Raw genomic sequence first — 70,715 nt, 5'->3', positions numbered from 1 at the left:
CCTTATATGCCACCATCACGAAGCTACGACAAAATTAAAACAAATCTTTTTTAGCTTATAAGCCGCCCTCACGAACCGACGACAAGAATAACGAGAATAAACTAGATTGACGTCCCCCACCGTAACGAATGCGCGGGAATGGCGAGGGCACCCGCCGCGGTGGCTCAGTGGCTAAGGCGTTGCGCTGCTGAGCACGAGGTCGCGGGTTCGATTCCCGGCCGCGGCGGCCGCTTTTCTGATGAATGCGAAAAGCAAAAATGCCCGTGTGTACGAGATTTCGGCGCGCGTTAAAGATCCCCAGGTGGTCAAAATTAATCAGAAGCCCTCCACAACGGCGCGCCACATCGACTGCGTTGCGTCGGCGCTTTAAACCCTACAACCAATCAATCAACAAGAATAAAACGAAACACGGATAAAAAATTATGAAAAGCACCATCCCCACACTGCGCCTTGGGTCGGCGAAAATCATGATGCACAATTGGCGAAGCTGAGGCCCTTGATCGCAATTTTAGTGCAAGCGTACATTTCTCCGGTTTCTTCAGGAATCCGGAATTTGTATGTATATCTAACTAACGTTTGGGTTTGGGCTTCTTTTACTGTCTTCATTTAAGCGCTGTTTCATTGGTTTATGGTTTGTATGTATTTTAGTTTTGTTATGCTCATTAGCAAACTTCTGCAAAAAAAGTATACATTATTGGCGGAAAGAAACAAATGAAAACTTCAAAACAATAAGATAGCTCAACTTAATTTGCTACTCCAATTACGCTACGAAAAAAGCTCATCATGAATACAAGTGGCGTAAGAATCGTGTGCATTACTATACAATTCTCTGAATGTTTGCATATCTGTCAACATTTCAATAATAATATATGCTTAGTGAAACATGAACAGGCTGCACTTTAATTATGGCGGTGCACATGAACTGAGTCAGCGGTGTCAAAATTGTGCTGAGCACCGTGAGCTGTCATCGGTCGAATACACCGTCCTTCTGCCGTCGTTCTTGGGATGCATATTATACTTAGTTGTCCTGACGTTCACACTTTATCTCCTTCAGCGCTCCACGGGAGACGATTCCGAGTGCACACGTAGTCGTTCTGCAGTAAGGATGTGTTTATTTATTTATTTATTTATTTATTTATTTATTTATTTATTTATTTATTTATTTATTTATATCACTACAATCGCCCAAAGGGCATTATTGTAGGAGATACATAGAAGAATGTGTACAGTCCGAAAATGGAGTCATTAATCTCACGCTAAGGCAACAAATATACAAGCATAAAATATAGACATTTATTAAAAGATCACAGCCAAGAGTGTTGCTCTACAGCAAAGGAACGTCGAAGACAAAGGAAAAAAATTAAAAAAGGAAAGAAGTTTGGAAAAGGCGAAGGAAGAGAAAAAAACGGGCATCGTATGAAACCAATCAAACGGGTAATAAAAATATTGTAATAAGCAGCACTGCGCAGTAGTAATAAAATATACAAAAAAAAACAAATAAAAACAGGAACAAATTCACGGCAATTGAAGTATTGCTGCGTTGTGTGTGTTACAACGTTATTTGCTACAATATCCCGTCACTAAAAGTTCTGTCCTGGCGAGTTTTTAAGATTTATTTTTGAAGAAGAAAGATAGAGAGAAGAAAGAAGAAATTCAAGGAGAAAAGGCAGTAAATAACAAACAATCCGCACACAGGAACAGAATGCAGTTTTACGCGCCCTGACTGCGCTTTCTTTTACCTCTCCCCTTCCTCCGTTTTCGGTTTTGCTCGGCAAGACAGAGGGGCTGCTCCGCTCACTAAAACTAGACTCACAAACTAAAACTAAAACTCAAAAACAAAACGTCGCCATTCTAGCCACCCTACCGTAGCCCTCCTTCCCCTTGACCGGAAGCCTTCCGCATCCAAACAAGTTCACAAAGGCCGCGTCCACCCGAGAGGCCCCCGCGCGGAGAGGGGCCAGCAGTTTCAACGGTGGTTCTGGCACGGGTAAAGTCGCACGCAGGGGAAAGGAAAGGGGGAAGTTCCCCGCGTGGCAAGTGACACGCGGGGGAATCGGCACAGTGGTTTCGGAACGGGAGGATGACCCGCGGGGGGCGCGTGCTACAACCCCCGAAAGGTACAAATTTTTCTTGCGTTCGCATTGAACACACTGCTTTTAGGGCGGACAAACGAAAACTGCCTTGGGTCCATTTTTTATTAACATTTTCGGCGCGCCACTCCCTTGCAGCTCATTCACTGCGTTCGGAATCGCCAATCGGTGTAGCAATTGTTACGGTACTGCGTGCGAAATCGGTAGACAGCCTGTTAGGCCGGTACGAAACTCGAGCCTTGTGCATGAAGCTGCTCGGTAACTTTTTTTTTTTCACTATCACCCTTCGCTTCGAAACAAATCACGCGAAAGTGAACGAGCCCAGCACCGCTAACAGAGGGAAAATTATCTTGCACCAGTTTCGCAGCGGACAAGAGTGCAATACTCACGCGAAGCAGCCCAAGGTACGCTTCATGCGCGGACAGCATCCCATTATCGTCAGTATATTATCTCTATGCCATTATGCGCACGAAATACTCATCATCATCATCATCACCAGCCTATCTACGCCCACTGCAGGGCAAAGGCCTCTCCCATTATTCTCCAATTATCTCGGTCCTGTGCCAACTGTGACCAATTTATTCCCGCAAACTTATTCCCGCACGAAATAGACACAGCTACAAATATCCACACGCTGTTATCGGAATGGGTATCCAGCGCTCGTCGCACGCCGGAACATGGAGACACAGGAGCGCGCATAGACGGCCGACTCGTAGACGGGGAACGGCCCCAGCACGGGGTTATTCACGGGGTTGCAACCACGATCACGGACGCACTAGACACGGACACAAGCCAGCGACCTCGACCGCTAACTTCCCCGCACTGGCGGCACGGCGACACGTCGAGTAAAAAAAAAAAAGACCATGCTTCAAACTGCGACTGTGTTGCAACACCAACGCTCATTGGCTTCGACAAAAAGACGAAGTCCCGGGGATCTGTCTGCAAACAAAAAAAGAGAAAAACAGCGTAACGGTCAGCCACCAAACGATGCGAGGGGGGAAGCAAGCGGTCTCCGCTTCGCCTCCCAACTCTTTCTTCCCCCTGCTTGTGCTGGCGGCGAGGGGGGGGAAGGGGTGAAGGAGGCAAGCTGCAGTTATAACAGCGGCATAATCGCGGCATAAATGCAGCCGGCTCCAACCGACCCAGCAAAGACGCGCGGCTGGAGGCGCCGGGTGCGCCCGTCGCGTAAATAAAATGAATCAAATCCCGCGCTTAGACACAACGCATGGAGACATTAATGCATCAGTCACGCAGTGGGGAAATTTGCAGGTTTTACGGAAGTGCTACTATTTCAAGGCCAGTACAATGCGTTTGTCTGGTGGAAATAAAGAGCAGTGATAAATGATTGCTAAAAACATAATTATCTCCGTAACCCATATTCTTCGCTCTAAGTAACTGGTGGGGAATTCCTTGCTCCGCATACGGGCAAAGAAGCCTTCTACTCTTCGGGTCACAAATGGCCACCGAGGAACGGGACCAGAAACACGGAAGTAGACTGAACTCGATGTTGTGCTTTGGAAAGGACGCGGAATCGATCGTGGATGGGCTGTGGCATTTTTCATATAGAGGCAGGAAACCGAACCGCACGGCTTTCGAGAATCCGGGGTTCGTTAAAGATCTCCAGGGCACGTGTACCTCCGGAACCTGAACGGCATTTCGAAAAGCAAAACATAATTCAAAGGGTCGGTGAAGTTACAAAACCTGGGGCATATAATGGTATTTTGTACACAGCACGTTAGCAGCGTGTGGCTTCCAAAATATATTCGAGTAAAACGGACCGCAGCTTCGCCTGTGCGGGGATGCACGCCGTAGTGGTGGGCGATTGGTTAATATAAAGTTCGCCTGGGTTATCCGAGACATGTGCCGAGTCTTATGCCGAAATCCTGAAACACGAGAGTTTTGGTTGTTTTCCTCCATCAGAAAAACGAGTGTCTTGAGTGGATGGAACACACATCCTACAACTTATCCACACATCCACTCCGAAGGGAAAGAGGGATTAGAAGTATGCCGGGAACATGCAGACATAAGTGGGAAAGTAATGATGATGACAAAGCAACTTCATGGTTGTACGGTAAATGGATGTCATAGGAATATGACCAAGCACCGTCAATCTAGCTACCAAAGCGGAACGAAATTAATCGGCGATTCTTGTAGTTGTTCCCCACGTCTTAAACAGTTAAATTACCAGCAGGGACCTAGAACTATCAGGTTTTAAAAAAACACGGTGTGTGGTCTGTCTACGCGATTTTACAATATTCTCTCAATGTGCCTACTTTAAATATCACGCATCTATGCATTATTCAAATAAATAATCGACGCCTTTGCCTGGAAAGCTAGTGGTTTTTACAAACGTGGGCATTTACGTACTCCACAGCAATTACCATCAGCACTAGTTTCGGACTTCCTGTAGGTGACGTAGGTTGCATGCACTGCTTTTGCGATTTAGTGCAATCATTATAAATCAGAGGTTCATTCGCTTACCGTTAAGGACATTAACGCTGGTATGTGGTCTCAGTAATAAGCGCACGTTTTGCTTGTCAGCGTACACGTGACTAATCGGGAAGTGTTTATATGCCCGATAATAGGCAGCATGATATTACGCTTGCTCCTCGATTGACAATCTCACACACACAAAAAAAATCGGTCCTCAGCAAACGATTTTACCTAACGCAAGAAAGAATTTTTTTTGTTTTTTGCAGTGCACCTATCATTGTCTACGCTTTTGGATTATGTTCGAGACAGCAGACGGTGCCTGAATGAAGGAGAAGATCTTGTTAATTCGGGCCATGTAATTGAGTGCAGCGCTGCAGCCCCAGGATGCCAAGGAGACGGCGGCTCCGCAGTGCTCGGATATGTCTTACAAACTACTGATCTGCTGTGTGACCCCCACATTGTAGAAGGCAGACTAGGCAACGACAAAATATGCAGCATTTAGTGTACTTGTGCGGCAGGGTAAGTGAAAATTCAGGTTCGCTTAATGCGGCAAACGTTTTGCGTTATTTACGCCTTCCATCTTGGTTTGGAGATGGTGCGCGCTCTCGAAAGTTGTGTATGTTGCAGAAAGTGACGTTTCATGATTCATAGAGGTAGAACGAGGGATAAGCTGATACTAAGGAGTAGAGTTCTGGATTATGATTGATGCCATTAATTGCTAAAGGTCATTGGCAGTGTCTCTCTCTCTCTCTCTCTCTCTCTTATTGCCTCTCTCTCTTAGTCCTTATTGCCATTGCTGTTTGGCGTTTTTTAACAGTGTTTTATAGTGCCGAATGAGGTATGATTGCCTTTTTTTTTTATGCAGGAATAAATAATAGAAAATTCAAGTCGAGAAAAAATGCGCCGTTTTTTCCGGAAGCGGGATATAAGTACGCTCTTCTTCCTCAGGAATGAAAGATTTGGGTGAAATCGTACGGACTCAGAGTGGGGGCGGCGCCCCGAAACACAAGCCACATGGGAAACAAGCACACGGACGACCACACACACCGTACAGAGCTTATTCTGCCAAAGTCAAGCGACAAACAGCAAAAAAAAAAAAAAAAAAAAGACGGAAGGAAGCGGTAGGAACAAGGTGGCAAGGAGGAGGCAAGATAGAGGCAAGGAGGAACACACTGCATGAACGCGAGTGGTGGGGATAACAGGAAATGCGACGAGTTCACGGCTGGCGAAAGGCCCAAAAACATCCGGTGTCTCCCAGAGGGAAAAACTACAAAGCACACGCCGCCACGAGCAGTGAGTTTACATGCGCGTCACCGGTAACAAGGATTAACTACCGACCGTCTTCAGCGGCATGGTCAAGAATGCAAGCGGGGCCCATTACTGTATCTGAAGCGCAGGCAGCCTCCGCGACTTTGGGGGGTCCCACAAAAGCCAATGGGGGAGCCCATTTGAGGCGTCCCCTTCCCCGCCTCCCTTTGTGCACGGCATCGCGTCGTGTCGCGCCAGGTCAATGCACGGCCTGTTAACTGTTAGTACTAGGCCTGTCGCCGGCACGCGTGGACCAGGCGCGTAGCCAGGATTTTTGTTCGGGGGGGGGGGGGGGTAAGGTTGTCCTCGACACCGCCTCCCGCCCCCCCCCCCCCCCCCCCCCCCCCCCACCGAAAGAAAAAAAAGAGCGAGAGTTTGCAAGCGCCCTTAAAGGCTATGAAGATAAAATACATGTTGGGTTCATTAAAAAGACTGTCTTGTCCCAATAACAATGATACCAGTTATATCTCAAACTAATAAAAGGAATAATCGACATAATAAATTAAACATTGGGCGTTCTGCTGCTGAGCATAAGGACGCGGGTTCGATTCCCGGCCGCGGCGGCCGTTTTTCTGATAAGAGGCGAACAGCAAAAACGCCCGTATGTACAAGATTTCGGCGCACGTTAAAGATCAACAGGTGGTCAAAATTAATCAGGAGCCCCTCCACTACGGCGCACCTCATCGCCTGCGTTGCGTCGGCGCGTTAAACCCTACAATCCATCAATCAGTCAATTAAACATTTGAAGCAGTGGCGAATCCCCGCCCACTTCCCTGCGGCGATTTCACTATGCCATTACAGGATTTTGCATGTACGATTGGCCCAATGACCTAAGTCACCGCCAAGGAACGTGATTGAGCGATTGCAGAGGGGCCTCCATTGATCTTATCATTTGAATTCTAACGTGCAGTTAACATACTCATAACTACGTTTTAGTGCTGGCCTATATATATCACTCCTGCCTATATTTACTGCAGCGCGCAATTTGAAAATTTCTGACATTTGTTGTATTGCTTCGGTTGAAAACACGTCTGTGATTGGAATGGAGCTGTGCGAGTTACCAAAGGCTAGTGCTATTAAATTGAACTAGGTTGTATTTTGTCTTCAAATATGCCCTTTAAGGTTCTCTCATGATATTGGTGTTGATTATGATTGAATTTGTGCGAGGTGAAGTTGTAAACTGGGCAAAAATCCGCAGACCGCCTGGTGCAAATTTGCGCCCGTGATACGGGACGTACATTGCACGTACGGGCACATTTTGCACGCATTGCACTAAATGGTCACAGTTTCATGTGATTACTTGCTTTATTTCAACATGTGTAGTATGGTGTCTGTGACATCCGCAATAAAATTACGTAGGCCGTAAAAAGGAGATCTTTTTATTTAGTTGATGTTTAAATGCAGAAATTGTTTTGCTTAATAAGCCTTCTGCGCCCGTACAGAATCTTCCAGTGTAAGGCCAATGGAGCAAAGTTTGTGTAGAATATACCGAGTCTAAGCACTTACGTTACATGTAGCGCAGGTTTTATCTTCAGAAAAAAAAACGACAGGCTATGAATTATGCATACAAGGAGTTTTACACAAACATCACGCGCGAGAACTACGCTGTTAACGGCGAAAATTACACGAACATGGTAGGATTAGCCCTCACGCAAAGCGGAATAATTCAGCCATCGGTACTGTCAAGCCATGTCAGTTGAAATTTCGGCTTCTGTTTTGATTCTGTGATGCAGTCCACCTCAGCTTCTAAGGACGCCAAGCAGATATGAGAACCTGGTGCTTTGTAACATCGCCAATCTGGTTAACGTTTCGGTACGCCCAAATGTCGACTCTGCTGTAAAGAGCTCGGCCTTGGTGTTCTGAAATACCTGCATTATTCTCTGTTAAGTTTGCAATGCTTCGTGCGTAAATGCCCTACAGTCTGCCTGAAGGAGTGTACTATTCAGTAACTTTTGTGGGGCGGCAATCCCCTTTAGGTGTAAGTACCACTCCTGGATGAGGTAGAGCAAATCACTGCAAAGTTCACTATTCAATGCAATAATGAACTTTAAATTTATCAAGAACAAATAATAACGCAAAGACGGCGTTGTTTGACCATACTCTTGCGATTAGGCATGCAAGTTGAGCAAAACCTTGCTGCATTTGAAATTTTGTCGCGAGATCTCAGGAAAGAATTATAATGAGGTCCTACCATTCTGGTTTCAAACATTAATGAAAGGACATACTGTTTAGTGGACGCGTGCGCTGCCATTGTTGATCCGAGCACACACTGGCGGTTTTAAAGGTAAACGATAAAACAGCATTGGAGGACGCACAGAAATTTTGCGGTTTTCGTTAGCGACTCGGGAAATGGAAATATATTATTATGTTGGGACGCTCCTTGGTCCACCAGAAAACAGGGTGCAGTGGGAAGCTGAACATGACCTTCAGGCTTGGGTCGATGCTCGAAATGAGTCAGCATTTTGTTGCCCGCAGCACCAAGAAAGCATGCGTAATGGCATGGCCCCGCATACATAAATGCTGCAGGCTACCGTGTTTCAGCACGAAACAGACAGTAATAGTACAGTTAAGGCCTCGTCTGGTTGGCAGCGAACGTGATGTTCAAATTAAAGAATTGTTTTCAGGCTACGACACAATACATTGGCAAAAAATTCCAAAGTTGTTTACAGTGATAACTCCTCGGTCATTTCGGTTACTTAAGTAATGCTCGAAATTTACTTGATGCGATATTTTAAGACGTATAACAGTAGTGGATCCAGGCAAAATCACTTCAGCACGCACCCGTATGCGGGGCGGGGGGCGAAGTGTACTGGTGTTCTTGAGAGGGCCTGTGGTCTGTAGCCTGTTTTTTTTTTTTAATTACGACATTCGTTCATCATGCCAAATCGATTGAGCATTGAAAGAACGATACTCTTGAGCCCACAAAACTTCAAAAAAAAAAAGGCCAGTAAGAGGTGAAGGAAAATCTACTAGAAAGGCACGTTGGTTTCTTCGCCACCAGTACGAAGGTCCTTCACTTGCGCCCACTGCTATGATGATTTTAAAATTGGGTGTAGCAGTGAATGCGCGCGTCGGCATGAAACGCGGCAACAAAAGTTGCGATAACGGGCACACCATGCGACAGCGGCTACCTCACATTGAGTTGCGTGAATGTAGATGAAGCAAACTACTAAAGCTGCAGCGAAGACAAATATCTCTTCATGTACTTCATGGACAGCGGTAACTCTTCATGAACTTGACGCTGTCCCGATATGCTTTGAGTAACCTTTGTCAACTTTGTGCATCATAGGAAAGTTAAGCATTTATATGTGTACAATTTATGTTTCCCCTCTTTCAAAGGTACCTACCCGGTTCATAGCTGGCGCTCCTTTCAACAACCAATTCAAACGCAAAAAATGCATTAGAAATAAAAGGAGATGTAATTTTTTTGGCTCGCAGACATAAAGGTACTGTGACGTCGTGTAAATATTAGGAAGCGATTATTTAAATATTAAAATATACAGTGATCACTCAAGGATAAATCAGGGGTCAAGGAAAGAAAATGACTTACAATTGCGGCCTCTTTTGTGTGTTGCATGGCATTTCGAGTGTGAGATTCCCAAAGCCAGGGCGCTTCTGCCCTTGCACCGTTCTCTCATGTGGGCGTTGTTGTGACTCAGGCCCCTGAACATGGAGGAAAGAAAAGCTTAGGAGAGGCCCTGACGTCACACCCAGCGCAGCCGGAAACGCCATTTCTGTAAGTCGAATGGCGGACCATTGGCCCTCCATGCCATTGGCGGACTCTTTTTGCCTCTCTCTCTCGGTGCACCTTCTCCGCCTCCTCCGTCCTGTATCGCCTCTCTTGTCGTCTGCATCTGCCAGCGCCGAGCCGGCGGAAATCAGCTGATAGGCAGGTAGAAGGCCGTTTTGCAGTGCGTGACCGTGAACCTAAACGCGCGGTTACACTGTTACACGTCTTCAGTGTGGCCGCAGCAGGTTTGCGAAGCGGCTCGCTCTAACAATGCCGCAATGCTCGGTGCCAGGCTGCAAGTCGCGATCGGTACCCAAGGAATTGGGCGTCACTTTCCACCGGTTAGTGCATCATTCCGCTGACAAGTATTGCTGTACATTGGTGTGCATTCATCCTTTGTTTGCAATCGCCGCCGTTTATAGGTTCCCAAGCGATGGAGAACGCCGCAAACAGTGGGCGAACGCCGTGCGGCTACCGGACTGGAAAGTGCCCAAGTTTGCGTTGCAGTTTCACTGGCAATCCCAGAGATGACTAGTCAATTAAACGGCCGTTCTATATATATAGGTAAGCAGTGCTTCATGCAGATTTCACGCTAAAAAAAATGTGGAATGTTTTTACCGTTGTTCGCGTGCCTTCGATAGAATTTTTTGCGAAGGAGGAGGAGCAGGAGGAGGAGGCAAACCGTTTTATTGAGTAAAAAAAAAATGAGAGGGTGGGTGGCGTCAATAAACTTTTTTTCGCCAAGTTTCAACTTGTCTCAGTGTCAATAAATTCAAGTTGATATCAGTTGAAAACGTTCATACACTAACCTCGCAGTATGAAGCGTTGAAAAGCGAAATCCAGAGCGAGACCACAAAAAGATCCAGATCCAGCACTCTTCCAGTCAACAGACGGACACCTACTAAGGTAATAGGACGATGGAATTATATCAACTGGGAATCTACCTTGTAACAGTTGCAAAAGCACTGCCGCGCATTGCCGGCCTAGCAAACTATATATTGCGGCGGCGATAACCAAAAAATTGAGTTGCGAATCGTTCGGTTGCAAGTCGCCTACGTACTGCACACCGTGTATCACTCCCCGAAAATCTACCAGACGGGTGTCCGCGCGTACGACGGGACGGCGCGTTCACGATATCTGTATCTGCACTTCAATAGGCGCGTCGTGATCATGCCTTGCAAGTGACGTCACGCAAGGAAAGGGGCGGCGCCCCTTTCCACTTTCGCCATGCTGGTGGTTGGCTCCGCCGTGTTGACGCACGCGGCACGCGGTTGCGCTACGGCCTAGCACATCGCTCGAACCCCGCGCATCTGTAGAAATTCATTGAAACAACGTGTCCATGCGAATCAACGATGTTGAGCGAGTACGCGCGGAAGTTGCCGGCGTCGGTGCGGTCGCGCTACGCGGAGAAGGTGCTTATGTGCGGCGGCAAGGATCCGCTCTCGCTGTCAGTCGACGAGACCGTGACAGACACGAGCGCGTACCCCAAAGTGGAGGAGTGCGACGTGAAGGACTATCTTGTCGGCAAGACAAGCTTCATCACGCGAGAGCAGTTCAAGGCGCACAAGTCACTGGAATCACACAATTATTTGACAAGTGGATGGGTTCAAGAACCGCGACTGAAAGTCCTTCAAAACAGCGACGTTGTCGTGATTGGCAAGGTAAGAGACTTCCAGCCTAACCATAAGTAAATTGCATGTTGCGGGTGGTTGTTCGCGAAGACCTGTCAGGCATTCACTGGAGGTTGTAGAACGACTTGGGCAATCCGCCAAACGAGGTAGAAGGGGAGGGGGGGGGGGGGGGGGGCGGGCTAGTTTTGTGCATGCAAGAAGATTTTCAGATGCGGGAGCAGGTTCGACTGGTACACCGGGAGCCACTCATTGCACACTAGAATATCTGCATGCAGTATCTACATTGAAAGGTTGCTAGATGTAGTAAAATATTTCTCTTTATATTTTGTAGGTGAACCACTCCCAAAGTACAAGGGAAGCCTGCCTGCAGCCATGGGCACTAGTGAAGCAAGACGGTGAAGTTGTTGTGGCTCATTGTACCTGTATGGCTGGTCTCGGGGAGGCGTGCTCTCACATTGGTGCAATCCTGTTCTACCTTCAAGTGGCGGTGAAGCACAGAGACATGCTAACTTGCACCGACAAAGATAATCAGTGGCTTCCAGCATACTGCAAGAACCTCACGTGCGTTCCGATAGCAAAGGTTGACTTCTCGTCTGCAGTAACTAAGAAAAGGCGAATAGATGAGGGAAGGCCATCAACAACTCTGGCACTGCGCCGGCCAAGACCAGCCCCATTGAGACCAACTGATGAGCAGTGGAACAAGTTTTTGGACGACGCTCAAGCATCAAAGTTAAAACCAGCTTTCCTTTCGCTTGTTGATGGCTATGCAGAGTCCTACATCCCGACAGCTGCAAAGTACAAGTCCGCACTTCTGTGCACCTTGTTCAACGACTGTGCAGCCCCGTCATGGCAAGAAGTCTCTGAGGAATGCGACAAATTGGCAAGCGGAATCAGAGTTGAACAAGAGGTAGGATCTATGGGAATGTGATGTTGGCGACGCTTTCCTAGTTTTTCTCTTTGTGCAGGTTCTGCACCTTATCGAAGAAGAAACGAGAGCCCAGTCTTCATGCAGGAAGTGGTTTTCGTTTCGTGCCGGAAGGGTGACTGCGTCATGTGCGAAAGCGGCCTGCTCCACATCAATCGAAGACCCTTCACCAAGCCTGGTGCAAAGAATATGTTATCCCAGTCAAGGTACCTTCACCACAGTAGCGACAACTTGGGGCATCGACAATGAACCCCGTGCAAGAGCACAGTATGTCGAAGCAATGACTAGTCAGCATGAAAATTTCAAGTGTAACGAATCAGGCGTGCACATCAGCTTCGATCACCAGTTCCTTGCAGCTACACCTGATGGAGTTGTGAGTTGTGATTGCTGTGGCACAGGAGTACTCGAGGTGAAGTGCCCATATAGTCTGCGAGACTGTACTATCATAGAGCTCACTTGCTGTAAGAGTAGCAGTATCACTCTACCCGATGGAGATGCCCTTCAACTGAAGCGAAAGCATGCACATTTCTGGCAAGTACAAATGCAGATGTTTGTGTGCCAGGTGAAGTATGCAGACTATGTTGTCTGGACAACAAAGGAGATCTTTATTGAAAGAATCTTTCTAGACGATGACTTTTGTGCCAGAATGTTGCTGAAGAGCACTCACTTTTTCAAGCGTGTACTGTTGCCAGAGCTGCGATACAAATATACGTCGCATCCTGTACAGCACCAGACAAATGAGAACGTGGAAAATGAGGATGTCTACTGTCTCTGCAATGGGCCAGAGTATGGCAAGATGGTGATGTGCGACAATCCGCAATGCAAACGAAAATGGTACCACTTTGCATGCATCGGCATGAAGAAAGCACCACAGGGTCAGTGGCTATGCAAAGATTGCAAATAAACAAACTGCGTGCAAAACAAAGAAGCAAAATGTTTATTTACACATCATAATTAGGGCTCCCCACTCAAACTCAAAACTGATTTGTTGCTACGAGTCCAGGGGCATTTGTTTCTGTCCAAATACCGTGTTAATTCTCAACATGCATTGATAGGAACACTTAAAGCGTTTTTAGAAGAAAATTGTACCTAATAAGAAACATACCTTTATTGCAAAATAGGGCAATAGAAACAATTAAGACCATACAATAATTACTCACCCACAAAAATTAAAACATCACATAAAACATATCATGACAGTCGTAGCAATCGTGTAAGTGGCCCATGATGCACATCAACGAGCAATTACTTAAGTTTGTTGAAAATAATTGCGATAAGCAACACATTGTCAATAACTAGTGCGCATATAAGAGCTGCAGCGCGCCTTGAAGAGCACATGAAGTCTGACAGTGTTTCTTTCATATTCACTGAAAATGTCACTGAAACTGCTGTGGGAATACAATACACTGCAAAAAAAAAGATTGAATTTTAAAAGAGCCACCGAAACAAGTATGCCAAATTTTGAGAATATAAAAACCGAAAACTCCGAACCCCACATATAAGGCGTTCATTACAGCTCGAAATAAAAAAAAAAGCGAAAACAAACTATCCACATGCCACATTCACTCTCAAAACAGGCATACACAGCATAGAAATCTGGAGAAGGAATACGGTTCTCGACAAAAAAGACAGCCGCGCAGATACTTAAGTGAAAGCAATCTTCCAAGTCACACACATGCCCAGAGTTAGTCAAATTGTACAACAGAGCCACAAGCACTCGTCAAAGCACAACAAACAAAAACTATCTTGTCAAGTGTGGTTGCATCATCTTCATGAACTGCAGAGAGCATGTCTACAGGCACGATACTCTTAGTTATCATATATTTGTTTCTGAGGAGTCCTATCACTCTTTCCACATGAATACGCACGTTGGCCAGCTTCCTTGTGGCCTCCACTTGCCAAGGAGTTAGCTGGGCTTGTCCCCTGGTGAATGCCGGCATCTTGAGTCGAGCAGAGCAGAGGCCAACCGACTCCGCGATGGTGAACCCTCTGTCAGCAAGGATCAAGTCGCCAGGCTGCAGGTTACCGAGAATCCCACAGCTTTCAGTGATGAGCTTGTCACTGGATCGTCCGCACCACCCCCTTGAAATATAAGTTACTGTTCCTTGAGGAGCAACCCCAATTAAGTATTTCACTGTGTTGTGATGCTTGTACTGGCTCCATGTGAGGCATCGGGCATGGTGTGAGGTCGGACGCTCGATGAAAATCTCGAAGCAGTCGAGGATGACTGCAACATCTGTTCCGAAGGCAACGCGGAAGCACATGGGCATGGTCCGCTTCAGCTGCTCCCTTGTCGGCCACCTGACCAGCCTCTCCAAGCCGAAGTAGAGGCCGTCAATCCACTTCATCACGATCCTTGAGACAGTCGCTTCGGAGACGTCAAACCTATAATACAGGTCGTTACACACAATGTGAACATGCTTTCTGACAAGTAACCAAAATACGTTACCGGAATGCCAAGTCCCGGAGAGGCACATTCAGTCGGAGGCGTATCAGGGTCACCACATACTCCTGGAACTGAGGCAAGGCGTTAATGGAGCTGTGCCTCACCAGTCCCTTCACAAGCGTAAAAACGGCATCCAAGAGTTGGAAGTTTGGCAGCCCAGTATAGAACTTGGTTAGTTCGTCGTCCCTCTGGAAGGCAGCATACGTTAGGCACCGTGCGTTCAGGCTTTCTCGCAGGGAATAGAGTTCCACCCGCAGTCGGTTGACCTCCTGTTTTAGACGGTCAACAATTTCCCGCGAGCCGTCATCTGCCTGCGTTCCTGGAGAATAATCGTCTATTACTTGGACTGTTGCAGGAAGGTTTGGGAAGCACAAGTTAGTGAATGCTATGGTGGTTTGAAACATCCCAACAGTTTGCTGGCAGGCTATCATCCATACCCATCTCGTCCACCAGGTGGCCAAGGGCACTCAGCCATGTGAGGGGCACCCTGTCTTTTTTTAAAAACCAGCATAAAAGGTATGTGAAGGGTTTTTCAGGTGGTGGCGTGCGACAATAACGCCACTTAATGACTGTGCTGAACCGGTGTGCCACGTCGTTCTCCGAGGCAGACTGCAATAAATGAAATCGAACGCCACTCTACATTTGGCACTGCTGTTGGCTTTTCCTTTCAGCTACCCGGCTCGTAGAACAACACAATGAACTGGTTCAACCCGGTCATGATGGTCACGGCTGTTTGCCACAACCCAAAAAGCCTCTACCCCCCCCCCCCCACCTTAGCACTGGCCTTTCCTGAAAAAGGCGGAGCGCCTCTTGCATGACTGAGTGCCATTGGCCACTTTCAAATGTGATGGTCAGAAATGCTTAACGTGCAGGCAGCCTGGTCGGACGTTTCATACAACCAGAGTAGCCACAATCTTGATTTCCAACAGGAAACATACCTCTAGTTTGCACAAGCTGCTCAACTTGGCCGTTCGATGGAGCAGGGTTACCGCCCTGTTGACTTTCGACGTCCTCAGCAGGGAGGCCATCTTCAGCAGAAAGGCTGCCCTCAACAAGGGGGCCGTCTTCAGCAGGAGGGTGGTCTTGAGCAGCCGAAGTTCCAGAGCCGCTAGCTGCCGTGTCATCAAAGGAGAAATCCGAACCAATTAACGGGAATTATAAGAGGTGAATTTGAACACTCTCTCAGGAAAGTGAGGTGGCAACATACTTTGCAGCGTCCTCTCACTTGCAGCAGCTCTTCTCGCCTTGCGACGGTTGTACCTGCGGAGTAAACAGAAACATCTTACTTCGTGCTAATCTTCTTTTAACCGGGATCCATCCTTTTAACTCGCATCATGTTTATGTACCTGCCATTTTTGTCAGGATCCTTTCCCTTGTACCCTAAATTTAGGCTGGGGGCCCAGTCAGGATGGTCGACGTCAAACAATGCTGAAGGTTTGCCTGAAATTTCCAAACAAATCATTTTTAGATGGTTGAAGCCAAAATGGAAACTTTGTCATTCAGTCTTTAGACAGCGTGAGGAGCCTGCCAGAGATTTTGGTGATATGGCTCACGTGCAGTACATAAGCGATTTATCCAGCACGTAGGACTGCTAGCCTGGGCTGTTTAACGTGCACCACGCAGTAGTGATACAGGACCGCACGCCGCCCCGACGCTCGTTTCCAGCGCAAGGGGAAGAGGAGAGTTCAATGTTGAGACCTGGATGAGTATCGTCCCAGCGTGCGGGCGATACTCACTCCTGCCTGTGCGGTCCGGATAAGCATCATGCGTCGTGCGGTTTTGCACCACTGGGTTGCGGGTCCTGCGGTTGCGTTCTCAATGTGACGGCACAAAACGGCGACGAGCAGCGAGATTTGCCATCGCGCTCTGTCACGCGTCCCGTCGCTCCTTTCTAAATTTCCACAACACGCCGCCCGTCATCGCTGCTCATCGCGACGTGCGTCGCTTGGTTTCCACGGTCCGAGCGACAGCCGGTTCTGTCGCGTCGCATTGCGGCTCTTCCGTGCGATTTACGAAGTCTAATATCTTTAACCTGTAGCGCGTCGCAAAGCTTGCACGAACATAAACATGTTATAAAAGGGGCCATAGCACTCACCGCTGACGAAATGCATCCCGCAAACTCGATAGTGCGTGGCCGCATCGTCGAGGTCGACTCTCTTCAGCCTGCTCTGCCACTCCCGCCTTCGCTTTTTCGACAGACGCTCTGCCTCGGGGCTCTCCGACGTCACTATCGCCGGGATACGGTAGAAGCCGCCCTTGAAGCTTCCGGTGTCGTTCTTTTTGTTGCGCGAGCGGTTGTTGCAGCCGAACGCGGCGCAGTTTACCATGGCGAAATGGCGGTCAACACGGCCAACTCAACCACCAACATGGGCGTCACCTGCGGGTGACGTCAGCCTGTGACGTACGTGCAAGGCATGTATAGCTTGACGCGGTACAAGGTGCACTTGCAAGTAGAAATTAAATGACATATTCACATCGGCGCAGCTGTCGCAACTCGCAGCATCCTTTTCGAGTTCCGCAAGACCACAGCGCAGCAAAGCGAAGCAGCAATCTTCGCAATCGGACGACAAGGCAGGCGCTGCCTTTCCTCCATGACTGGCGAACGGCGGGCGGGCTGTTGCTAGGACGCCGTTGCTAACGCTACTTCCAATGGCCGCCGAAAACACGTGACTTCCTCCACACTTTTGCCAATGCGCGGGGATAGCTGGGGGCCTCTCCTAAGCTTTTTTTTCCTCCATGCCCCTGAATATAAACAGCTCTGGGCAGCCGCCGCCCAAGCGAAAAGCAGCCGTGGACGCAATGGAGGGGATTTAGTTGTGACCGAGGTTGAATATGGCCATCGGGTATTATAGTTACTGTCGCAACCGCCGTCTGCCCGTGGTAGGGCTGGTAACTGTCGCGCCTTCGCGCTTACAATAAAGCCGTGCCGGATTCCACGAACCAATGCGATACGCCGCTGTCGCATTCTTGTAAACGCGCTTTGAGACTCTCTCGGCGAGCAGCAGTGCGCCCTTTTTGTCAAGTGGGTGTTCCCCAGTTTCCTAGGTTAGCGAAAAATACCGCCGAACGAATCTGCCTTATCGCGGAGGAGAAAATGTCTGTCTGGAACACCGCTTTCAGGAGAGAACATGCAGTGCGCGCAAGCTGAGACCATACAATTATCCCACGCCAACACCCTCCCGGGCTCCACAGAAACGTGAAAAAGAATGAAGGGGTGACGTGCAGAAGAGGGGCATACTTTGCTGTGCACCTCACCCACAAAGGCCCTCTGCCCCCCCCCCCCCCCCCCCCCCCCCGGACAATCATCTAGCTAAAGCAGACGTTTCGCCCAATACGCAGACCCATCGTTTTCTTCAGAACCACCACCGCTTACACGTGGTTCTGCTTACGCATACAAAGATCGCCTTTTCCCATCGTGCCAGTCTTCACCCATCAATAACCGGCGGTCCCTGCGTAGCCTGTTTCGATGCTTCCGAGGCAGGTATCGCCATCTCTCGGCCACTCGCCGCACCGCGCGCCGCGGCATCCATGGCCGGTCAGCATATGCTTGCATCGCGGCAGATATATCTGATCGCCGCTTTTAAAATAAGCCCCGAGAACAATCCCTAGCACAATTTTTCACCACACTAACACCTACTTTCTCGCAGGTGGAACTTCGTTTTAGTGATCAGATTGATTTGGAAGAACAGCGACAAGCGGTTGCTACCGTGGTCTGCGCCGGTTCGAGCCGCTGAGTGTGCCGAGCTGGCAGGCGCGACCAGCGTGTGCGCGGACTGTTTCCGATGCAGAAAACGCTTCACGATTGCCTGCTTTATCCATTTCTTGCGTACAAACCCGCGGAATCTACAAATTCAGCTCAGCGATCGTCGTAGTTGACCATGGTGCAAAAACAGTGGGCGGAGCGGCGCCGACGAGGCATCGCACACCCGCATCAGGCCATGTGTCTCAAATTCACGCGTACGACTAGTCGTGGTGACAGTCGTAACGATCAGTCGCATACGAATCGCGTGTACCAATTGTACATGTGTCTAGCGCTTCAATCGGGCAAGGCCAAGGCCATTCCTCCACGTGAACGGCGCGCGACCATGTCGTCACCTGCGCTCGCTCTGGTGCCGTCGCCGCCACCGCAGCCCCTGCCTCACAATGCGTCCGGCCGAGCGCGATTTATTTTAGATTTGCAATGCTTTAGGGGAAACTGCGTTGTTTATTTACGTATTTTTAGCGTGCGGATTTTTGCAACTACTCGGCTAATCAGCCGTCACACGGAACGAACGGTACGACGCTACGGAGTGCTAAAACACGTTTTCCGTCTCACTCTACGGAAAGAACCCGGTACGTACGCGCGCATGCGCAGTCGGGTCCCGGTAAACCCGGTAGCAACGGAACGAACGTAACGAACGTACTGCTAAAACTCTCTAATCTCCTCTGCTGAGAACGACTCAGCCGGGCAATTATTCTCTGTAGCCCTGTGTACATGGACGCGATGGGGGCGGGGTGAGTTGAGTGGCGGGTTCAGCTTACCTCGACGCGTCCGAGTTTATATGAACCCCGTCCAAAGAGTCGAGGTGAGGGGAGCGGCGGGGTTCACGGAAAAGGGGCTACCGTATTTTCACGATTCTAACGCGCGCCCTCTCTTGCTAAAAGGTAGCTTAATATTTGTGTGCGCGTTACAATCGGGCTCAAAACCGAAATAGGCTTTAAAACGACCAGCAGCATTGCCATGCGCAACGGACACGAAGTACCGCAAAATCCAACTCAATCCAATAAAAACAATCCGTCAACACCACGTGAGTGAATTTCGGTGCACTGATTCCTCAATGGCAAGCCGCTTACCCTGGTCAGCTGTTGCACATTTTTTGTGCTTCTGCTTAGCCCCTAACGCTTAGAATTATGAAGATCAAGGCACTTGAAATCGCAAGCAACTTGAAATCGCAAGCAACTTCAGTGTTCCCCGCTATAACTTTATTTCCAGCAGCAGCTGGATAAGCAACCTTGTGAAGCGCAATTCATTTTTGGCTTCTAGAGCTGCATGCCAAATAAAATCTCCCTCTTCCAGGTACGTGGTGTCATGTCTTTCCATCTGCGCAGTACCGTCAGTGTCACATTTTTTTTTTAGAATTTTCCTGCGCGAAGTTATCCGCGCGCTACGATTGGGGGCGCGTTAGAACCGCGCAAATACGGTATTCTGCTCCCCGCGGCCCTCCGACTCAGCCCGACGAGCGAGCTAACCCACCCCCTGCCTCCGAGTTGACTGGACGCGACGGCTCTCTGACCCACCCCGTCCGCTTATACATGGGGGTGTCGAGTCCAAAAAACCTGTTTATTTCGACTCAACGCGCCCTCGTCGGGTCAATGTAAACGGGCCGTGTGTGGCGACATGCCACACACAAAGGGACACAACGTACGCCTTTGGCGTCCCGTGGGCTGAGCTTACCCGAAGGCTCCATCGCTTTTGGAGCTGCACCCTTCCGCAAATATCCTGACCTGGGGGCTTCGTTTTGTGTAAGCACCAATGCTTCAGGACAGGCATTCAGTCGTGAATGTTTTTAATAGTAGCACGTCCCAAGGTTATGCCCCTTTGTTCACAGGGGACGTACCAGGCATAACAGGAAGCACGGCGACGGCCGGAAAAATTTCGGGGGGGGGGGGGGGGGGGGGGGCTTGAGCCCGGTCAGCCCCCCCCCCCCTGGCTACGCCACTGGCGTGGACCCCTGGGCCCAGTCTACGAAAATATGGCGGAGCGCGGCAATTTTTAAAAACACGAAGACAAGAAGAGAGAGGCGACCGTCGGTATATGCCGTGCCTCCGGGGCAACCCAAAAAAAAAAAAGGGGAAAAAAGGAGAAAAAGAGGGAAACAATGAAAGAGAGAAGCAAAGCAAAACATGAGCGAAAAGACAGGAAGGACGCGCACACTCCGTGAACACCAGCATTGGGGACCACAATGTGATTACAAGACACCCGAGGCATGAGCCACAACAGGCACCAAAATAAAATACTTCTTACACGCTCGGTTGGAATTAAAAGCTTCAACATGCCATTTCACATTTCTCAAGGATAAAATGGGTATGACATATGGTGGCATAAACAGGCAATGGGTACCATCTGGTTATTAATGAGGCGTGATATGCTTGCTGAGCGTTGAGACAAGGAAATGAGGGGAAAAAAATAAAAAATAAATAAAAAACAAATAAACAACAGGGGTCGGGGGGGGGGGGGAAGGGTAGTGTTGATAGGGGGTTGGGAGTGGACGAGATAATTATAGTGACCGCGGAACATAAGGGTAGGTTGTTGGTGTTAGGATGTACAACCTCACACCTGGAGCAACAGGCTGCCTGTAAACTTCAGACCGTGCAATGCCCTGCGCGGGAAAGGCCGATGCACACGCAGGGCTTAATGTGAGCATAGCAAAAGGACAACAAAACTACAAGGTCCCGCATGTCCCGGGGTCACAATGCTTCAATGGTCATGCAGCGTACGAATTACAGTCATAGTTCCAGGACTCTCATTAAGACCCCCCTTCAGGGTATTAAATTTGTAGATTAAGTGAGACTCACATTGTTCTCGCTCCCTACAGCTAGAAAAACTGCTCTGTAGAAGCGTGACTTTAATGTCATCGAAAGAGTGATTTTGCATCGCTAGGTGTCTGGACAAGGGAAGGTTTGGGAGTGCCTTGGTGTGATAGCGGTGATTGTTGAACCGCATTCGAAAAGGTCCATCCGTCTGTCCTATGTAGAGCGTACTTCTACTTTGTGCGTATTCCTGCAGCAACTAAGGACTCTACTTCACGACTATATATATATATATATATATATATTCAACAGTGCTCACAGTGATATCTCATTCTCACATGAGTATTCAACCTCTACAATAAATTTCCTTGACGTGCAGATAACAACTAACGGACACAGACTGGATACTTCTGTGTACAGAAAACCCACCGACCGACACCAATATTTGAACTTTCATAGCAGCCATGTGAGACACTGCAAAACGGCCATTCCATACAGCCAAGCCCTACGCTTCCGCAGAATTTGCTCTAACCAAAATGACTTCGCTTCTAATTGTGATCAGCTCCGCATTGACCTCGCACGACAAAAATACCCACTACCACTCATTGAAGATTCAATCAGGAAGGCATCAGAACAGGAGCGTTCTAGCCTTATTAGTGGCAATAAAACCTCCGCTTCGAGGTCACAAACCAATCTGATTCTGACATATTCGGCATCTGGCCCAAACGTCAATGAAATTTTAAGAAGACACCACAACATCTTGCTCCAGAGTGAAAGAATGAAGCACGTCATTCCAGACCCACCACGCGTGGTGTATCGCCGGGCTAGAAACATCAGAGACATTGTAACATCATCTCGATCAAGAGAAACTAGTTTCACAGGTTCCACACCATGTGGAAAACCCCGGTGCAAATTGTGTCTAATGATGACACCAACAACAAGCGCTCAGAGCAGGGAATCTGACTTTTCCATGCAGATCAGGGGCAATTTTAATTCATCTTCATCACATCTTCATCACCAGCCTATCTACGCCCACTGCAGGGCAAAGGCCTCTCCCATTATTCTCCAATTGCCTCGGTCCTGTGCCAACTGTGACCAATTTATCCCCGCGAACTTCTTTATCTCATCTGCCCATCTAACTTTCTGCCGCCCCCTGCAACGCTTGCCTTCTCTAGGGATCCATTCTGTTACCCTTAATGTGACACTGCAAATATAGTTTACCTCCTAGAATGTGGTGATTGTGGTGCGCAATATATCGGACAGACTGAAAATTCTTTTAGAACTCGCATCAATAATCACAGATACGATGCAAAAACAAAACCTTATCTCCCCCTTTCAAAACATATCAACTCTTTGAAATACCCGTTCGATCAATTTAAGGCCACAGTGCTCCAATCAGGATTTAAAACCCATTTCGACAGGGAAGCCTGCGAATCTTATCTGATCCACAAATATAACACTCTCACAAAAGGTATCAATGAGTCTCAGGGAAGGCTGTCGTGCCTTCAAACCTAGACCTTGTAGCGGCACGTATCGCACGTTACCACTTCTCAACCGTTGGATGGTTCATCGTTGTCAGCAGGTTACTTTTCCGTATGCTTTAATGCTTCTCCTGCACGAAATCTTGCTGTATCCCATCATTACACTTTCCAAGCACTATTCGGTCTAGTGTTGTAAATAACTTATTTTCTCCGTATGCTTCATTGCTCTTTTGCCCGAAATGTCACTTTGTAAGCTATTTTTGTTCACTGCTATATATGGTTCCCCATGTTCTACGATTTGTACACGTGTATTCTTTGTATTCTTTCGTTTGTAAGTTTGTTTAAAGAATGCTGTGTGCGAATTTATACTGCCATTGATGACTAGCTACAAAGTGTCTCTTTTTTTTTTTTCCTTAGATCATTGGAGATTTGTTCTCGTACGTGCGCCACATCTTTCTTTTACTTTTTTCATAATGTGCAAACCCATGTTACTTGCAAAAATATCAAATGTAAGCTGACAATTTGTTGTATCTATCCACTTCATGTCATGAGCCGGGGGCTCGTTCAACTGCTTTTTTCTGTGTGCTGTTTTCTTTGTTTATTTCCTGCCTTGTGTGTCATTTCTCAAAATCCTCGCACAGCCTGCGCTCTTCTTGGGTGGCTCACGCACAGCTCTGTCCGCGTCGGCGCCCTTCGAGGAGTCGTCATTGTCCGCCTTGTGCCCCGGACGCGGGCCGCGGATAAGCCATTTGTGGCTATTATCTGGTCTCCTCCCAAAGCGGCGGCACTTTCCTTTGAGGACGCGGCCCCCTCGCTAATCCTCCCACCTGCATTCTTGAAATTGAGCGTCGCCTTCTGCCATTTTGCGTTCCCCAGTGTCTGGATGACTAATTGTCGATTCTACGCTTCCGCCTTATGCGGCAGGTTGTTTCCGCTCCTTTGGAGTAAGATGCCCAGTACCCCTTCCTTATTTGTTTACTTTTCTTAATATTGCTGTGCGTGGGTGGGCGGTGGCTGACGGAAACACGCTTCCTAAGTGCCTCGCTTTTGCTTTTCGCCGCGTTGTATATTGAGATGTATTACCTGCGCGCCCAGTCGTGCAGTACGTTTTTTTCTTCTTTTTTTTTCTTTTTTTTTCTTGCTGTATTTCCTTCTTGTACACTCTTGAAATAATGTGCCCACGTGCTCACAGCGCTCCTTGCGAGCCTACATATACCCTGTATTCGACCTAAGTTCTTCACTTGAAAAAGGCTGGTTTCCAGCCGAAACGTCGTATTAAATATTGTTATGTTTTTCGTGGTGACTCTAATTTAATATATATATATATATATATATATATATATATATGTATATATATATATATATATATATATATATATATATATATATATATATATATATATATATATATATATATATATATATATATATATATATATATATATATATATATATATATATATATATATATACAGTACAAGCTCCTTAAATGTAACTGTGTGTTCGAATTAGCCTCCGGAGGCTAGAATGAATAAACATCGCCCCACGTTGCGAGGGCAGAACACAAAGACGCCATCTACTAGCTCGTTATCGGGAAGTAGGCGCTGCTAAACGTTTGTGGGGCCTAGACCAGCGCCCGCGACACAAACCAAACCTGGAACGGTTGCACCGGAGGCCCGGGGCAACGGCGCCAGCGGCGCGCCCCCCGCAGCTGTCGCCTATCCCCGGCGCATGTAGGTTTCCACGGCCGTGGGAGGCCCAGTGAATGCGTTTTGGCCCGTAACCTAAATCATGTCGACAACACGTGCACGGAGCTCGTCGTGCGATCAGCTTGTCGTTCCGCGGCATGTCCTTCAGCTCTCAATGAGGCCACGGATTAAAGGAGTACTGACACGAAATTTTTATGTTACGTTTTTTTCGCTGCTATGCGGGCCTACCAGCCCACTAATCATAGAATGACAGATTAGACGGTCGAGCGCAGCGTAAACATTCATTTACGGCGTCGTTTATTCGTGCCAGTTTCGGTTTCGACAAAAAAACGCCGAGCGGCCGCCATGACAGCATGTATCACATGGCGTCACCATTCTTGCTGTATCGTTGCCTCTCTGGAAGCGCGCGCGAGCGAGCGCACGCTCGCGCCCAGACCGGCCGAGGTCTTCGCCGTCCCCACAGGCCCGGGCAGCATGACGTCAGTCCCAAAACCATGACGTGTACACACGCCCGAGCAGCGCGCGCCAACCACAGCCAGCGCGTCGGCTTCGTCACGGAAGCCCCGATGTCGGCAGTTTGGGGCACGTAGCAGATGATGTCACGTCGGCCCGCTCTGGGCTTTCTCGTGCGGGCGAAGATTAAAATGGATTTTAAATATGTTTCGCTGAACGGTTGCTGTTGAAACTTGCTGGGAGATATCTCCTGATAAAAAGGAAGCGTTTTACATAGTTATCTCAGCTTTGAAATTTCGTCTCAGTACTCCTTTAAGGCAGAGTATGAACACAATAATATGCCCATTTAATTAAATTCCCTAGTAAGAAAGACAACTTTAGCCAGGTAGTTAACTGTCGATTCGCCAGTTTTCCCAACATGTGACATCAGCCCACCCACTCCAATGAGTATACTGTGAGACGTCGATTTGGACATAAATGTTTTCGCGTTGAAAGGACATAATACATGCTTCCATGTCTCCGGGCTCGGTGTAACATTACATACTTGACTTATTTCAGGTTGTCGGGACGCTGTAAGCACTGCATTGCAGTTCTGGTTCACATCAACCGATTTTCAAACCTCCCAGTTATTTCGAGTACGGATGTGCCCCAAAGGTGGGGACCAGGGGTTTCCCCAGGCATCGAATCGAGGGGGGGTGTCTCAATGGCTCTGGGGGGGGGTTCATAAACTAGAAAAGCTGTTCTTTTATCCCACTAGTTAAATAATAGACGTCTGTTAACCAAACGCTCATCCCCGTGACGTACGTTTTTCTTTTTTTTCTATATATATATATATATATATATATATATATATATATATATATATATATATATATATATATATATATATATATATATATATATATATATATATATATATATATATATATATATATATATATATATATACAACTGAGAGGCGGTGCTTTCTATTCAATCTAAGAAAAAAACAAATTTAGAGAAATTCATTTTTTACCATGAAAGGTCCGTATTCAGTTTTTTTTTTTAATTTCTCGCCATTTTTCAATGTATAAAGACATTTTCGAACTTGTTGCCAGGGCCAGTGACGAAATTTGAGTTCTTGAAACAATGTTTAGGTAGTACACGAATTATGCAGCACTTATAAATCAGGCACCGATTGTACGCTCCCGATTTATTAAAACGCCAGGATTAGCTTCCGTAGCGCTTTTCGCTACTCCCTGGCTGGTAGCAATGTGCTCGCAGCGTGGTCAGCCTCAAACCACTTTGCCCCTTTCCTTTGAAAGCCTCTTTTGTGTGCACATACGAACTTGCCACGAGCTGTCGAAAAAAAGGAAATAAATACGCGCAACGCTAACAGCAAGCTCGGGGGGCGCACTTTTGTTTATTTTGCCCGAGGCTACTGCCAAGAATAGCAGACGGGAAGCCCGCGCATGCGCAGATCGATACTGAAAAAGGTCCATACAAGGACTGACAAGAGTGAAATTTGGGGATTCAAGGGGGGGGGGGGTGTCCAGAAAAACTAGGGGGGGTCTACATACCCCCTAGGGGGGGTGTAGGGAAATCACTGGTGGGGACAGCATGCCAAAGATGTCGTGAAAGCGAAATATGTCCCTACGGCCATTATTGACCTTCCGGCGTGCCCAAAGGTTTGCAGCACTGTCGATTGATTGATTGATTGATTGTAGGGTTTAACGCGCCGACGCAACGCAGGCGATGAGGCGCGCCGTAGTGGAGGGCTCCGGATTAATTTTGACCACCTGGGGATCTTTAACGTGCGCCGAAATCTCGAACACACGGGCGTTTTTGCTTTTCGCCTCCATCAGAAAAGCGGCCGCCGCGGCCGGGAATCGAACCCGCGACCTCGTGCTCAGTGCAGCACTGTCATTACAAATAATTGCAACGTTTTTTTTTAATACTAAACCTTCTTTCAGTTTGTGCGCCCTGCCCTTCCACCAGTGGCACCAGGCGTGCTAAACAGGCTTGTCGCAGGGCTACCTTACAATTGCCCAGTTGTCAGGCATACCAAGAAGCGAGAAAACGGACATGGAGCAGGTAATTTTTCTGAACCCGTTAAAGGCGAACTGCACTGAGATTTAGCCTCAACCAAATTTACTTTGAATTTACAGTACGCACGAGCAAACCAAGCCGGATATGATTGGTAGCTCCGTGAAATGCGGTGTTATTTGATTAGGCATGATTAAAGGGACTGCAGCATGGCGTGATTGCTGCTCCTGGCCTACATTTTTTTTTTTTCGTTTACGTAGAGGCTCGTACTGAGTGTCTGCTAGTCGGCCTAGAGGGACTTAGGGGCGCGACGCGCCGCAGATGGCAGCACTTTCAGGGCAGTTTTATTGTCTCTCTCTCTCGGGGACGGCGGGCACCACTAAGCGGTTCAGTCCCTATTTCTCGGAGGCATGCGAAGGGTGAGTGAAGGAATACGAAGGAATCGGAAAGGCTGCACATTATTGTTGCTTTAGTCGGGGACAAGTTGTTGAATACCTTTTTCAATCTCACGTGCAGTTTTTAAAAGTGTGTTGCAGCACGGCTAACTGTCATTGTTGACAAAATTCCTTTTGGCGGGACACATGTAGCTGGTATGTATAAAAAAACCGATTTCAAAAGTTCTACAGCGCTAGCAGCAAAACCATTTCGGGTTAAGATTTTAAAATGATGTCCTTTCATTTGGAACAAAGAGAATACACTGGAGAAAAATCGGCTGTCTCCCCATTTAAAATAGCTCCGTAGCAACCGACGCTGCACCCGCCGGCGTATCGCACAAACAACCATGAAGCGGTAGTGCCAATGAGGCCTGTCGGGTGCATTTTCCTCCTGTCACCCTTTGCGAACCGGTGGAGCTCCGCTGGCGCCCTGCCCCTAAAGCCGCTGTGAGGGCGAAGCGTTGCGCACAGGTTTCCTCCGGTTGGCCGGCGGCGGGCGAGCACTCAATCGCCGGCCTGAACGTCACTTCATGTTGACCGTAATGGCCTCGCTCTTCTCAATTGTGGAGCCAAAATATCCCATGTTTGACGACCAATTTCTCCGTGGATACGCGACTTCAGCTAACATAATTTGTATAGTGCAGTTTTTTTAAGCAGGCCAAGCAGAAGTAGTGTTTTTAAGACGTTGAAATTTTGAGTGTGGTCGGCCTTTATGGTGTCTTTGTAAGTGATGAAAAAAAAAACGTTTAATTGTAAACATCAAACTTATTTTCTTAGGGCCGTGTGACCAGAAGCGCCGTCATGTGGAAAACTTGGAGACGACGTCCGGACCCCCCAAACTCCTCGACGTTATTCGCCAGACAGCCGCGGAGGACGTTGCAGAGCTCACGGAACGTCTAAAAGACACGTACACGAAAGACGTCATTCAAGAAATTGAACAAAAAGCCAAGGGCCAAGCTGCAACCGAGTTGTGGATGGAACACCGCCGTGGCATGGCCACAAGCACCGTATGCCACGCTTTTCGCACGCGGTACCAGAGGTTGCCTAAAGAACCACGGCCGCACAACCTATAGGCGGACTTCTGAGGACCGTTTTGCGGTTTAACAAGTTCCAGTCGCCCGCTATGGCAAGAGGACAACGCATGGCAGAAGAAGCCAAACAGCACCTCCTCCAGATTTTGCGTGCCGAAGGCCACGGCGCCAAACTGGAGGATCATGGGCTCTTCATTTACTCCGAGTACCCATTCGTTGGCGCATCACCAGACGGTGTCTTGACGTTTGATTGTAGCTGTTGTTCTGGGCGCAGGGTGCTCATTGAGGTAAAGTGCCCAACTAAAGTTGAAAATTCTTTTGCCCGAAATTCTTTGCAACCGCTGCCCCATTACTACACCCAGATGCAAGTGTCCATGGGTGTGATGAAGATCGCCACTGGTATATTCTTTGTTTTTGCGGCGGAGGACACCTGGCGGAAGACGGAAGTGTTCTTCGACCAACAATATTTCAGTGAATGCATAGAGGCAGTTCGCTCCATCTATACGGAGTATATTTTCGATGGCATCAAAACTGTGTAAATACAGAGGCGATAATTGAAGTGCAACGGATGCAGTCTCTCCAAGCATGGCTAATACGTATAACTGACTGCGTTGACTGGTGCTCATTCACTAGTTAAATTCTGTGTCCTTACTTTTGAAACTCGGGCTGTTGAATACTTAGTGTAACATGTTACAGACCCATCCCTTCTGGAAGTAGAGTAAGTTGTATACAAATGCAGAAAAGTGTTTCTCTCCAGCTTTATGGCATTGCCTAACATCGCTTATTATTTAATAACCCTTCTGTATTGCTGCTACGACATTGAATGAATAAACGTTTTTGAAGCAGATAGTTCCGCATATCGTCAGCAGCTATCGATCCTTATGCACTGTGGGAACTTCATGGTACACATACAGCCCGTACAAGTTGTTTTGGCAATACCGCAAAGATTGTTGACAGAAAGTTTTTTGTCACTAATTTGCGCCCTGGTTCTTAGGATTCTGTGCCACCAATGACCGCTACAGACAGTTGAGTGCAAAGTCTGGCACGAAATACGGAATACTCTTCATGATATTAAAGGGGCACTGACACGAAAATTTTGCATCTTGTTTTTTTTGTTGCGATAAGTAGCTAGTGACCTACTTATAACCTGTAGAAACCTCATTTGCTTCAGCGTGCGACGGTTGTTTAATTAGAGGCATTTTCAATGCGGCCAGTCGCAGTTTCGGTTTCAGCGAGTGCCGCGAAACGATGGATTTTGTGGATTTTGTGTGAACAAAGCTGACCACGTGACCGTCGGAGGGATGTCACAGTTACAGAGCAGAGCCGCCGTAGCACTCTCGAATCCGCATCGACGGCAGTCTCTGCGAATGCCCCCCCGTACTGATCTCGTGAGGCGCCTAATTAAAAAGCGACCGTGGATGTGACGCAGGCGCTGCGAGTGCAAATGCTACCGCGGCTAACGAACGACGCGCGCCGCTCGAGACGGTGGGTGGCAAGACGCGCGCTGGGAGCAGCCGGCCGGTCTGCCTACAGGTCCGCCTACAGATGTGTTCGGCTTAGCACTGCGGCGGATATTCGAGTGCCGCTCTCGTAAGCGGTGCAGATGACAATTTTTAATGCAACCCGCCATGGCATCATTAACTCCTTTCTCATGTAAGCCACCATGGTCGGGACTTGGGGACAATTTCGTGCAGCGGTAACAAGCTATCACTCGAGCTACCTGCGCCGGCGTGGGCCACTTCGCGGCCGTGGCCGCCGCCTGCACAGCGACCGTGCGGCTTGCTCAGTGGGCTTTTCGTGCCTCCGGCGCGTTTCCGCATCCAATGGTAATAAACAGTAATAGAAACAGAGTGCCTGGAATCGCTGTAGAACTTTGGTCGCGGCCAGCTGCCCGATGAGCTGACGAAATCACGGCGCCTCCGCCGCCAACGATCGGGTCGTTCGTTCTCGAGAGCAGAAGCTCCGCCCTCCGGCCCTCCGATTGGAGCGGCGAGCCGGCAGTGCGGAAGCGGCAAACACAAACTCGTGACGTGTTTGGATGTTGTTTATTTACACTTGCGCGTGGTCCTCTGCTGGCCGCTCGGTTGCGTTTCGCACACTTCAAAATTGATTTTAAATATGTTGTAGGCTGTATTCACCGCTGATATTTTGCAAATGATGTATATGTGTTCCCACCAATCTATCTCCGAAGTTATCTCGCCTTCAAAATTTTGTGTCAGTGCCCCTTTAATATTAAAGCAGCAGTGAATGTGACAGTTCCCCTCCCAGAATAATTCAGGAAATGGGCTTAGCTGTTCCTGCCAAGCTGGTAGGAATCCTCCCTTTTCTAAAATACAGAAATAACTTGAAATGTGTACCCAGCAGCAGCAGGAACAAGAAAATAAAAGTGCTCACTTCTCATGCGCAGGCAACATGCAAAAAAAGGAAACCAAAAGAACAAGTTATAAACATCAGGCATCCTTTGAAAAGTTGGTCGACTCTCGCGTACAAGCCTCGTATTTTCTGAAATGAGAATACCGGGTGTGGCAGTAGTAAAACTATACACAAAATAATAATGCCAGTGCACAGTGTTCCCAGACAGCAACGGAGTTTAATATAACACAAGACGAACGAAACCACACATTCATGAAAATCGGAGTTGACATTGGCAATTCAGTATGAAGAAAAATGTACGCAACGTTTATATAAATATTAACAAATGTATTCATGATGTACACATGGCACCAGAAGCGTCCAATGTAAGCTGGAATCTAGAAATGAGAATTGCCACGGGGTAGCAAAAACACCGGTCATTTTTCGGTGTGGACGCAAAAAAAATATGCACATAAGAACATCTCATTCATAACATTGAAATATTTATGAGTATTATGTAGACCTTCACATCCGGGAAATTCCAGCCCTCCTCCAAGTGCTCAGACTCTAAAAAGGTAAACGCTAAAATTAACCAGCAGGTGTCAGCAAGCCCCGCAGTGCCACTCCGCACTGGCGAAGAGTATGTCTTTCACAGTGTTCAAGGCACGAAGGTAAGAGTGAAAGGGTCTATCGCGAGTATTGCAGGGTTCGTTTAAAAACCTTTCTAAATGTGGCATACATGACACGCTTGCATATAATCGTTTGCTCTGGAAATCTTGTGGACCCGCCGCGCTGGCTCAGTGGCTAAGGCGTTGTGCTGCTGAGCACGAGGTCGCGGGTTCGATTCCCGGCCGCGACGGCCGCTTTTCTGATGGAGGCGAAAAGAAAAAATGTCCGTGTGCTCGATGTTTCGGTGCACGTTAATGTTCCCCAGGTGGTCAAAATTAATCCAGAGCCCTTCCTTGGGGGGCGCCTCATCGCCGGCGTTGCGGCGGCGCATTAAACCCTACAATCAATCAATCAATCAATTGCGTGCGCGTGATGGGGGAGCTTACGAGCGAAGGAACCTTTGGTTAGCGAATATTGCTGGCGAAAGGTTAATAATGCCCCCCAGAAGCTTCACAATATCATCAAGCACAGGAAAAAGGTGTACAGGGAAGTGACTCTGAAATATCTTGAAGGCCTTGAGCCTTTGAATCGCACGCTCTACGTGCACACGCGCTCTTGCAATCTCGTGCGTCTTGGAAGCGTCGTACGCCGACATTTGCCTCTTTTTCTGCAAGAAGGGCGGTCTCACCAGCTCTACACCCCGTTCTGTGCAGAGTTTTTCTATCAAAAAACCCTTGTCGACCATCACCTGGTCACCCTGGAAGCACCGCGACAGAACTGTGGACTCCTTTGTGAGGAAGGTGTCAGATGCTTTGCCTCCATAGCACTTACTCAGAAACACTATCATCCCACTTGGGGCGCAACCAACAAGCAATTTGCCAGTGTATGTCCGTTTGTAGTGACTGAAGGTTAAAATGCGGGAAGTGGTGTCTTTTGGTCTTTGTAAGGGAATTTCAGTGCAGTCCAATATCAGTTTAGTCCGTGGGTATTTCTTGAAATACTAGGGTCAGGTTGTCAGCAAGAGATTCATCTTCAGGAAAGAAGATGGCGTCACCGAGTATGTGCGCCAAAATGCACACCGATGTTTTGAAAAGTATAGATACAGTTGTACGGTGAAGTTTGAAAAGAAATGCAAGAAAGCTAACTGATAGGTTGTGGTAAAGCTTAATCAGCACGAGTAGCACGGTCTCTTCGGCAGCAAGGGCAAAGTCACGTCGCGACATCTTGCTTCGTACGGCCTCAAACTCGTTCGCAATGTTTTGCACAAGGCAAATGCACCCGACCCCCATTACTACAGCCATCTGCTTGTATGTACGTATTATGTCGAAGGACAATAGCGGCTTGGTCTGCTCGTGGGAGATGGGATCTGCTTGCACACCGACGCAATTGCTTTCGGGCAGAGGTGCCGGTGAACACGTTGCCAGACCTTCTGAAGCACCTCCCAGAAATCGTTGTTAGCACCTACAAAAAAAATACGATTGCTTGTAAGCATAGTGACTTCTAATCGCTATTATTTCTATGTTGATGCTTAATGTAACGCAAATGTTGTCCACTTTTCAGTTCATAAAATATCCTCCGCCTGGGATAGAGGCTTTTCCATGGAAGAAAACTAATTAACCAGTCTTCATTCGCTGCCTTTCAACAACTTTGTAGGCAGGGGTGTACTATTACTTGCAAATTAAAAACATGTTGACATAATTACAAACAGTACTCAAAGGTGAAATTATCATAATAATCATCATTATTGTTACTACCATCGTCATTATCATAACCCTATTCAGGTTCACTGTAGGACGAACGCCTCTCCCGTTGTCCTCCAAACGTTCCTGTCCTGCGCCGGCCGAGTCCATTCCTTACTTCCGAATTTACTTATTTCGTCCGTTATGCTTGCCTAAAGGTACTACCTGGCTTTATAAAATTCAGACCACGGCGCAATGTTCTTCACCTTTGAAGACATTGAAAAATAAACATACTCAGGCAGAGAGGTTCCTCGGCAATTTTTTATATACCTGAACAATCTTCATCGTCATCAATGAACTCATCGTGGTCGCACGATATAGTCACTTCGCTGTCATCTGCAAACAGGAGCGGGGCCAAAAGAGCCTAATTATATGAAGTTCCGCAAATCAGCTCTCCCAAAACATTGAACGAAAATAGCGTAACATGTTATAGAGAAACATACATATACCCGCAGTAATATTGCAATTGAGTGTGTTCACTCAGAAAAGCATTGACCGCTTAATTTACGCCAGTCTAATGAGGGCGTTTATAATGTCGAAGAAGGGCCAAGTCTGTGCGTGATTTCCTACGCAGTGAGGATAATTTCGCTGTTGTGTGCCGGGCTGAATTTGTCTCTTGCTGAAAGAACAATTGCATAGGACCACTTCAAAATAGCAGTAGGCACACTGACATCAAGCTGTTTATATTTCCATTTCAACCGCAAGCAATGAATGCGAAATTTCCATTGCACAACCAGTTATTCACTCCACCAGTAAAACAAAAATTCCACGCCTCCACTTAGCGCTATTCGCGTTCTCATTTATTTTTTTAACTTCGAGTTTTTGCCGCGCGGCATATGAGAGGCGGTAACCGCGGAGTGATTCAGTTTTCGCCTACGCATGCCAGAGTTCTGCACTTTTACGCGGACTATTACAAGGTTCCAATATAAGTAATAATGCATACTTCAAACGGTTTACTCCGAGCTCAATAAAGAACTGTGGCCTAACTCTTACGTTGCGTACAGAATAGAATACATTAATATATAGCTGAATCGCGCAGTGCATTCATATAGACAATTTGAGGCAGATCATTCCACGGTCCGTTTAACGTGGTCGCTTGTGACGCCGTGTACATATATATGACTTTTCGTGGGCAAGTTAGTCCTTACGATCCGTTAAAGTCGCTGTTGACGAGCCGTCTGCTGAGGTCGATGGGGTGGCTTCTGCAGGAACTGCAGGAACGAATTCTCTGTTTCCACCTTTCGCAACATATGAAATAGAAGACGCTTGCGCGTATAAATATTCCACTGGCTATCAAATAAATTTCACGAAAGTGACACATTCTGATCAATGCGGATAACTCACTGCTGCCTTGGTGTACAGCGTCTTCTGAGCTGGGCGGGGATTCTTTGTGCGCAGCACACACTGTTCCATCTGCACACACAAAAAAAAAAAATACAGCTGAACATTTTAATTACCCCCAGTAATTTCTCCTCACCTGAACCTCGTTTTCCTCACCCCCTCCTCGCGAAGTGGCGGTGGCAGATTTTCGTACCTTTTCCTCTCTACACTTCCGCGCCAATGTCTGACAATAAAGCTCATTTCTAATTTTTCAATGGCAAATCTTCATTCAGAATGGTGTTACTTTAAACAAAAACGCATAATCCCCCTTCACAGAAGTCTATAGCTCCACAAAATGCAATGATAACTGTTCAAAGAAATTGCATGTACACACAACCACAAGCATGCCTCCGCCATTTCTGGTTACCGGCGTGTGATACAGAATTTATTAACATTAATTAATAACACTTAATTAATTATGTTAACATATACGCCTAGTGAAAGGGCATTATTGAGGTTACTGGTGAAATTAATGCACACAGATACATGCAAACAAAAATCGACCAAAACGAATAGGGTGAAACGTTGGCACAAATGTACAAATCATTCGTTGTAATACAGCTGTGCGGACAACGCCCTGATCCATCTCTATCCTAAAAGTAAACACTGGCATGTAACTCTCACTCAACTGCCAACACAAATCCGACGAAGTGCTTGTTTGTTACGGAATGCGAGATAAAGGTTTCGTTTGCTTGCGGAACTGCAAGTAGAAGATCACAATGGGCTCGATGTTTCAACATCGAGTTCAATCTACTTCCGTGCTTCTGGTCCCGTTCCTCGGTGGCCATTTGTGACCCGAAGAGTCCGTATGCGGAGCAAGGAATTCCCCACCAGTTACTTAGAGCGAAGAATATGGGTTACGGAGATAATTATGTTTTAGAAATCATTTATCACTGCTCTTTATTTCCACCAGACAAACGCATTGTACTGGCCTTGAAATAGTAGCACTTCCGTAAAACCTGCAAATTTCCCCACTGCGTGACTAATGCATTAATGTCTCCATGCGTTGTGTCTAAGCGCGGGATTTGATTAATTTTATTTAAAGGGGCCCTGAAAGGCGTTTTGAGCACACTAAATGAAGTAGCGCAATCGTTAGATTGGGTCGTCAAGGTCATCTGGGTCAAGTATTACTCTTTTACGCGCAGCGGAAAGCTCACACTTTTGTTGCAAAGTTTGTCGCTTTTTTCTCACCCTTTCCTTCGTGTTTTTGCACGCCGCCATCTTCACATGTCTACATCATCGATTCCCAGATGTTCGTCATGAGCTAGACATCCTGCTATTGGGCGGCTTTTTCACGCACTTCCGGCAAGAGATGAGTCGTCTGCTCAGAGTCGGCTCTCCGGCTGATCTGCCAGCGGAGTGTCGGAGTGCTTGGACATTTTACGACAAACGAAACAAGTGTAAACAAACGCTTAACCGTTAGTATTGAATGAACACGGCCATAACACGACATGGATATTCTCTTACCTCAGTACGTTTCATAAAGAAAGCGTTGAAGACCCGTGGCACTTCTTTCGTGCAATCGCGCAGAGAACGCCCTGAGCCGAATGCCCGGGTTTGACGGATACATTTTATTCCACTTCAAAACAATCCAGAGATGCGTTTCGAACGAACACAACGTCACAACATGCGTTGCAAGTCTGAACCGCGATTGACAGACGATGGGTTGCCTCCTCCTGCCCGTCGTAAATTCGGCACTCACCTCGCGCGAGGTTTGCGGGGACGAACAGCAAGTCACTTAACTCTGGCGCGCAAGCCGAGATGGCTTTTAGCCACGCACACTGCACATACCCCATGCGAGGTTGAGTCGTACGTCGCTCGAGAAAGATAATCCAGACCATGGGAAGCACTATCAGATCAGAGCCGACGCACAAGCAGATTAAGCATTCATTCGATAACGGGAAGTTTATAGAGGCTGTTGCGCACACTGCATGGCAACCCGTTCTTTCCGAGTTAGACCCAATCATTGCCTTTGAAAAGTTCACTTCTCTAATACAAAGTTCGTACAAAGTTGCAACTTCTGCCACTCATATCACGCGCTGGTACTCTGCACCAAGAAATCCATGGATAACCCGGGCCCTTTTGCGTAGTATCAATAAAAGACACAACCTGCATAAGAAATTAAAGCGTCAACCCTTCAACCTAACCCTAAGGACACGTTTCACTAATTATTCTAGCATGCTTAACAAGCTCTTAAAAGAGGCGAAAAAGGCTTATTTCGAAAAGGAAATCCTAAAATGTCAAGGCGATACTAGGAAAACTTGGGAACTAATCAAAACGTTTCTTAATCAGCCTACATCACAGCACTCTGTATCAAAAATTACTACACAGGCCGGTACGCTGACTGACTCAACTGACATCGCCAATGAATTTAATCGATCTTTTATTGGTACTGACGTGAGGTCCTCATCAACCTCTGGTACACCATATACGGGCCCCTCTTCACTCGTACGCTCGTTTTACCTTTTCCCGACTGACATGCAGGAAGTTATCACTACTATTTTAAACCTAAAAACAACGGGGCCTGGACTTGATGGAATACACCCCCTAAAATCGAAGCTTGTAGCCCATTATATTGCACCCGCTTTATCTCACATAATAAACGGTTTATTTAAATTTGGCACATTTCCAGAGGCCCTGAAGCTCGGTAGGGTAACTCCAGTTTTCAAAAAAGGAAATCCTGAAACAGTCTCGAACTATCGTCCAATTTGTGTACTGCCGTTTTTTAGCAAGATAATCGAAAAATTAATTGTAACTCGGTTGTTAAGCTATCTCAATAAATTTAACATTCTAACACCGCATCAGTATGGCTTCCGCCCAGGATATTCCACTGAGCTAGCTTTAATATCTCTTACCGACAATATAAAACGCCGAATTGATGCAGGTGACAATGTTGGAGCAGTTTTCATTGATTTCACAAAAGCGTTCGATACCATTTGTCATAATAAACTTTGCCAAAAACTTGAAAATATTGGAATCCGTGGTCCCGCCTTATCACTACTGCGCAGCTACTTAACTAACCGATCTCAAGTCGTCAAAATTAATGATTCTCTTTCACAACCACTCAGTATTAATAAAGGTGTCCCTCAGGGTTCTATTCTGGGCCCAATATTATTTTTAATATATATAAACGACCTGCCAGAATGTCTACGTTTTAGTAATTGCTTGCTATATGCTGACGATACAACCATCTATGCTTACAATAAAGCGGCAAACGTAATAGTTGATCAATTAAATTATGATCTAAGAAACCTATCCCACTGGTGCGCAGAAAACAAACTTTGCATAAATCCTACAAAGACCCATTTTGTAATATTTCACTCGCAGCTGCGCACAATTGAACTAACATCGCCGTTACGGTTACAAAACCATGTCATTCATCCCTCATCAGATGTGATGTTCCTAGGCTTGCTGCTGGATCAACACCTAAAATTTAATCTGCACACTAAACTGCTATCTAAAAAAATCGGATTTGGACTAAGGGTACTTATCAAATCACGTCACTATTTTCCGCGTTACATTATGATCTCTCTTTATCACGCTTTCATTCATAGCCATTTGCAATACTGCGTGTCTACATGGGGTAACACATATGCCACTCATCTTGCGCATGTGCAACATTTACAAACCCAAGCGTTGCGGCTCATTACGTTTAGTTCTTTCATGGCTCACGCGAAACCGATATTTCACAGCTTAAATATTTTGCCTGTGATAAATATTTTCCAGCAAAAGGTAACCACACTGATTTACCGTGCTCGTGCCCAGGAAATATTTATTGACAGCCTAACAGCCACTGCTCTGTTTAATTACAATAACACACGGTTTTCCGAAAATAACAATGTTTTACTACCCAAAGCCAAAACAAACTATGGTCAATTCACGGCTTACTTCATGGGCATTTCAATATGGAACCGCCTCCCTAACCATATAAAATCCTCTCGCACGTCAACACAGTTTAGTAGAAGGGTGAAGCAATATTTCGTTACACTCTTATTACAGACGGATGAATAACTTCACAGGATTCCCCAAATATTATGTTTTCTAAGTTTCTGAGTGATTCGTCATTGCTTCCTTATTCTTGTTTGTACGCAGTTTTTTGCCTCAGCTTTGAGTTGACAGTTAACTTTTCAATTATGCTCTCAGTATGTTGATGACTGTATTGTTCAAAACTTCATGACATATATTATTCTTGTACAATATCCAAACTAATTTGTCTATGAAGTGTTTTTTCCTACTAATCAGGTTACTTTATTCAGCAATGTATAATTGTCGCTGCTTTCAATGTAGCAATGTTTGATATCTTTTCATGGGAGGTCCCCCGGACAGTTCTTTGGAACTTCGGGACCTCCTCCTGTATTGCGTTTGCGTTTGAACAATAAACAATAAACAATAAACAATAAACTATCCACCCGCAGAAGCACAACGTCGCATTTCATCGCGAAACAAAGGCGTCCACAACACACACACCATCGCCTCCTGTAATGCCAAACGCATCTCACACTTCCCAATGGGAGTTAGTGGTACGCCTGCACTACCCACATGTCGCGAGGTGGGGCCCCGAGCTGAACCGGGATCACGCAACCGTAACTGACTTCTGGGGTGGTTTGTGCCTTGTTGCCAAGGCAACCGATGTTTGAGATTGTCAAAGAAATGGCGCCCGCTCCAGCGCTAGAAAGCTCCAGCGCCGGAGCCCGCTCCAGCGCCCGCTCCGGCGCCCGCTCCAGCGCCGGAGCATGTTTTGCCAACGTTGCCGCTCTCCACCACGCGTCGCCCCAAGCTGAACTGGTCACACGATTGAAGCGTTTTGTGCACGGGTTCTGTATCGGTTTAAAATGTCTTTTTCACACGCCGCTGGCAGGAATTACCACCACCGCAAAATAAGACCCGGCACCAGCGGGGCCACATCTGATACGGCGCTTTTTGGATAGATTTGGAGAGATGGAGAGATTTTTTTTTGTGATTCACGCCGCCGTTAAAGCATGCTCTGCCCATGCCAACACAACATTTCAATCTGCTATCAGGAATTTCACAATAGGCACGCGCTTAAGCTTATTATTTGTGGAATGTTGGACGCGGTCTCGAAATGTTATTAGTAAGTACGCCTTGCTGCTAAGGTTGAGGCTCTGAACAGAGTGGACAAAGGGCGATCGTCAGTTCCTCAGGGACGGTCGTCGTCATTTCAGTGCACAGGCGCAACAATGCCTGCACACGCCACGCAGGAAAAATATGGAATACAATGCGATCACTCTACGAACAAATCTGTCGTCAAAACTTGTTTTATCTCCCTTTTTTTTTTTCCTGAACACTGAGTTCATGGAATGACGCACGTGGAGCACCTTTGCAAAAGCAAAACAACCGAGTCCAAAAAGTTCACGTAAAATGAATGTATAAAGTAAACAAGAAGGCCAAAATAAAAATAAGTGGGTACTAATAACAGAAAGCACATGGATGCCTCACCTTTCTTAATGCGGGCAGTGGCATGTGCAGTGTGCTGAAACTCAACACACCACACCATGATGAATAAGATTATTCTTGCTTGAAAGCGACGATTGCACCGGTCGAATTTTAAGGTATATGCATGTCTTTAAAACATTTTCCCTTCAGTAGCTGACTTCTGCAACCTCAGCACAAAGAAGCCCGCTTGTATAGCTTTCCGCCATTACTTGGCCAAGTGCGGGCTAAAGGGGCATTCTAGCGCTTTTGCAAAGACTAGGGAAAAATTTCTGCGGATAAACAACTAAACAAACAAATCTATCGCCAAAAAAATAATGACATCATACATAGATTTAATGACGCCACACACGTTGACCAATCAGCGTTTCCAGCCATTTCTCCCCCTATACGGATGTTTGAATACTCCCTATAGGATTCATGTAAACCATTTATCCCATCCCCCTAATCCTACTCTTTCCTCCCTATCCCACCTCCCCTACACGTTGAGGCCGCAGCGCGTTTCGTTCTTCCCAGCGGTCTCCGCGGTCTCCGTTGCTTCGTGGTGGTATTTCGCATGGTAATAATGCAGTCGAGGATGTACCCTTTGTACGAAGACTTAGCAATACGGCCGTCTTCGTACGACATCAATGCTATGCATCGCATCGACGCTACGAGGGACTACGCGCTCGCCAAGCAACCACCGGACGTCTGTCGGCCGTCCAACGCAACGTTTATAGATAGTATGTAAAAACGTTGGTCCAACGTACGTCCGTTCCGGCTCTAGCGGACGTCCGTTGGACGTTCGTTTCAGAGCTGATGGACATTCCATAACGTTCCTCTTAAAGGGGCCCTGAAAGGCGTTTTGAGCACACTAAATTGACTAGCGCAATCGTTAGATTGGGTCGTCAATGTCATCTGTGCCAAGTATTCTTTTACGCGCAGCGGAAAGCTCACACTTTTGTTGCAAAGTTTGTCGCTTTTTTCTCACCCTTCCCTTCGTGTTTTTGGACACCGCCATCTTCACATGTCTACGTCATCGATTCCCAGATGTTCGTCATGAGCTAGACATCCTGCTATTGGGCGGCTTTTTCACGCACTTCCGGCAAAGAGATGAGTCGTCTGCTCAGCGTCGGCTCGCCGGCTGATCTGCCTGCGGAGTGCCGGAGTGCTTGGACATTTTACGACAAACGAAACAAGCGTAAACAAACGCTTAACCGTTTGTATTGAATGCAACAGGGCCATAACACGACATGGATATTCTCTTACTTGAGTACGTTCCATAAAGAAAGCGTTGAAGCCCCGTGGCACTTCTTTCTTGCAATCGCAGAGAACGCCCGAGCCGAATGCCCGGGTTTGACGCATACATTTTATTCAACTTCCAAACAATCCAGAGATGCGTTTCGAACGAACACAACGTCACAACATGCGTTGCAAGTCCGAACCGCGATTGACAGACGTTGCAAGTCCGAACCGCGATTGACAGACGATGGGTTGCCTCCTCCTGCCCCTCGTAAATTCGGCACTCACCTCGCGCGCGGTTTGCGGGGACGAACAGCAAGTCACTTAACTCTGGCGTACAAGCCGATATGGCTTTTAGCCACGCACACTGCACATACCCCATGCGAGGTTGAGTCGTACGCCGCTTGAGAAAGATAATCCAGACCATGGGAAGCACTATCCACCCGCAGAAGCACAACATCGCATTTCATCGCGAAACAAAGGCGTCCACAACACACACACCATCGCCTCCTGTAATGCCAAACGCATCTCGCACTTCCAAATGGGAGTGAGTAGTATGCCCGCAGTGCCCATATGCCGCGAGGTGGGGCCCCAAGCTGAACCGGGATCACGCAACCGTAACTGACTTCCAGAGCGGTTTGTGCCTTGTTGCCAGGGCAACCGATGTTTGATATTGTCAAAGAAATCATAGAGTTTCTCAATATCAACTCTATGAAAGAAATGGTGCTCGCTCCAGCGCTAGAAAGCTCAGAGCCGCGGCGGAGCATGTTTTGCCAACGTTGCCGCTCTCCACCACGCGTCGCCCCAAGCTGAACTGGCGTTTTGTGCACGGGTTCTGTATCGGTTTGAAATGTCTTTTTCACATGCCGCCGGCAGGAATTACCACCGCCACAAAATAAGACCCGGCACCAGCGGGGCCACATCTGATACGGCGCTTTTTGGATAAACAGTGCGCTGTGCATCCAAGGGAGCGAGCGCAGGATCCTCCCCGTGCGGCTGCGAGTTCGCCGCCGATAAAAAGTCGCGTGCCGCCGATAGCAAAGTTCTGCAGCAACGTACACCGCGAAAGGGCAAGGCCAGGCCGCCGCACACATGGGACCAGATTTCTCGTTCGCTTTTCCAGCCTTGAACGGAGTGCGGGATTCATGGTGTCAACAAAGCTTGCCCGTAGCAGACGGCTGTGTGAGCAGCGCAATAGCAGAAGTACGTCACCGCGGAGGAGCGCAGCATCATGGGAGGGAAGGCTCGCTCGCCGTCAACAGCGGAGAGAAAGTTGAAAGGAGGAGGAAACGCGGCGCGACGATAATGCGCGGTTTTTGATTTACGATTTCTCAGCTAATACTCATCGCTTCAACAAAATTCTTGCGGCAGGAGACTGCTAATACATTGCTTTATTTGGTTACATGTACATCCACGCATCGGCGGAAGGTATTTCAGGACCCCTTCAAGCGCACAAAAAACCACGTACGTGCGTGGGACGTCTGGATTTAACACTTCCGTATGTCCATTCGGACGCCTGAAATTGGATGTATTTCGAACGTTCAGTAAAAATTTGCGGAATCACAAACGTTTTGTTAAATGTTCCTACAACGAATACTACACCGCACAACCAGCTCAGGCGCAACACCAACGCACTACGTACTGGGCAGAAAAGTATACACGAACGCGGTAAACTTGCTTCACCCGTAATGGTCGCGATCCTCAATTATATGCCCTTCCCCAAAAGAGATCATCGTTGGAGTGAGTGAGGTGGTTCAAAAAAGTTTAAAAAGTAGGCTTAATTTTCGTAATACTACTGATTGACAGTAGGGTTTAACGCGCCGACTCAACGTAGGCTATGAGGCGCGCCGTGGTGGAGGGCTCCGGATTAATTTTGACCACCTGGGGATCTTTAACGTGCGCCGAAATCTCGTACACACGGGCATTTTTGCTTTTCGCCTCCATCAGAACAGCGGCCGCCGCGGCCGAGAATCGAACCCGCGACCTCGTGCTCAGCAGCGCAACGCTATAGCCACTGAGCCACCGCGGCGGGTGATGTGCAAAATATTTTTAATTGAGAAGCAGAGTAGGTTTTGCTTTAATATTCAATTTACGCCACTATTTGATGCTTCGTGGTAACATTGTACGTCCACGGGCGGATGCCTTCGGACATACGAATATGTATGTCATTTGTACATCGGTTGCTGTATGTCCACAGCACGTACGCAAATGTACATCCAAACACGGGGACTGTCCAAACTTGGCATTGGATGTTCGGCTGTTTCTCGGACGTTCCATGGACGTCACTCATCCGCTCCTCGCCAACACGAGGAGGTGTCACATAGACGCCAGAATCCCGCTCCTCCTCTCCCTTTGGGATGTGTATACAACCTTTCCACTTCACGATGCCGCACACGGGCCAAACACATGTGCGGAGAGCCACGTGTTTCCGCGCGCATTTTTCCCCTCTCTACAACCGGCCCTGCCGCCTTGTTCCTCACCGCTTCCGGACCGGTTTCCGGAGAGTCGTTCTCCGTATATATTTGGCTTTTGGTTTGAGGAATGATGAAAGGAAGTGCACAGGGGATATTTTCGAGCCCGGCAGGGAGCTCACCCGCATACAACCCAGTGCGAGGGGAGTGAAAGGAGATAAAGCGAGAAAAAAGAAAGGTAAGGCCGAGTCAGTCCGGGCACATGAGTCATTGGCACGGCAGTCCGGGCTACAGCCGCTGCGCTAGGCCGGTCGTCTTCAGGTAGTGGATCAGACGGGCGAAGACTTCCCGTTAGGTTGCCGGAGGCCCCTTGGGGAATTGAAGGTCCTCCATGCCGGCGCAAGGAACGCCTTGATGCTGGAGCGCCCGGTTGAGCTCTGCTCTTGGCGCCGCGTGGTGCGGGCAGAAGAAGCACTCTCTGGTTGCGAACAGTCCGCACATGTAGGGGAGTCCTAAAGTCCCTTGATCGGCTCTTAAAGCAGATGAAGGGACTTTAGGGAGTCCTTGCGCCCGCGTCAGTTCAGGCGCTCCGCCACGTTGCAGCAGTCGAGCCGCATGCGAGCAGCATGCAGCGGGCGTCTCCGCACATGTGTTTGGGCCTTGACACGTCTGCCAGACGCCGGTTTTAGTGCGCAGAACTTTGGCGCCCGGTGTCGCCGCTGAGGAATGCCCTTCCCCTCACACTTTCGCCAGCGGCTCCTCCTCTTTTAATGGCTCATCCGAGCCACGTGACATTTGCGCGGGAGGTTCAAACACGGGATTTGTAACAATACACATGCTCGGCGGCGGCGACGCACTGCGAGATATATGCGCACGCCGCCGTGCGTTCGCTGATCCCGCGATCATTTGGATTGGATTGGATTGGATCTGTAGCTTGGATCATTGGATTGGATTGGATCATTTTCTGAGTAGGGTTGCCACCTTTTCCCGAAAAAAAAACCGGCCCTTCGGGGGGGTGGGGGGGGGAGGGGCGTGGTATATACAATGTTTAATTTGTGTTGAAAAAAAGACGCCATGTTTTTCACATATTGTAGCGTTTTCTTAGAGATTTATCAACATAACGTTTGTACTGAAAGTGATTGAGAGCTTAGTTATTGCTCTGTATGTGCTTCACTGCAAAGTAATCGCAATTGCTGACCCCGGCGGCGGAATTTCATAGTATAGGTCCCCCTCCATCTCAGCAAGCGCGCTCGCCCGCGTATTTTCTCTGCTCGCGTGTCTTTGCGCAGCTTGTCGACACATGTTTGTCGTCTTAGTTGTTGAATTGACACTTATAAAACGCCAAAACAGACATAATCACGGCACGAGGGCCAAAAAACCAGCCAATGACGGTCGGTTTTAAGTATGGACCGGCAACCGGCCCGCTGATTAAAAAAACCGGTCGGGCCGGTCTAAAACCGGGCAGGCCTATTTCTGAGACGTAGCAGATATGCGCCGTGACCGAGAAGGCTGCCGCAGTTCCCGCTGCGCACCTCTCTCTCTCTCTCTCTCTCTCTCTCTCTCTCTCTCTCTCTCTCTCTCTCTCTCTCTCTCTCTCTCTCTCTCTGTCTTCCTCTCTCAGCGCGCTTTTTTTTTCGCTCAGCTCAATGGGCTCTATAAAGAGTTGCGGTCCCTGGAAAAGCGATTTGTTCCTGAGCTGCTAGTACCGCTAGTACCATTATGTCAAGCATTCCTGATTTGCGAAGGCAGCAAAGCATTACCTATGGAATACGCAGATGCAAACATAGCAGACCTGGTCGACAATATGGTCGATGATATGACCGACGACGCAAAGAGATAAAAAATAAAGGAACTGAATTAAAAATGAAATCGGGTAAATTTGTGTCTGGTTGGGATTCGAGCCGAGAGCTTCCGCAATGCGAAAATTTACACCATCGTCCCGCGAGGGGAACCATGGGATAGATGCGACGCATCGGGGGTTGCCGTTGCGTTTCCGTTATGTTAGCGTGTGGATTGCTGTTGTTGTGTGTCCTATTTACGCATCATGTTCACCCCCGATGCGTCGCATCTACCCCATGGTTCCCCTCGCGGGAAGATGGTGTAAATTTTACGGTTGCGCCGACCATCGCGATATCAGGCCTGTTAGTCTCCATTTCAAATCATCGGCGGTCACCGGAGGATGTCATCGGAGGAGCGCCGGCGGAACGACCACAGAACAGGGAGGATTTTCTGAGCGGAGCGGCGCAGTTACCGCGTTTATATGTACGGTGGGGGGAATGAAAGAGAGCAGCGCAGAGCAGCGCATGCGCATGTGTTAACCCGCACCCACGCACAGCAGGCACGGCGACGGAGCGAGCGCAGCCGAGCGCTAACACGCAGATGGCGCTGCGGTGAGAGCGGTGCCAGAGGCTCTGAGCGGCGAGAAGAATGGGGGAGGGATGCGGACGCCGGCGGACTACGCCGGAGGGACAAGGCGGGTGAAAGAGATGCGTCGCATCTAAAAGGTCGAGCACGTATCCCCTACGTCACCACAGCACGTGGCCTTCAACTTAGAGCCTACTAAAGTCCCTTCATATGTTTTGATCAAGGGACTTTAGACCCTACGTCACCACAGCACGCGGCCTTCGATGGGTTGGACACATATGTTTAAGCCTACACACTTAGGCCAGCAAGAAACTCTAACGACGTTTTCCGTAATTGTTCTCTCTGTTTGGCGATGCGAACGCGGGCATGTGCCTTCCCGAGGGCAATGCAGCAAAGCCGGTCTATTTCTTGGGTGTGCGTTTACCCTACGTTTGGAGGCGTTGGTTTGGTTTATGTGGATGCAATGCATTGTGACTAAATTATGATCTAACATGCGTTGCATCGTCTGCATTTTGCTAAGCTTATTTTTGCTGTTTTATTTTTAACTGCTACAACTGCACTGATCAGTGGCTACAACTCCAATGTGTGTCGTACTGTTGCCGCAGCTCGCACTAAATATCATCATCACCGCCAACGCTGCGCGACCTCTATTTTTAGGAACGAGAATTTTGAGCTGGAACGATGAGTGACGCTACTGAGGTCGTCCTTTTGCGGCGGACCCAATCAGGCGTTGACCGGCCGGAATCACCCGACGCCGGCAGCCGGCTTCTAATCCGTCGCCGTTTGTTTTTTACTTTCTGTCGCGCATCTCGCCTGTCGCTCTCCACCGTGTGCGGTCCCGCTATCGCGTTCTGGAAGGCGTCCAGAGATTACACTCGACAAAACCCTGCGCGCACCGTATCTGCACAAACACCCGTGTTTTGGACGCGCCGGGCGAGTTTGACCACTCCCTCTTTTTTGTTTCGCCCGAGCAGCCAGAGCCGGTTGGGCTACCAGGAAAAACCAGCGAACCCCCGAGCTTCCTGTACAACCGATCACTCGTCGAACGGTAACCGCAGCGAGCTGACCATGGCGAAAATCCAGTGTACGCATCGCCTGTTTTCTTGTTGCGACCAAGCAAATGCTGCAGCATGTTGTGTAGTTATTCATGATTTACTCTTTTTCTTAATCTTCAGGTGGGCCCGTGGTGGACATTCTTGGAGATGAGATGACGAGGTGAGTTCGATGTCCTACGTGGCTTTGCGAGGTCAAACTAATTGGGACTGGCACCCCTCCGGGCGCTGTACTCGTGCTTTCTCTTTGCTGTACTCGTACTCGGTGGCCCAGACATTGAAATTTACAACCTCACTGTTAGGGGCGCGAGTGACGATGATTTGTGATGGCCTCGACCTTGGTTCGGGCCGTTGCTTATCCAGCAGATGTTACTCGGCGCGTGCACTGTCGGGCAGACAGATTGTTTCGGCATTCCGCACATATCACGTGCTCCGTAGAACGTGCATTCATTCCTGCACACTGCCGCAACCAGATTGCAGTGAAGTTGTGACTGATCAGAAATAAAACATCCAGAAATTCGGTAATTTTTTTCTTGCAAATTAACGTTATTTCAGATGTGTGAATCCTTTATTCTTAACAATGCTGCAGGAGATCATACAAGGATGTTAGCTAACAATATTTTGTAACATGTTAATAGTTTGACAGACCTAAAGAAAAGGAGGGAGAGATACACATTTACCATGGGCTCGGCATTGAAACTGCCCAAGTTTACTTATGCAGTTGCATTGGTTGTTTGGAAGATAGTGTGTGCATATGCGCATACCGTAATGAAAATGACCATGATGGAGACCGTATATGAATGAAGACAAACCGCTCATGGGCAAGTTTGCTGAAGCTGTCTCGTGCTGAACCTGTTTAATTATCAATCGTGTACTCGCGACATGCAATACAAATACAGTACAAATACAACGCGTCCAAGGCGCATTGTATTTTCTCAGACATATTTTTCTGTCCAAGAAGAGTCCTCTGCCTACTTACGGGCCATTTGGGTCGGGTAGATTCAGCATGTTCACCATTAATCCTTAGACCTTTTGAAGCAAACAGTTTACAGAAAGAATAAAATTTAATGGCACTATCACTGCCTGCATATTTCTTGGCTCCCCTGTAAGACATAACATTGTAATTTTCAAAATGTGATGGCTAGTGTGAAAAAGCAATCGGAAAGGGAAAAAATGCATGCATTTATTTATTGCAACCAAGTCAGGAACTAAGTTTCCAGTTGAGTGCGTCTGTACAAAAACAACCCTTGCCGGCACAAGCAATTGATAAAGCCTGCATGATACTCGGTGTTTTTGTTGTTCAAGTCTTGTTTGCTGTCGGAGCAGATCTTGTAGCAAACTTTGCGGTTACGTTTTCATCTTTGGACTGACATAGTGTACATTGTCAACGTCTTGCAGAGTCATCTGGGACCTTATCAAGGACAAGCTCATTCTTCCCTTCTTGAATGTGGAGCTGCACACTTATGACCTTGGCATTGAGAACCGGGATCGCACAGATGACCAGGGTAAGCTGCCCCACAAAACCTTAAAAACTTTACCAGAAAAGGGGTAACTAGTAGCTATTTTAAACATTTTTTATAACTGTCTATTCTTGGTACTCGTATAGTAATCTGATGCACCTTTGCGTATACAGTCGAACACGGATATATCGAACACGGGTATATCGAATTATTGTCTATATCGAACTCATAAATTATCCCCTTGAAAATTCTGTGTAAAAGTATAGGAATTCGTACGTTTATATCGAACCGTATTTTCCCCTACATTGGGTATATCGAACGCCGCGCGAGCTGGAAGGTGCTCTTCGGCGGTCGCTGCACCCCCGATTAAGGTTGAGGAGGATGTAAGGAATGCGCGGGCATGCCGAAGACTGGCTCGCGGAACTAATCCCCCCTACCGGAACAAATTTGCGCTTGCCCAGTCGGGCCCCGCTACTGTTAGCGGACGGAGCCCGGTATGCTAAATCTCTCTAGGCACACAAGCCCGAACGCTGGGAAAATGTGGCAGTGCGAGGTAGGGCTGCCCCAACTGGGGGCCATACATATGATGACAGGCGCTTGGAACGGCATGAAGAAGGATACCGTGGCCAACTGCTTCCGGAAAGCACGCTTTGTGACGGCTGAACTTTCCGAAGCTTGCGAAGACGGCGACGACGACGACGTGTGCATGGGCGACACGTTTCGTGAGTTGTCGTCCCTTTTCCCGGCTGCTGTTCCAGCCGGAGTGTCTGCCGACGACTTCGTGAACGCTGACACCAATATCCAGGTTGTTGCGAGCCTCGGTGACGAGGATATCGTAGCTGCGGTCGCAGGAGCCCAGGCCGATAGCTCGAGTGGTGAAGATCGTCCGGACGAGGAGGCGGCTACACGATCGTACTCCGCGGGTGAAGTGGCCTCGGCGTTCAGCTTGATTCGCCGTTGTTGCGACGACATGGAAGGAACTGGGCTGTCGCACCTGGACAGGCTCGAGAAGATCGGGATCAGAGTCTTTAATTTCATTTCCAGGACGAAGAAGCAGGCCAAGATCAGCGATTTTTTTTTTTCATGGAAATAAAGCGTCCTGTTGCGTCGTGAGTGCGGAATTAGTTGTCATTCATGAATGCGCCGATCGGTAAGTGATCGTCCGCCATAGGTGAGGTCTCAGAGCCCATATTTTTTATATCGAATTTTTCATATATCGAACTATTTTGCGATCCCCTTGGAGTTCGATATATCCGTGTTCGACTGTAATAGCAAGTAGTAAGTCAGCTGGCTCTTTTGTCAGGCGATAAAACAAAGCAGTGGCTGCTGGCATTGAAATATTCTATTTCCGAGGGTGGGTGGCTTCATCCAATGTCCTGAGGTATCTTTAAAGGAGCCATGAAGAGAAAATAGAACTTCGTTTAATTTGAAAGAACTAGAATTCAATATCTCACTCAGCTCCATTACAGCCACAAAAGATGTTTTTTAACAAAAAAAAGCAAGAAGTATTTAAAAACTTTCAAATTTTGCGCCACAGTGACGTGTTATGAGCAAGAATGATGTCATACGGGCCAACAATAAAACAATTTTCAGTGCGTCAACTGCACGTTGGCATTCAAGTGATGCGGTCAAATGAAACTAGAGGTCCCATTACAGGCGTCCAGTCATGTGTCGTCGCGACAGGTCAGTTAGGCGGCCGCCAATCGCACAAAAAAGGTTCTGTGAAATCATAGAAAAGTTGCGGGAAATTGGCTAGGGAGTCGCGACTGCTTCACATCTTTTCTTTAATATCTCCGTTATTTGTTCGAAGATTGTGATGATATTGGTATCATTGTTATCGGGACTAAGCAGTCTTTCTAATAAACCCAACTTGTATTTTGTCTTCATGGCTCCTTTAAGATAGTTAGAAAGCTGTGGGAAAAGTAAGCATATAACACACAATGTACAAGCACTGTAACAATTGCCTGCTGTGGGCATAGGCTTGTGAACAGTTGGGAGAAGTTTTGAGAATCCTAACTAACCTCTTCATTATGCGTTGCCTGCAAACTGATAAAACTAATAAGAAAAAAAAATAAAAAAAAGAAAGTGACAAAGTTAACAGCGGGGTTTTCAAACTGAATTTAAGAGGTTTTAAGGTGACTCAAAAGGTAGCACTGAAGTGTAATTAAAAGAACCAGTATTGCAGCCCAGGGTGAAATTAGTTACTATGTACTAGGGTTTTTCCGTTAGCCATAGTGCAGGAAGATAGCATAGGCCTGTGATGCCGTTCGGAGGTTACTCCTAGTCCAAACATTTAGTTTCAGCTGTTTCTGGTGGGACCGCTGCATTTATGTGTTGATGTTGGCGACGTTCATTGAAGAAAGTTGTATAGCACGTATGCACCAAGGGGATTGGCCAAGCCCCGATAAATATGGTAACAAAATGAATTGCAATAAATCAATTATGACCAATCAATTTTAGTCACAATTTTAGTTCTAACAAATATCAAATTTTACCATACCGATAAATATGGTAACAAAATGAATTGCAATAAATCAATTATGACCAATCAATTTAGTCACAATTTTAGTTCTAACAAATAACAAATTTTAGTTCTAACAAAAATCAATTTTAGTTCTAGCAAATAACAGCTTCACCTAATTCATAGCAACCCTGTGTGGCCAAACCTCAAGCATACCGCTTATGGCAGCACATCACCGCAGAGAAGAATCGGCCAGTGTTTGATAAAGTGTTCCATCGAATACTTATGTCTGTACTCAGGGGCAGACTTTTTTCTGGAGCAAAACATGCGTCACATTCAAATTTAGTCAGTCAACCACAACCAGTCAGCGATTTCCGTTGAAATTCGTAGCATCTGTGTGTGGTTATGTCTTTAATAACCTTCTTTTTTCTATCCTCGTGCCTTTTTGCGCCCCTCTGGCACCCATTTTACGCCCCTCTGACGCCCATTTTACACCCCTGGCCACCCAGTGACCGTGGACTGCGCGCACGCCATCCAGAAGTACAAGGTGGGCATCAAGTGCGCCACCATCACGCCCGACGAGAACCGCGTGACGGAGTTCAAGCTGAAGCAGATGTGGCGCTCGCCCAATGGCACCATCCGGAACATCCTCGGGGGCACCGTGTTCCGCGAGGCCATCATCTGCAAGAACGTGCCCCGCCTGGTCTCGGGATGGACCAAGCCCATCGTCATCGGCCGTCATGCCTACGGGGACCAGTACCGGGCCACCGACTTTGTCGTACCGGGACCGGGAACGCTCGAGATCAAGTTCACGCCCTCTGGGTCCGGAGAGCCTGTGCTCAATTTCAAGGTGCATGAGTTCCAGAACACGGGAGGCGTGGCCATGGCCATGTTCAACACCGACAAGGTACTCTCCCTCCCCCATATCGTATCCTTATCATTAACTTATGTTGAGATATCCTAAATTTCCAAGACTGTTTCTAATCACCCACAACTGGTTTTTAGCTTTTAGTATTGTCATCATCACCTGCAATGACCACATTCACTTATTATTTAATGAGAGGCCCTATATACCCATGAATCACTTTTATCCGCATCACATCCGTATCACTCATACTTGGTTTGGTTTTTTTTTTCAGTATCTTCATTATCTTCTGCTGTGACCGCCTTCGCTTATTTTTAACATTAGGGGCCTTGTACACTCGCAAATCACTTTTAGTTGCATTATACCCCTGCTGCACTTGCGTCCGAATGTCATTCAAGCCGAATGGCGTTTGACTCAAATGAGGGGCTTCGAATGCCATTCAGAATCCACCGTGCTCCACTACGATTTCAATCACATTTGAAAGCTTTGACAATCGCTCGCCGTGCTGCGTGGCGCTGCTGCTGCCAAGTTCTGTTTTTACACAATAATGCAACAATCAAATTTAGCAGCAGTCTGTGGCGTTTAAATGACATCACATTATAAATAACGTAAGCTTTGACACGGTTTTTGCTTAATTCTGAATCGCAATCGAGGTTTTTTGTGCTGTCTGGCCACACTGGTTTGTCACTTACTCGCACTGGTGCTGAGAGTACGAAATTATTACATCTTTATATCACGATTTAAGTGAATGAGAAGTAAACAAAGTCCCACGATTATGAATATTCTGTCTGTTTTGAATACGCAGTAATGTATTTGTTCATGCTGACTTAGAGCACTGTGCACGAGAGTGCTAGAAATGGCATTTAGAAGCCCCAAATGTCTCTCTGGGGGCTCATTTGGCTCGAATGTCATTTGAGCTGAATGGCATTTCAAAACCCGCTAAAGCAGCACAGCTTCGCATTTGAGACTCAAATGACATTTGGTCCAAATGGCATTTGGTCGCTAGTGTGGCAGGGGTATTACATCTGTCAGGCTATTTTTGGCCACATAACCTTTCATCAAGCTTGACCTAACATCGTCCAAACGGCGATCTTTGGCCTTTGCTGCCCTTGCTTCACCAAACACTCACGCACTCTACTACAACCCGTTAACCATTCGGGTTAGCGGTATCGCAACACTAGTAATCATGAGTACTAGTACAAAATTGGAGGCAGAGTGCAGGACACTCCTCGCTTTTCACGCTAACTTGCTGTAGTGTGTTGTCTCATCTTATCTGTATGCAGAAATGCTTGTAAAGATACCACTCCCCCGAAGTGCGACCTTGTCCTCTATTGTTTCCTTTATCTCGTCTGCTCCCTCCTCTCTTTGCTGTGCAGTCTATCCGGGACTTCGCTCACAGCTCCTTCAAGTTTGCACTTCAGCGAGAGCTGCCTCTCTACCTCAGGTGATTTCCCCTTATCTAACGCACCCACTTGTCTCAACTGGAGAAAAGCTGGGTTGGCCAATCTCAATCTTTTTTTTTTCCCATCATTATTGCAGTACAAAGAACACGATTCTCAAGAAGTACGATGGCCGTTTCAAGGACATCTTCCAGGAGATCTACGAGAGGCGAGTTTTCTTCTTTTCCAGAGCAGAAAACTAGGCGCTTGTTAATGGTGGATCGTGTTCAAAAACAGTGCAAGAACAATGAAAACACAGAGGCAAAAAAAGGCACGCGAGAGGCAGCACAGCGCTCTCCTTGCAAAATCTGTGTTTTCTTTGTTTATACTCTGTTTTGAAGGTAAATTTTTTCCCCCTCTGTACTGCGTTTGGAAAGCTTTTGGGAATACTTTAATTTTATACTTGAGATGTGAGTTTGGGCTAAAGTACTGTCTTTCGGTTAGGTGAGGCTAGCGAGACAGATTACCATAATTTTTTTTGAACCACTCACTATATCAAACCACAAAAAAAAGAACTTTTGGAGGTAAAGAAAACGAGAACAGTTTTTATTGTGGTACTTGTAAGCAGAATCCCTAAGTTTTGCTATTGTTTTTTGAACCAATTCGCCAGCTGTAGTTTATTAGAATGTAGTTTGCTCGTTCGGACATTACAAAAAATATGTGATGCTAAAATTTGCAGCAACTTTGGCATGGTTATACTTCAGTTTATGTTCTTGCACACATTCAGGAGAAAGCTTGTTTTGTGGGGAAGAAAAAAAAAAAAAAAGTGGCGCTCCTTCTTACTCCCCCTTCTTCACCAATAAACGCAGTGGCTACAAGGCTGACTACGAGAAGCGCGGCATCTGGTACGAGCACCGCCTGATCGACGACATGGTTGCACAGGCCATGAAGTCGGACGGAGGCTTCGTCTGGGCCTGCAAGAACTATGACGGCGACGTCCAGTCAGATGCTGTGGCCCAAGGTGGGGGAGGCCTTTGTTCAGGAATAGGGAGAGGCGTTAAAAGAGCAGTTGACGAGACTATATGGGTAGGTCGATGTGTTGAGGACTGTTCAGGATGAAAAGATCACGAACAGGGCTTGCCAACAGGTTTTGGAAACTGGATGGAGTCACTGCGCATGTTTTTAGCTGGTGTTGTACGAACTGTGTCTAAAGTGAAAAAGAAAAAAAAAAGTGAAATTCGTGACATGACCCTTCTATCCCGCTTTTTCCAAACACAAATCCCTCATTGTTCACCCACCTGGGGATGTTCAGTGAAGCATGCACCTTTCTGCACTAAATGGACAGCTTGTTTCGTCGGGCTGGAGATTTTATGTTGGCGTACATGTTGCAAGAGAAATGAACCTGTCGCTGCGCTAGTTCAACCCTGGTGTTGCACCATTGTGCAGGCTATGGCTCCCTGGGAATGATGACGAGTGTGCTGGTGTGCCCCGACGGTGAGACGCTAGAAGCGGAGGCCGCGCACGGCACTGTGACGCGCCACTACCGGCTCCACCAGAAGGGCCAGGAGACGTCCACAAACCCCATTGGTATGTCAAAACGCTCGCTTGCACAGTTGTGACAAGCGTCTGCTTCATTTGCATCACGATCCTAACTGCCGCATGATTTAACAGCGGAGCTGTTACAGGTCGAGCCTTTTCGTAAGTCTGCTGTAGGTCTTGCGTCACACAGGGGTAGCAGCAGGTTCACAGATGCGCTGGTAGCCTCGCTGAAACTGGTTCCAGGACCCACCGATAGAGGGCACAGTGGTCTCGCAGAATGTAAGGTCCCTAAAATTACTAAGGTAGCGCCAACTGCTCCCTCCTTCTCCGCTGCCCTCCTCTTTTTTCCTCCCCTCACCTGCGGCGCCGTGGTCCCATTAACTGCGCGGCGGGGCCGCCATTTTTGTTGGCTTCCTCAGAGCAGACGCCCTCGCAACGCTTCAGGCCGCTCGCTGCAGTTTTTCGTGCAGTTTGCTCTTGTTTTCGCACTGCAATCGCTCTTTGGTAGCATTAATAGTATTTCTAGAGCCCCGTTTTACCAACACGCATTAAGTGAGGCTGTTTTGTTGTATATTTTTGTGTAGAAGGGGATATTTGCGGGATGGATGCCGCTGGCGCATACGGACAGCGCGGTGTTTGTTTATGTGTGCGGCATGCTCAGGATAGTTCGTGAACGCGAAAGGATCGAACGTGGACATTAAATTGCTCTGTTACAGTAATTCCGTTCTTGCATTTTCGTGATTAGGTTGTGGTCGTGCAAGCGCTGCACAGTGGGCTGGTGCATGGTTCGCGGTGACCTTGGTGCGCGGCAGTTCGAGCGCTGCGCTGGCTTTTTTTGCGTTCGCGTTTTTTGCGTTAGTTGTAGATCATTAGGCAGCACTCAGTATGCGTCCTGCATTAGCGACTGACATTCATGCCACCTTTATTCCATGCACTTTCCGCTGCTTTGACGTTGCAAAATATATGTCACCTTCACGTCGTTATAGGCTTTGTCAGGGTCAAAGTTCTCACGTCTCCTCGTTGGCCTCGCCCATGACGGCTGTACTTTTGGCAGTGCGTCCGTGGCATAGCAATGTTCGTGCGATTGGCGTTCACAATTACTTCGAGTAAGGTCCTGTCAGGCATATCTGGAAAAGGCTCGCACAAAGAACGCGCAGTTAAAGAATGCGCTCAGCTTACAATTAGCTGTAGCGCCCAGTTCTAAAATAACTACTGTATTCCAAGGCTAGAAGCACGCTAACAAGTGCAATCGTGAATCCTTTTTATGCTGTACAGCTAACATTGATTCATGTGTGGGCTTTGATAAATTACAGCTTGCTACAGCCGAGCTGGCCGTGACTGCACTGACTTTATTCGAGCAGCCGAAGGCACAACAACTCGGCATCGCGAAGCTACATAAAGTGACGCCGACGCAACACTTGTTTGAAACGAGCAGCTGACTCTTCGGTTGTTATCGGTTGTTATACACTGGCGGCTTCGATAAGGCCTGCTCTGAGGCAGCTGAGCCTAAAATGGCGAATTTAAATGGACAGTGGCGGCGAAAAGAAGAACAAACAAACAACGCGGGGACGAGGTACTACGAAACAAACAGCGCGGGGACGAGGTACTACGTCACTGGCCGTTGGCCAATGGCGCACGGCGTTCGCCGGCGAAAAAGAAAATGGCAAAAAACGGAGGAGGAAAGGAGCGCGGGCGAGGGCGAAAGGCGGCGAGATCTAAAGATGGCGCTACCTTAGAAATTTCAGGGACCTTAACAGAATGGGGTTCCTCTCCTTCCCTCTAGAGGAGAGAGATGAGAGAGGGGGCCTCCCGCCACTGATGTGTAGCTGCTGATTTCTTTGCGCGAACCGTGAAATTTACACGGCATCGGCGCTGCCGTTCTTGGGCAAGTGTCGTTGACGTTTTAGCAGATTTCAGACTGGGTGGAGCTGGATTTTATTTTTTTTTGCAACTTCTATGTTACCACTTTTTAACGGGAGCAATTTTTCTTCCAAAGATTGTGTTGACCGTCACTACAGTTCCTGATCTCTCTCTCTCTCTCTCTCTGCAAACGAATGGGGATGAGAAGTGTGGCAAGGTTAAGTTCATTTTACAGTAAACGGGGCAAAAGTCATTGAGTGAGTCAAGTACGCAAGACAGGTGCTGTCCTGTCTGTTTCCACTTATTGCCAGAACAGGTGCTCTCCGTTTGTTGTCTTTTAGTGCTTCTCTCTCTCTCTCTCTTTTTCTCTGTAAAACAATGGGAATTACAAGTATGACAAATCGGTGCAAGTTCCAAGTTCACCTCAGGGAAAACGGTGCAAACATCGAGTGAGTGAGGCAGGCAGGATAGGTGCTGTCCTGTCTGTTTCCTGGGACAGGCGTTGTCGTTCCGTTGTCTTTTACAAACTGTTTTTCCGAGACGTGCACAGAGTCTAATTTATGGGCTCCACCCTCGCGACTTGCGTGGCCAAACTTCTGACGCAGCGTCCATCTTTGCCTGGACCCGAGGACTTGCCCACCGGGCTAAGCTGGACAAGAACAACGAGCTGGCCCATTTCTGCACTGCTCTGGAGGCCGTCTGCATCGAGACCATCGAGGCCGGATTCATGACCAAGGACCTGGCCATCTGCAGCAAGGGCATGTCCGGGTGGGTGGACTGACTGGCCAGGCAGGGCCAGAGATCTCTATAGCCTGTATCTAGTAGCCGGTGGGAGCGACAGAATGGCGCAGCAGCTCTGATTGCAGCAGGGCTTCTCACTGACAGAAAGGCCTCGCCGAAGTGCAGGTCAAGTTTCGCTAGGAAATGTTCGTACCAGCGTGCAAGTAATGATCTTGACGGTGGCTAGATTTACCTGGGTGAGATCGTCGTTGGGGCCAGATAAAAAAATTACTGGTGTGTGATGCCAAGTTAGGCTGTTAATTTTGTGTCTTAAATTGCAGAAACCTTAGTTTCAGCACTTGAATGGGACAGTTTATCAGTTGTATGAGTAGCCTTGTGGGATGATTTGCTGTTGTTTCAGTTTAGAATTATTTTGCGTGGTTCGCAGTTACGAGTTGCTGTTTGGTTTATATTCTAAGGAGTTTTGTTCTCCGAAGGGTTTCGTTCTTGTTCACTGCAGTATTTAGCTGCAAGCACTGAGCCAGCCAGTCAGCCTGGTTTGAAATTTGCAATAATATTGGCATCCATGTTACTGTGACAAGGCAGTCTTTTTAAAAAGATGAGCGAAACTTGTATTTCTGTCTCCACGATCCCTTTAGTCCAAAGGTAAGGAGCAAGTGACTTGGCGAAACTTGTGTGGACAACATTGTTGTTCAAAATAAAAAAACAAGGAAACGGGTTGGCCAGTTTGTGTGGCGTGTGGTAAGCAACATGTGAAGCAAATAAGCAACAGAACAGAGGGCAAAGATCAAGGTGAGGTGATATAGAGGGGACTAGATAAGGACTACCATTAGGAAGGACGGGGTAGGGCAAAAGCAGGCTCAATTTTGCATCGCAGAAGTGGGGTGATGATGATGATACATCTGGCTACAACCAGACTGATTCACATCTCCTTGCAGTGTCCAGCGCAGTGACTACCTCAACACATTTGAGTTCCTCGACAAGCTCGCGGACAACCTGAAGAAGAAGCTGGGCAAGTGACTAGGCCGCCTGTGAAGCCGCCGGTCCTGTCACTGACTGCTACGGCTAAAGTCGACAGTAGCCGGCCTGTACATGCAACAAGGTGTGACAGGCGTGTATCAAAGGACGGTCTGTCTGCGCGGAAGTTGTGTGATGTTTGAATTATGCACTTGTCCACTCCAATTAGGCTGAAAAAAAACTTTGAAAGCTAAAACTGTCTGGAATCTCAAATAGTACGAAAATTTTTTTTTTTGAAATTGTACCTTGAGTGTGAAAAAGTTACCTGCCATAGCTGATCGCAGTTTGTTGTGGCAAGCAAAAACTTGTAATCTGATGCAACCTGCTCATGTTATACAAACAGGCATTTTATAGCTTAAGCCATTCTGTCGTAGCTTACATGCAAAAGAGAAAAAGTGACATTGTCAACGTTTTCTGGGCTTCGAGATTTTGTCTGCTCAAAAACAACTGAAGATTATTGTGTCAGGACTTGCAAACCTGGCCTGCCTGGGTATTTCAGAAGTGTAGTGCATTCTGTACCCTTTTGACGTATTTTTTTAAAGTCGGTCTGACTGTGCATTTCTTGTCCTTTCCTCTGAATGGTTTCCGGTGCCGGTTTTGCTTCGAAACCCTTCCACCACTGACTTTCAAAGAGTGCATAATACATTAATTCCATATACAATTGAAATAAAATATATTTTTACAGTTGTCCTTTGCATTTGTCTTGTGCCCTTTTGCATGCCAGGCAAATGGATTCATGAAGGCTGTGAAGAATGACAGGCAACATTAGGAATTATGTTTGCCTACTTTGCGACCTCCGTCCTTAGTGCAGTTACTTTCTGCATTTGTAATGTACCAAGCCCAAGCTAGTGCTTTACAACTGCTCGATATTTGGAAAAATGATCTTATTCTTGCAACAAGTCCAAGAAAATTTGAAGTCCGTACATGTCATGGGGCAAAAAAAAAAAAAAAATCCCAGAAGGTATAATGCCTACAGCTATTGAAGTACAGCTGTGTGATTCATTTTATAAGGACAAAACTTCCTCCAAGGGGTTACTTGGTTGGTTATGGCCCTGGAAATGGAGCCGCTGGTTACATTTTCGGCGGAACCTACAAGCCATGATGAATTTTCCTTGCAGCTCCTAAACCTCAAAACAGGCCACAAGAATTGAACCCAAAACCCAAAGTTTTATCCCATTATCAGTGAAGACTCGTGGCTGAGTGATTGATTCCCACGCCCGAAGCAGAGGGCCCTGTGTTCGATTCCTGGGCCTTCAGAAAGCATTATGTTAGACGTACCTGTACCAATTGCCACGTGTGCTGTGATAGCAATGATAGGGGCATAGTAGTGGACACGTGTTAAAAAGCATGGAAGAGGGTTACTTCGGGAAACTTAGCATTGTGTCCCACAATCAGAACCACAACAGCGGCTTCATTGTTGATGCTACTGTGCCCCAGAATTAAATGCCCATACATGCAAAGTAACCAGATGTCCCGGTTTAAATGGGTACGTGAGGGTGGGCCTTTACCTCGATTTTGCTTAACCTTGAAACTCTGCCCAAAATAACGTCCACAATAGCTCAACATTGCGACAAAACAGTAATGAAGGCTGAACACAAGGCTAACGTATACTTTGCCAACACATACTTGGCTAACATGTACCGCAAGTGTACCGGAATCTTGGAAGAACGCGAACATCATCCTAATCCATAAGAAAGGTGAAATGAAGGACTTGAAAAATTACAGGCCGATCAGCTTACTGTCGGTTGTCAACAAGGTACTTACCAAGGTAATCGATTGCCAACAGAATTTCTGCAACCTTAGATTTCAGTCAACCTAAAGAACAAGCAGGGTTCCGTATAGGCTATTCAACAATGGACCATTGCAAAGTCAGGTGTTAGAGAAGTGTGCTGAGTATACTGAACCCCTATATATAGCCTTCATAGATTATGAGAAAGCATTTGACTCCGTCAAAACCTCAGCAGTCATTCAGGCATTACGGAACCAGGGTGTAGATGAGCATTATGTAAGAATACTAGAGAATATCTACAATGGGTCCACAGCTACCATCATCCTCTATAAGGAGAGCAGTAAAATACCTATAAGGAAGGGTGTCAGACAAGGAGACACAATCTCTCCAATGTTATTCACAAGCATGTTTACAAGAAGTATTCAGAACATTGGATTGGGAACAGGTGGGAGTAAGGGTTAATGGAGAATACCTCGGTAACCTCAGATTTGCTGATGACGTTGCCTTGCTAAGTAACTCGGGGGATGAATTGCAAAGCATGCTGACCGCACTGGACAAACAGTTGAACCGTGTGCCTGAAAATTAATATGCAGTAAACCAAAGTAATGATCCATAACCTCGGGAAAGCACAGCAGTTTGAGATAGGTGGCAAGGCAGTAGAAGTGGTAAGTGAATATATGTACTTAGGCCAAGTTGTGACCCCGGATCCCAACCATGAGGCAGAGATAATTAGAAGGATTACAATGGGGTGCAGTGCATACGGCAGGTATTCTCAGATAATGAATGGCAGCCTACCATTGTCCCAGAAGAAGAAAGTGTATGACAGCTGCATCTTACCGGTACTCACCTACGAGGCAGAAACTTGGAGGCTCACTAAGAGGGTTCAACCTAAACTGAGGACGACTCAGCGAGCGATGGAACGGAAGATGATAGGGGTAACATTAAGGGACAAGAAGAGAGCGGAGTGGGTCACGGAGCAAACTGGTGTTAAAGACATATTAGTAGAAATTAAGAAGAAGAAATAGACGTGGACAGGGCATGTAATGCGAAGGCAAGATAACCGTTGGTCATTAAGGGTAACAGAGTGGATCCCTAGAGAAGGCAAGCGTTGCAGGGGGCGGCAGAAAGTTAGATGGGCAGATAAGATCAAGAAGTTTGCAGGGATAAATTGGTCGCAGTTAGCACAGGACCAGGGTAGTTGGAGATTAATGGGAGAGGCCTTTACCCTGCAGTGGGCGTACCGTAGATAGGCTGGTGATGATGATGATGATGACTTAGCTAACATATCCTAGCACCTCCCTTGTAGTGTCCATGTGGTTAGTGCACATAAACTAACAAACCCAAACTAAAACCGAAGCCTGTCCATTCTGCTTCTGGCATTGCCTGGAATGCAGCCATACCCAGAGGAAGATTGCCTCAACATATGCCAAGATGCATGCGCAAGTTCTTCAAGAACTTATTGGGAACGCATTGAAAGTGACATACAACCAGAGAAGTAATAATGTAAAATGAATGCTAACACTTCAATTTAAAATCAAGATTTTTTATAACCAAGGCTTCCTTTGGGCTATGGGGCATGAATTAACCAGCACCATCTGTCATGCTAAAAAAATCAATGTGCACACAATTTGATAGCAGCACTTCAAACAGTTTGAATAAGAACTTTTTGAGAGTGCGGCACAAAATTAAAAATACTGCACAAGTGCTGAATGCAGCTAAGAACATGACACGCGATGTATACAAGGCATATCTTGTCTGGCTGAAAACGGCATGCCACAGCTACGTTACCGATTTACCTATATATGTATAAATCTGTATATGTTTCTCTCTTTTTCTGTTATATGTATGACAACACTGTTGTCTATACACTGGTTAGCCATTTTTTTAATTTTCTTTCACTATTTCAAACTGAAGAATTTCTTAGCACGAGACTTGTTGAGAAAAAAAAAAAGACCATGACATTGCTCTTAACTGTGTTATTGCAAAAAAAAAAAAAAGCTTATCAAAAGTGGCCTTCCTGCAAAGATAGAGCACAAATGGGCAAACAGTTTCGCCACGTTTTCTGGAGAAACCTAATTTATGGGCATCTTGGTCTCAAAATGGTGTGGAGGCGGTGTGCCGCCTTTTTGCTATGCAAATCTGCTGCTGTAATGCAGCAACAAAAGCTTCAGGTGAACTTTACAGGGGGATATGCACATGCACACATACTGACATGACACGAAATTTCAAAGCTGAGATAACCATGTACAAAGCTTCTTTTGTGTATGCAGATATCTCCCAGCAAGCTTCAACCCTAATTGTTCAGGTATAGCATATTTTAAATCAGTTATAATGTTTGTGCGCACGTGAAGGCTCAAAATGGAAGCCCTTTCGACATTAGCATCAGCATGGCGCATTGAGCGCCTCGCCCCAAACTGCCAACGTCGGAGCTTCCGTCGCACTGCTCCACTTTGTGTATTTGTCATAGTTTTGGGACTGATGTCATGCTGCCCAGTCCGGACCAGTCGAGGAGCAACCAAATCAGTGACGTCAAGAATGCCGTCCTGTCATGGCAGCCGCCCCCGTATTCCTTTCGTCAAAACCGAAACTGAGACACAAATAAACGAGGCTGTAAATAATTACTATTTACGCTGTGTTCAACCATATAACGTGCCGTTTTATATTACTGGACTGGTAGGCAGCCATAGCAACTAGGAAAGAAAACAAAGTAACACGAAGATTTCGTGTCAGTACTCTAACGAACAACCGACCTGGCAGGCATTCTTGAAATAAGTTATTTATTACTTAGAACGAAAAAAAAGTTGCGGAATGAAGATCAGTGGGAAAATGCGTCTCCTGTCTGCCTTCATTATTCCCCAATCTTCTTGCCCGACATTTAAAAAACCACATACGCAGCAAAGAGCTCAAACACAAGTTTTACCAAGATATATAAATGAGTTGTTTAGTTGTGGCCACGTGGGAGGAACAGTAGAGAGTTAGCAGGTCTCCTTCAGCTTCTCGCACTGCGGGCAGACTGGCTGTTGTGACAGGACGTGGCAGTTCTCGCTGTACACTTTGTACATCCTGGGTTGCTCGCCGCCGGAGTCGACGGCATCATCCTCGTCGGCGGGGCAACCCGCGCAAACATTCAGCGCGTCCAGACAGGTCACTAATTTCACCAGTTCCTCTAAATCACTCACGTGGGTGATCGGCGATGCGCCAGTGGTCGATGCACAACAGTACTCGATCGGCACCACGCGCCCTACCGCGTTCACGGTCACTTCCATGTCGTCGTGAACAATGACGGCCTTTTCCACGACGACGAGCGAATCGACGACGCTCATCTTGCACAAGGCGATCAGCTCGTCGCCGCCGCAGTGCACACTCCAGCCGCACAGGTCCTTGCAGTCCGACAGCTTTTCCCTGAGCATGACGAAGCGCTCGTCCGCCTCTAGCTTCTCCCCCGAATCGATGACAGTAGTCAAAAGCTTCCTCTTTCGCTTGCGCTTCGGGGGTTGGTCGACGCCACTGGCAAGACGCAGCGTCGGTACGGCGCCCGGCTTCAGCCCCCAGCGGCCCCGCGGGATCACTACGAGCTTGCCTTCGACGACGTGCTCGTAGTTCTTGAGCAGGACATCGTCTACGAAGTGCAGGTCGCAGACCAGACACTTCGGTCCTAGCGTGGTCCCCTCGCGGGCGAGTGCGGCACTCCACTTGGCGGCCTGCGCGGTTTGTTTGGGTACGCCGAAGTAATGCCGGTCTTTGGAACAAGTCGAATCATACCCGCTTCTGCAGCCGTATGCGGAGCACCTTGGCATGCTTTGTAAAACCTGTAAAACGCTGAAACAAAACAGGGAGGAACCACAACATGCCCACCACAACAAAACAACGCAAACGTCACGGCGACATGTTTTCCTGCTAAATAGACAGCATAGACAAATAGTCACTTTCCAAGAGGCTTCTCCAGTACTTGCGTCATTATGTATGAACTATCGTAGTTTTATGTGAAGGCATAAAATATGACATTTAAAAGTATTTTTAAGCGTATTAGTTGTTACTGCGTAACCCATGGCAGTTATTTCCAACACAAAAGATACGAATAGGCGGAAGCCAACAGGGTATTATCTCTCTAGCACTAAATTACATGGCGATGCTTTTGCGATAGAGCGTCTGCAATCTCTCCGAGTTAGAACCACGCATAAACAACGTGCAAAATGGCGTCGTCCGCGGCCGACGCGGGCCCTGTGAATGCGCGTCGAAAAGCTCTGTTCGCCGCAGTGTGCTCTATCTGCATTGAAAGTGGCTTTGCCAGCGCCGAGCGAGCAGCCATAGAGTCGTTAGTCGAGATGCTTCAAAGCTGTAAGTCTCAAACAGTACGAACGAAGTGCATTCAACACGATGTTGTGGTGTTCTAACACGCTTTCTTTTACCAGTAACTGCGATCAGTAGTGCTGCTTGAAATTTGGCTGCATTTTGCTTTTTTTTAGCCCCGTCTTTAGAAAATATTGGAGAGAGTTGACGAAATGGTAGGAGGTGGTGCTTGATTGAGTTCGGGCGTATAATAAGTCGAACTAGATGGCGGCCACCGTAGTTGACAGTCAATGGTCTGCGGAAAATCTTGTGTAGCGCTCCCACCCTTTATTTGGTAGACGCAGCGACGTATATCGTGATTTGATTTGTCCAGGTCTGTTCGAGGTCGCCCGAAGCAGCCGGGCCTTCTGCGAGCTCTCTGGAAGAACCGAGGTGCTCTCTGGAGACGTGTTCATCGCTCTCATCGAAATGGGTAACGGCCGAATGCGATTTAATCCGTCGTGACAGCGACATCTAGGTTTAAAAAAGAAATCTCTCAGAAGACTCTAGGCGAAAGTAAATGACGTAGTGCAAATGATCTCACTCTTGACTTCGCTTTGACGCAGGTATCAATGTGGAGTCATTATGGGGCTATGTGAAACGTCCCAACCGCATCGCACTACCAACCCGTAAGACACTTTCCTTATTCCTTTTTTGTGACCTTAAAAAAATGTGTCTAGCTAACCTGCGCCTTGAATTTGCTAAGTTATTTTTGTTCCATCAGCCTTCTTGAAGCAGTGCATTTGCATTTGTTCATGGACGTTTTTGCATTAGGCTGCATCTAGAATTCAGAACAATAACAAATGCTTAAGTTCCATCCGAAGGGAACGTTACACTATTGGTATCCTTCCGTTCAGAAGGTTACCGGCAGAACTTAGCATTCCGTCCAGACGGAACCATATAATAAGCGCTAAAGTGCTGTCCAGACAGAATTGAAACGCAAGCTTAGCGTTCCGTCCAGACAGGATGAAAAGCCCATAGCACTAATTGAACGTTAACGTCTCCATGCCCCCGATTCAGAATACAGCTGTACCTGGTGCGATGTTTGTTGTTTAGGCATTATAAGTAGACAACAGCGCTCCGATGTCAATACTCAGTGCAATGAAGAATAAATGATTTATTTTAAGCATGCATCGCAGTACTATAAGCACAAAGTATTTACTAGTTCCTAATGACGAACTGCACAGCCATTGTATGTATAGTTAACAACAGCATATGCTTCTCAATGTTTATCAACCTGTTCAATTTAATGGGAAAGCAACAAAAACGGGCGTGGGTTAATGGCTACAAATAGGTGATAATTGATTTCTTGTTCAGTAAGATATGTGGGTCAAGTACTGATCTGGAGACTATGCCTGGATTAAAACAGTCATGTTAAAAAAAATGTGAGAAGGGAACGTATAGCAGCCCAGTTATAGCGATAATGAACACCACTACTTCGCAGCAAGCTGCAAGACTTGAATGAACCGCGGCGCTTTACGGGAGATCTTTCCGCAGGGCGCGGTCTCTGTACTGGGTGATTCATTTCAATTCCGTCTGGTTGGTGCTTTACCGCTGATTATAATTCCATCTTAACGAAGCACTAAAGAAATGAAAATTCCATATCTATACTATACTAATCAGGGACTGCTGTATTCTGAATCAGGGACATTACGCATGGTGGCGACGTTAATGTTCCTTTTCATTCTGTCTAGATGGAACGCTAAGCTTTCATTTCAATTCCGTCTGGACGGAACGCAAAGTTTTCGTTTGGTTTTCGTCTGAACGGAAGGTTACCAGCATAACATTCTGTCTGTACAAAACTCTAGACGCAGCATTTGCATTATTCAATTTTTGGAATACAGTTTTGTTACTTATTGCAAGCTGGTGATTGTCTAGGTCCAAAGTTGGTTACAGGCGTAATTTTCTATTTGGTGTGAATGAAATAAAAATAACCATACCTGTATTGCAAATGTGTTTTGCTAATTGCCACATTAAGACTGCCGTTTATCAGGCTTTAGTAGTTACCTAATTACTAGCATTGAAGATGGGCCAACAATCATTAAAGTAGAATTATACCCGTGCCACACAAGCATTTTAATAACCTTTGGATTGAATGTCATTTGATTCAGATGACACCTTTGAGCTGCTGAACGACATTTTTCAAAGGCCTTTGGTTGAAATGCCATCGAGTCAAAGGAGCGCCACCAACGACCTTTGAGGTTCTCAAAGACCTTTGAAATGCGAACGCTCGTACTCTCGGGCACAGTTTCTGCAAGCCGTAATAACAGAAACAATTATTTACGAGTAAAACTTGGTGTTTAAAGTGCACGATCTTGATAATTTTTCACTTGTTCTTGTTTTCTATCACTCGCTCCACGATTACAGGGTAACTTGGTACTCTCAACACCGGCAGTCCAAAAAGAAAAAAATATTGCCTGTTTCGTGTGTGTTGCTTGTAACTGTTTTTTGGCCCATTTTAACTCTAAAATTAAGTTGTTGTTTTTTTTTTGTCGAGGACAAACGGCAGCAGTGGTGACAGCAAAACATGGCGGGTGAACGCGGAAACTTTCAACTGCCTTTGAGAATTGTCGTGTATGTCGGCGCAACTCCTTCCAGTTCGAGTGGCATTTGAAATTTCGAGGGTCATTTGGCTGAAATGTCCTTTACAAAACTTGTGCAGCACGGATATTAAAACAGAAAATCACGTTCAAATTGCCTAAACTTCAAAGTAACATCAAAGCCAAAGTGTGGCCTTATAAATGCTGCGTAAAGTGTAAAGAAAAAGTGCGACGAAGCTGTGTGCACTGAACTTAATGAAATCAAACCACCCATTTCTGTGTGTGCAGCCGGAGTACAGGGACGCTCGCAGACGCCTAAGATTCTGCAGGCCGGGGACAAAAAGCCCCTGCCTCCCCACATCCCCGACCATCTCGCGCCTTTCCCCGACCCACACGCCTACATCCGCACTCCGGTAAGCCACCTAATGTCAAACCGTCTAAGTAAAATGGACTGTGCCAGTAGGTTGCATTGCCAAGAGCGCAAATACAGGGTGTTACGACGATAATTCAAACACTTAAACCTTTTTCCTGAGCGGACCACCATTCTGTTTGCGCTCAAACTTCACACGAAAGTCGCATTTTGTGGTCTATTTTGTTTGACACCGGGAACGACGACGGTACTTACCTGTTTATTCTGAAAATAAATAAAAACCATTTTCACGTGCGGGAAAACGGTGGCCGATTTGAATGTGCAAGCCAGTGCAAGCTGGCGCCACCTGGGGTATGCAGAGCGAAACGGACGATGGGGATTTGTGCTCCTTCCGTGGCAGGAAGGAGCCAAATGGGGTTCGGAAAGGTTCGGAGGAATTGGTAGGGAGATAGGCCTGGTTTAGTCAACATTTTTTTTAAAGAAAAGGCATGATTCCTAATTGAATGAAAGCCTAAGGAGCTACAAAAGATGAGGTAGTTCAGTTCAGTTCACATTTTGGTGTCGCTTTAAGGGGTAGAACTGCGTTTTATCATGGACTACTGCACATTGTATGGCAAATATGTGCTCTGGTGTGGTTGTGAAGGGTGTTTTGTCTGTGGTCACAGATTCTGCAGAGGAGGACTGGATTCTGCCACTTCGATTTCTCCTCAGCGAGAAGCTTAATATATTGTGTCGTGAACGGGGCCGTCATGGCTCTTTTTGTGATACTTTGTGAACACCGTTTTTTTTTTCTTTTTGTCAACCCTGAAATAAGATCATAGGATACGCTGCTAGCAGTCATACTAGGCTTGGGCATAATCACTTGCGGCAGTAGCTTGGGGGCTACGCTTGGCTACTGAGCACGAGGGTTGTGTTTTTTTGTTTTTGTTTTTTGTCCATGTCACATTTCTGTTTGTCCATCGTGCTTTTTTTTCGCACTGTAAGCTTTTCGTATGTGGCAGTGCCAAGTGCATCATGTGTGGATCATGAGCGAGCGAGCTGCTACGGCTGGTAGACTGCTATAAAGCGGTGACCGGGAGCCTACAAGAGCTCGCCCTGCTCCCCCTCCTCTTCCTCTGCAGACTCACAAGCAGCCCGTGACGGAGTACGAGGCTATCCGGGAGAAGCTGGCCAGCCAGAAGCGAGACGTGGAGCGCGCCCTGACACGCTTTGTGGCCAAGACGGGCCCCACCCAGAGCCTCTTTGCCGACCAGTCCGCTCCCTTTCCCCGTGAGTACCAGGGAAGAAGCCGGCTCCAAGCCGATTTGAACCCAACAGAAGCCAGCGCTGTGCCTAAACAGTGCCTGCTTGGAGGAGCCCATCTGTCAGAGTTTATTTGTTGCTTCATTACATGAAGGGAGGGGAGCTTCATGTCTTCTTAATGGCTTCATGGTTTAAGTCAGCTTGGTGGAAGATTGTGTTGGTGTGAAGCAAACGAAATAGACAGCGGATGAGTCATTATGGGCAGGAAATATTGTAAGCTCTTTTGCAATAAGTGTAATTGAACGTGTGAAATTTCTTTAGCCTCATTTCTGTACCAGATAACTTTTCGCTGGAGTTGGGAATTTGTATAACTGTGTTTTACCGTAAACACTGTTCTAAGTTGCTCTGTATGCTGTATCAGGGCAAATACCCTATGGAGGCCTTTATGTAGACCAGCGCAGTAAAGCTCCTGCATTGCACGTTTTTTGCTATGAACACTGTGCAGTAAAAGCGCAGGTTCATCTTGAATGGGAGTGATAAGATACTTCATTGAGTAAAAAAATAGCGGAAGCGAGACATGTTCTGGTAATCTGGCAACTGGGGTGAACAAGGTGATGCAATGATAAAAGACATTTCAACGTCACTAAGCATTTGTCAACAATACTCAGCATGCCATGCAACAAGCATCGTTCGACATCAAATCAACATGTTATCAGAGTTTATAACGTATGGTGTTTATAACATATGATATCAAACTATGTTATACTAGCTAGTATCAGAGGTGGACAAGCGTGAGGTCAATGGGGGGGGGACACAGTACCATGAAGAGAGAAAGAAAACAATCTTCTTTTTTGTTTTTCGAACAAAGTGAATGTGGTGCTGCAAGTGTCCTCCAACGCTTGGCTTCTTTGTGTTTGCAGTGATAGCCTGCAAGCCTGTGGCCCAGCCGTACCTGGCCGCGCTCCTTCCCAAAGACCAGGTGTTCGAACAGCAGGACGAAGAGCAGTCCAAGAACGGTCCTGACCGGCCAGAGCTAGTGGACAACCCATACCTGCGCTCCGTCAAGATGCCTAGGAAGCGCAAGCGATGACGCCTTGTGGAAGCTGCTTGCGACGTTCTCAGCCCCATTCTGGGAAGAGACTCCCTAGAGACTCTAGACCCTAGAGATCACCTGGAACACTTGGGTCGCGAGGGTCCATAGAAATGGATGACACAGCCCATGAGAGAGAACGTGAGTCGCTATGTCCGACTTGGCACAACTCTCAAGCCAAGATTCTGGCTCGACGCACTAGTCATGTAATGTGGGCGAAGAAATGGATGATGTGCATCCCATTCCAAGACTGACTTCGTGGATGACAAGAAATGATGCGTTGTGTCTGGTGTGCAGTGAAGTCGGCGGGCGACCCTGTTTGCTTTGGACCGTATTTCAAAAGGCAGTCTGGAGACGGGAGTCATGGTTGTACAATTTGTCAGTGACGCACGGACTTCGCTTTAGCAGCAATGATGTCAAAGTGGTTGTTGTTGGAAGGGCGACTTCGCAATGGACTCGTGCGGGTGCTTGGCTTCGTGTTTTAACTGTTTGAAACTTGGTTTGGTTGGGGGATGAATGCGGGTATGTGGTGTTGCGAGTGCGATAGTGTGGCGATGTGTCACACCTTACTTGGAATGCCATTTACAATAAAAAGTTTCCTACCGACGAGTTTGGCATGAACGCAATTGTGGTGTCGCTCACTGTAGTTATTTTCAGTGTATTTTTCTACCGTCAACTATTACTAGCAAAACAGTGAATTTTAAGGGTGTGGAACAATTTTAAAAAAAATGTAAATATTAAAAAAAATCGTAAGAAATTGATAAAGTCGAACCACGTTAATTCAAAGTCGCATAATTGGAATCAGTGGATTATTCGAACTGGTCCATTGGTCCCGGCGAAGTGACGTGTATTCGAATAAGGGGAAACCCTCGCTAACTGGAACCTGAAACACTTGCAACGATTCAGTCGAACAGTATTGCCCGTCCGCACAGACCAATTTTCGTGGAATTCGAAGCCGAAGGGGTGTTGGGAGTCGTATTGCAGGCGTTGCTACCTTCACACTACGCATCGTAGTCCGGAAATGCGTGCCTGCTTCTTCGGGTATGCATCTCGAACTGACCATTGCGTATGCCATACTTTCACTGCACGTTATTATTAACAGTGCACTCCAAAGGACGTACAAGGGACCCCCGCTCGTTGGAACAGATTTTCTATCCCCTCGGAGTTCGAATTAACGAGGAAAAATGTGCAGTTGATTCGTACTTGAAAAAAGTACTTGATTCGGCATTCTAATTACAAGAATCAAATTCGCAGCCCGAAAATTTGGCTCCAGTACATGCAGTGAAGACAGTTGGACAGAAAAGCTGT

At 47.2% G+C, this 70,715-nt stretch overlaps 5 protein-coding genes across 5 annotated transcripts in view; 3 read left to right on the top strand and 2 right to left on the bottom strand.

The window, feature by feature from the left end:
* Positions 1-9,496, bottom strand: part of LOC144163006 (uncharacterized) — a 47,575-nt gene extending 38,079 nt beyond the window's left edge. Inside the window, exon 1 of the mRNA XM_077693779.1 lies at positions 9,382-9,496. Coding sequence (XP_077549905.1) covers positions 9,382-9,413 — 32 coding nt within the window. The 5' untranslated portion in view covers positions 9,414-9,496. The remainder of the gene's footprint in view (positions 1-9,381) is intronic.
* Positions 9,497-10,849: 1,353 nt separating this feature from the next.
* On the top strand, positions 10,850-12,979 carry LOC144163005 (uncharacterized). The gene is made up of 2 exons (XM_077693777.1): positions 10,850-11,222; positions 11,524-12,979. The coding sequence occupies exons 1-2, from the start codon at positions 10,914-10,916 to the stop codon at positions 12,118-12,120; spliced, it is 906 nt and encodes a 301-aa protein (XP_077549903.1). The 5' UTR covers positions 10,850-10,913; the 3' UTR covers positions 12,121-12,979.
* Positions 12,980-12,982: 3 nt separating this feature from the next.
* Positions 12,983-17,209, bottom strand: LOC144163004 (uncharacterized). The gene is made up of 6 exons (XM_077693776.1): positions 16,659-17,209; positions 15,910-16,003; positions 15,771-15,823; positions 15,502-15,675; positions 14,567-14,882; positions 12,983-14,502 (listed from the first exon to the last, which is right to left on the bottom strand). The coding sequence occupies exons 1-6, from the start codon at positions 16,888-16,890 to the stop codon at positions 13,803-13,805; spliced, it is 1,569 nt and encodes a 522-aa protein (XP_077549902.1). The 5' UTR covers positions 16,891-17,209; the 3' UTR covers positions 12,983-13,802.
* Positions 17,210-46,436: 29,227 nt separating this feature from the next.
* LOC144163003 (isocitrate dehydrogenase [NADP] cytoplasmic-like) lies at positions 46,437-58,794 on the top strand. The gene is made up of 10 exons (XM_077693775.1): positions 46,437-46,817; positions 46,909-46,948; positions 48,184-48,290; positions 51,216-51,613; positions 52,948-53,015; positions 53,111-53,179; positions 53,820-53,971; positions 54,397-54,537; positions 56,955-57,117; positions 58,029-58,794. The coding sequence occupies exons 1-10, from the start codon at positions 46,802-46,804 to the stop codon at positions 58,108-58,110; spliced, it is 1,236 nt and encodes a 411-aa protein (XP_077549901.1). The 5' UTR covers positions 46,437-46,801; the 3' UTR covers positions 58,111-58,794.
* A 5,193-nt stretch (positions 58,795-63,987) lies between these two features.
* On the top strand, positions 63,988-69,544 carry Taf8 (TBP-associated factor 8). The gene is made up of 6 exons (XM_077693774.1): positions 63,988-64,174; positions 64,500-64,598; positions 64,732-64,794; positions 66,994-67,118; positions 68,197-68,344; positions 69,238-69,544. The coding sequence occupies exons 1-6, from the start codon at positions 64,030-64,032 to the stop codon at positions 69,405-69,407; spliced, it is 750 nt and encodes a 249-aa protein (XP_077549900.1). The 5' UTR covers positions 63,988-64,029; the 3' UTR covers positions 69,408-69,544.
* Positions 69,545-70,715: the final 1,171 nt, after the last annotated feature.

This window comes from Haemaphysalis longicornis, unplaced genomic scaffold, assembly GCF_048455015.1.
Source record: "Haemaphysalis longicornis isolate Haplotype H1 unplaced genomic scaffold, Haemaphysalis longicornis Haplotype H1 scaffold_12, whole genome shotgun sequence".
In the NCBI taxonomy this organism is placed as follows: domain Eukaryota; kingdom Metazoa; phylum Arthropoda; class Arachnida; order Ixodida; family Ixodidae; genus Haemaphysalis; species Haemaphysalis longicornis.
The sequence above is the reverse complement of the archived record's forward strand: the minus strand, read 5'-3'. Positions and strand labels throughout refer to the sequence as shown.

Bases quoted from the DNA above. Each gene is read 5' to 3' on its own strand.
- LOC144163005 (XM_077693777.1), top strand. From the start codon at position 10,914: ATGTTGAGCGAGTACGCGCGGAAGTTGCCGGCGTCGGTGCGGTCGCGC. The intron at 11,223-11,523 runs GTAAGAGACTTC...TATATTTTGTAG, and splicing joins ACGTTGTCGTGATTGGCAAG to GTGAACCACTCCCAAAGTAC.
- LOC144163004 (XM_077693776.1), bottom strand. From the start codon at position 16,890: ATGGTAAACTGCGCCGCGTTCGGCTGCAACAACCGCTCGCGCAACAAA. The intron at 16,004-16,658 runs GTGAGTGCTATG...TGGAAATTTCAG, and splicing joins CGGGATGCATTTCGTCAGCG to GCAAACCTTCAGCATTGTTT. The intron at 15,824-15,909 runs GTACATAAACAT...TTTACTCCGCAG, and splicing joins GATCCTGACAAAAATGGCAG to GTACAACCGTCGCAAGGCGA.
- LOC144163003 (XM_077693775.1), top strand. The intron at 48,291-51,215 runs GTAAGCTGCCCC...CTGGCCACCCAG, and splicing joins GGATCGCACAGATGACCAGG to TGACCGTGGACTGCGCGCAC. The intron at 54,538-56,954 runs GTATGTCAAAAC...CTTCTGACGCAG, and splicing joins GACGTCCACAAACCCCATTG to CGTCCATCTTTGCCTGGACC.
- Taf8 (XM_077693774.1), top strand. From the start codon at position 64,030: ATGGCGTCGTCCGCGGCCGACGCGGGCCCTGTGAATGCGCGTCGAAAA. The intron at 64,795-66,993 runs GTAAGACACTTT...CTGTGTGTGCAG, and splicing joins CCGCATCGCACTACCAACCC to CCGGAGTACAGGGACGCTCG. The intron at 68,345-69,237 runs GTGAGTACCAGG...TTGTGTTTGCAG, and splicing joins CCAGTCCGCTCCCTTTCCCC to TGATAGCCTGCAAGCCTGTG.